The sequence below is a fragment of the Chenopodium quinoa genome, unplaced genomic scaffold (genome assembly GCF_001683475.1).
Source record: "Chenopodium quinoa cultivar QQ74 unplaced genomic scaffold, ASM168347v1, whole genome shotgun sequence".
In the NCBI taxonomy this organism is placed as follows: domain Eukaryota; kingdom Viridiplantae; phylum Streptophyta; class Magnoliopsida; order Caryophyllales; family Amaranthaceae; genus Chenopodium; species Chenopodium quinoa.
In genome coordinates this window covers 35,824-107,503 of record NW_018745030.1, presented here as the reverse complement: position 1 = coordinate 107,503, position 71,680 = coordinate 35,824, and the positions used below count along the sequence as shown (strand labels likewise).

The 71,680-nt window shown below is 38.5% G+C and overlaps 4 protein-coding genes and 2 long non-coding RNA genes across 8 annotated transcripts; 2 read left to right on the top strand and 4 right to left on the bottom strand.

The window, feature by feature from the left end:
- Nucleotides 1–9,223: 9,223 nt before the first annotated feature.
- Nucleotides 9,224–10,243, bottom strand: LOC110709131. Its single transcript, XR_002508855.1, has 2 exons — nt 9,951–10,243; nt 9,224–9,443 (listed from the first exon to the last, which is right to left on the bottom strand). It is a non-coding gene; the product is annotated as an uncharacterized LOC110709131 (long non-coding RNA).
- Nucleotides 10,244–17,528: 7,285 nt separating this feature from the next.
- Nucleotides 17,529–18,147, bottom strand: LOC110709090. The gene is made up of 2 exons (XM_021887303.1): nt 17,844–18,147; nt 17,529–17,743 (listed from the first exon to the last, which is right to left on the bottom strand). Exons 1-2 carry the CDS (start codon nt 18,145–18,147, stop codon nt 17,529–17,531), a joined length of 519 nt encoding a protein of 172 aa, XP_021742995.1.
- A 1,982-nt stretch (nt 18,148–20,129) lies between these two features.
- Nucleotides 20,130–23,020, bottom strand: LOC110709104. 2 transcript variants are annotated; one of them, XR_002508845.1, is made up of 3 exons: nt 22,241–23,020; nt 20,492–20,557; nt 20,130–20,359 (listed from the first exon to the last, which is right to left on the bottom strand). It is a non-coding gene; the product is annotated as an uncharacterized LOC110709104 (long non-coding RNA). The 2 variants fall into 2 exon arrangements; XR_002508844.1 differs by having other exon boundaries at nt 20,492–23,014.
- Nucleotides 23,021–30,168: 7,148 nt separating this feature from the next.
- Nucleotides 30,169–34,617, top strand: LOC110709089. Its single transcript, XM_021887302.1, has 4 exons — nt 30,169–30,637; nt 30,885–33,079; nt 33,174–34,472; nt 34,563–34,617. Exons 1-4 carry the CDS (start codon nt 30,613–30,615, stop codon nt 34,611–34,613), a joined length of 3,570 nt encoding a protein of 1,189 aa, XP_021742994.1. The 5' UTR covers nt 30,169–30,612; the 3' UTR covers nt 34,614–34,617.
- Nucleotides 34,618–35,105: 488 nt separating this feature from the next.
- LOC110709103 lies at nt 35,106–35,749 on the bottom strand. Its single transcript, XM_021887318.1, has 2 exons — nt 35,567–35,749; nt 35,106–35,426 (listed from the first exon to the last, which is right to left on the bottom strand). Exons 1-2 carry the CDS (start codon nt 35,729–35,731, stop codon nt 35,124–35,126), a joined length of 468 nt encoding a protein of 155 aa, XP_021743010.1. The 5' UTR covers nt 35,732–35,749; the 3' UTR covers nt 35,106–35,123.
- Nucleotides 35,750–54,099: 18,350 nt separating this feature from the next.
- LOC110709102 (probable serine/threonine-protein kinase PBL7) lies at nt 54,100–58,943 on the top strand. 2 transcript variants are annotated; one of them, XM_021887315.1, is made up of 6 exons: nt 54,100–54,560; nt 55,926–56,209; nt 56,309–56,444; nt 57,470–57,728; nt 57,853–57,985; nt 58,430–58,943. In XM_021887315.1, the coding sequence occupies exons 1-6, from the start codon at nt 54,407–54,409 to the stop codon at nt 58,724–58,726; spliced, it is 1,263 nt and encodes a 420-aa protein (XP_021743007.1). In that variant the 5' UTR covers nt 54,100–54,406; the 3' UTR covers nt 58,727–58,943. The 2 variants fall into 2 exon arrangements, with proteins under 2 accessions (XP_021743007.1, XP_021743008.1); XM_021887316.1 differs by having other exon boundaries at nt 54,107–54,560; nt 55,965–56,209.
- Nucleotides 58,944–71,680: the final 12,737 nt, after the last annotated feature.

Below are 71,680 nucleotides of genomic sequence, written 5' to 3'. Positions count from 1 at the left end.
TACATCTAATTCTACATTGCAGGTTACGACTCCAGAGAGGGTGGCCACTCCAGATAAGAGCAACAATGCTCCAAAGCCAATTATCAAACTTCCATTCCCCAATCGTCAATTGAAGACAAACTTGGATAAGCAGTTTGGTAAGTTCCTGGAGATGGTAAAAGATTTAAAGGTAACAGTCCCCTTCACGGAATTAATCACACAAATTCCTTCGTATGAAAAATTTATGAAAGAAATATTAACAAGAAAAAGGTCTATTAGTGAGGTAGAGACAGTAGCTTTCACTGCAGAGTGTAGTGCCATACTTCAAAATAAGTCTCCACCTAAATTAAAAGATCCGAGTAGTTTTTCTATCCCTTGTCATATAGGCAATCTAATGATTGATAATGCATTGTGTGATTTAGGTGCTAGCGTTAGTGTCATGCCATTATATGTGTGTTCCAAGTTGAATATGGGTAAATTAAAATCTACTAATATTACTCTACAAATGGCCGACCGTTCTTTCAAATACCCTTTAGGTGTTTTAGAGGATGTCCCCGTTAGAGTAGGTAAATTTTATATACCTGTTGATTTTGTTGTTCTTGATATGGCTGAGGATATGCAAACCCCAATTATTTTGGGTAGACCATTCCTTAACACTGCAAGAGCAATCATAGATGTGAGAAGTGGTAAGTTAACACTATCAGTAGGGGATGATAAAATTGTTTTCAATCTTAATAATACCCCTAAAAGCCCCATGACTGAGGAGAAATGTTTTAGTGTTAATATGGTTGAGAAATATTCTAACAAGCCCCAAGCTCTTGAAAAAGATCCCTTGGAGGCGGTATCTTGTGTTGCATCCCTTTCAGATGAGATAGACAAATGACAGAAGGAAGTCGATGCAATAGAAAGAGCACTTTACACTGTTGGTCTTGGTTTCGAGGATGAAAAGGTGGAACCGATCAAGCAAGTTGTACAAATTGAGCCTACGGTAAGTGTTCCGCTAGATCGAGTTGCAAGTGTTGAATGCAAAGAAAATTTGAAGCAATCCTCGATCAAAGAAGGATCTTTGGTGCGTAGCACTGAAGAACCCCCAATTCAAGTCAAGGAGGATCCACTAGACAAAGTGAATTGGCGTCCCACAGGGTATGTTAGGAAGCTGCGTCGTAGCCTAAACACCGCGCTAGACCGGGTGAGAAACCACCCAATCAAGCGTTAGGCCAAGGGTCCTAGTTGTTGTACTTGGTAAGAAGGTCGTGCGGGACCTAGATAAGCCAGCGCCTTGCGGGAGGCAACCCGTATTTTTAATGCTTTTTAGACTAGTTTTTCATTCCTTTTTCTTATGAGAGGAGAGATGAGGGAATTTAATGAGTTTTATGAGTGTTTATACAGGTTTGAAGGAAAAGAGTTAGCCAAACTTTGAAGAAAAGAAGCAAAAAGTGAAATCGTCAATTATCCTCGGGCCCGATCAGGCGAAGCTCGCCCGACCGGGCGCGAGAGCTAGGCTTTCAATTCGAGTATTTTTGCCTGACCGGGCGATGGGCACCCGACCGGGCGCGAAACTCGTCGTATACGGACTAAATTGTCCACCCGATCAGGCAAATCTCGCCCGACCGGGCGCGAGAAGAGGCAAAAATTATCTCACCAGATCGCCCGACCAGGCGAATGCTGCCCGACCGGGCGCGAGAGACCATCAGAGTTTGAGCGTTAGATCGCCCGACCGGGCGAGGGCGCCCGATCGGACGCGAGAGTGGAAAGCAATACCGGGCATCAGATCGCCCGACCGGGTGACATACCGCCCGACCGGGCGCGAGGTCGTCCGCCCCCTTTTCTTCTCTCTTTTCTTCTTTCTTCCTTCATTTCTTCTTTCCTCCATTACTTTCTCTCTCTAAAACTCAAATCCTCTCTACCTTCTCTCTAAGATTTCACCTTCATTTCTCACCCAAATCCAAAACTTTTTACATATTTTTAATCCCCTCTTCATCCTCTACATTTCTACACCAAAATCTTCAAGTTCCAACCAAATAACTTTTAGACCCATTTTCAACAAAATATCAGAAATGGCAACAAAGAGGGCAAGAACTTATAGGGGGAAGCTCAAGCTCAAGTCAGCAATACGACCCGGCGTTACAACTACCGTATTGGCCGACGATCAAAATAGAAACCCCGGAACAGAAGGAAAAGCTAGAGCAACTCTACGGGCGTGAGGTAATTCCTTCACGGTGGTTACACCGCCCTACTCTAGAAGCATTAGGTTTATATGATTATGTTAGGAGATTTTTGAACGATATTGGTATGATGAAATTTTTGATATGCACTATGCCACTTATCGTGAATTAACCTGTGAATTTCTTTCCTCTTTGCATGTTCATAGCCATAAAAATGGGCCAAAATTGATTTTTAGGTTAAATAATAAAAATATTACTTTAACTTTTGTTGATTTTTGTAAATTGTTTGATTTGGAACCTGATTTGCCTCACCAATGGCATGCTGAATACAAAATGGATGATATTTATACTACTTTGACTAGTTTGCAGGCGCCTAACGCCCAACATGCTAGTGCTAAACCAATCCATCACCCCGTTCCTAAAGTATGGCAAAGATTTGCTGGTGTCAGCTTTTTAGGTAGGAACGAGCCCCATAACTGTCAGACCAATGAACTTGTTGTTATTGGCCATTATGTGTTCGGATTCGGGAAGCTTAACATAGCTAGGTATATCATCCATCACTTAGCTAGGCATGCTACGGCTAGTAACACCGCTACTACCCCCATCCGTCTAGGTGGCATTATCACTAGGATAGCTATTAAGAAGGCCGGTTTTGTAGAGGCTAGACCCCACCAGATGACCAATTGTGGACCTGATACCTACATGACCATTAGGTACCTAGAGGAGTTGGGTTGGGTACGATCGGATGGTGATCAGACACCCCACTGGTGTATTAGGACTGGGAGCGAGCAACCTTTGCCCATCTTTCCCCTACCTAGTCCTGACTTGACCGCCTTTCCCCCAGGGCAACCATCCTACACGTATGACCTTTTAGTTGCCAACGCTAGGGGGCAGGCACCACCACCACCAGTTCCTCCACCCCAGCCTCAGCCTGAGGTGGCATTCTCTCCACCTCGCATGTCTCACTCCGTCCCTCATGTTGACTCTGACCCAGTTTGGGACCTTCAGAGTATAGGTCAGGCCTTAGGACGTATCGAGCATTCCCATACTGACCTTAGGAGGATGGTAGGATCTATAGACCAGAGGTTAGGGTACCTAGAGAGGAACCAGGGTAGAGCTCTCTACCCTATGTACGATGATTATGCTCGTCGAGGCAACATTCCCGACGACGCTATTCACCCAGACTGGTTTCAGCCTCCACCCCAGGGATACGATAGGGATACCACTGCCCATGGTATTTACACTGACTATTCTGCCTTCCATGGGTACGGCCAGGACATTCCTTTCAGGGGACCGGCGGGGGGGAGTTTTCATGCTGATTATTTTGGTGGTAGCTCTTCTGGTGCAGGTGGTGCAGGTGGAAGTGGAGGTGCAGGTTTCGGCTCGATGGATGAGGATGATCAGGACTAGCTATGTTGGGCTAGTTCCCGAGCCAATGAGGACATTGTCTGATTCTGGCTTGGGGGAGATTTTGGATTTGGTATCTTTCTTTTTCTCTTTTCTTTTATTTTTGGTGTGTTTTCTTAGGGTAGATTTATTGCTTTCTAGGTTAGTTTTATTGCTTTCTTATACATGAAAAATAAAAAAAAATCCAAAAATACGTTCCAATGAATTGTAAATCATGCTTCCCTGTGCCCCTTACTTGGGAAAATTATTTTGATTCTTGGTATATGATGATAATCATTGTGGATTAGTTGATCATGATTTGATGTTTGATTGCCTTGAAACCTTAACATGAGTCAATTTTGTCCAACTACTTGTGAATATAGTGCTTGACTAGTTGATTTGATTAGGAATGTGTGTTAGTTCCTGGTATGTCAATGAATTTGAGTATTGGTTTGCAACTATAAGTAATATTTATATGATTCATTATTATGCACATTGAGGAGGACGAAGGCGTTCATTCTTTTAGGTAGCCTCCAGATGATTGTAGATACATTTGTTCCCTTCTTGTTACCCATGTTGTTGCCTTGACTTTTTGTTGTTTTATTAGCCATATTACAAGCCTATTTTGCCCCATTGGTTACTAGTCCCAAGCTTGGCTTGGGGGAGCTATTAGTGAGTGAGGTGAGGGAGTTTGTAGTGTGCTTATTATTTGCACAATTTGGGTGGGTTTTTGAGAAGTTGTTTTGTTTTTTATCATGTTTATTTTTGATGAGTTTGAGAGTTATATTTTCTTGAAAAAATAAAGCATGATGTTATGAAAAAAAAAGAGAAGTTCAAGAAAGAAAAAAATGTGAAAAAATAAGTGAACTTCAATAGAAAAAAAAGGCAAAAAAAAAAAGAAAAAATGTTAAATGTTCAAATGTTCTAGTGGGAGGCTGATTTAAGGAGAATAAAATAAGAGCTTCAATGAAAAATTCAAGTTTGGAAATAAAGTTTGTTTATTCACTCCACTTCTTCATTATTATATTTTTATGAGTGGAATTGTAAGTGTTGGGATTGTTTATTATGATTGGAGTATATTTGGTTGATGCTAGAGTTGGTTATGTTGTTGGAGATATGTGATCATTATTTATTTTGATCATGGGTTTTATTAGGATTTGCTCCCTTAAGCATAGCTTTTCTCTCACTTGTTCCCAAATGATACCTACCCTTTACCCTAGCCTTACATTACAAGCTTTAAAGACCTTCCGACCTTTGTGCATAGAATTGTATGAATGTGAAAGTGTTGTTTATCAATGCAAGTTATGATTTGACATATTTCGAGTCGACTAGTAGGATTGAGCGTTCATTGTTTTATACACACGAGAGTGTGAGTTGGGAGGGCATTGTTCACATAAAGGGGTTGGTTGGAGAGAGATCGAGTACACCTTTTACTCACCACAAAAATGAGAGTTGAGTGTGTGAGCACTAGTCTTGAATTCTATTTGCTCTCGTAGTTTGCTCTATTTGACAATAGTTAGGGGAGATTGGTAGTTAGATGGATTTGATTGGTTGATTTTGAAGCATGTTTATTTGATTTACCCTGAATCGTTTGTGCTTGATTTTTACTTTTTGGGGTGAAGCATATTTATTGATTCATTGATGAGATCTTTGCTTAGGGACAAGCAAAGGTTTGACTTGGGGGAGTTTGATGTGTCTATTTTATATAGTATTTTACCCCCATCCCTTGGTCATAATTAGTAGTGTTTTTGGCTCTTTAGAGCCATTTTTATTACTAATTGGTGTTTTCTAGTGTTTTCGTAGATTTGGTTGACTTTTGCAGGGATTTACACTTTTGGAGTATTTTCCCGAGATATTTTGGAGCAATCACGAGCATTGGAGAAGCACGACCAGACTTTATAGCCCAGGACCGGTTAGAGCCATCGAACCGGTGATTAAGGGCTCGGTATAAGTGATACCGGGGCATTTGGACCGAGTAATCAAGACCCGAGGAGGAAACCCAGATTGGCCCGAAGAATTGGAGCCCAATCGTAGTCCAATTAGTGGCCCAAGAGAGCCGCCTGGCCAAAGAGGCTGGCGCCCGGCCGGGCAGGGGAAGCTAAGGTCAGCGCCCGGTGACGCACCCGGCCGGGCGCGAGAGTTTACCTGAAGAGCAAAAAGGTGCGCCCGATCGGGCGCGTGTAATTATTAGGAGACGATTAGCGTCGTTTTAGTTTGTTTTAGTTTAGGATTTGTACGGAGTATAAATACTCCTCCGTAATACGATTTTAGGATCTATCTATCTATCTATCTATCTCTCTCTTTTTACACTTTCTTTACTCTCTTAATTGTTTTCTTAGATTTTTTCTTTCTTAAACCTTTGTTCTTAATCCATTCTTAATTCCAGATTTGTTTGGTAACTATTTCTCTTCTCTTAATCTTAGTTGTTTATTTTATTCCTTTAATCATGTCTTACTTTATTGCTTTGATTTGTTTAGTTCCTATTATGTGTGAGTAGTTCTATTTCTAGGGGTTTATGGGGATCCATAAATAATATAAAGGGGTAATTTATTGTTGTTAATTATCAATGCTAGATTAATTTCCTATTGATTGATTTAATGCTCTGTGACTAGATTAGGCATGATCTTTTATGCATGAGTTTGACAATATTGATTTGAGAATCGACAGATGAGGATTGTCGTTTAGGTCTAGTTTCAATAGGCAGGTTAATTTATAAATGGTTAGGTCGAGATTCGAAAGATGAGATTTAATACCGGTAAATTAATTGTGTGATTATAATACGTAGCGAAAGCCCTTTATAATCTGATTAATGTATGCATTGATGAATGATTATTATATTCTACCCTGGAATATTATTTATTGGTGAACCTATGCCCTAGATCCTTTTATATATTATTTTCTCCCTATTCTTGATCTCCGTAGTTTAGTTTATTATTCAAATTCACATATTGGTTACCTAATAATCTAGATTAAATTAGTTAATTAGGAATAGAAAGACTTGTTTCCCTGTGGAGTTCGACCCTACTTCCCTATCTACTTTAGTTAGAGGACTTAGGTAATTATGTTTGATTAGGGGATACGACTTTACCCTGTCAGTGATAGTGACACTCAAGTTAGGCCGCAAGGGCTAAGTGTGTGGAAAAAGATATTATTTCAAGAAGAGTCAAATGGTGGTGACTCTTAAGCCAGGTAAGTTAATAATGTAGGGATCAAGCCCCCTAGTCTAGCTCTAAGTAAATAGGGATGAGCATAGGGAATCCCTTGATATGATCACGGTGTAAGTGTGTGAATGTGAATATAAATGCATTTTTATTACGGCCGCACCTCGATGTGAGGTTGCCTACGTATCCGTTAGGAATTAGGCTGAACGTATCTCTAGTCGAACCTCGCACAAGTGTGTATACCTCAAAAGGTCTTTTTAAGGGTTGTAACGTGGTTAGGCTAAAGGTTGAAGAAGAAGGGGATAAAGGCTCAAGACCCTCGATAAGCCCCCAAGGTGTGCAACTTTGCTTTTGAATATTTGTATTTTTATGCTTGAGTTTCTACTCTTTTTTAGCTCTCTTTCTTTTGCTTTAGCATTTATTTTATTTTTATAGGTGTGGGCAATCCCGATTATGCGGTCTATCACTCACTTGGCATTCATGTTTCTCAGGCACGGTACCGAGCACTCGATAAGAGATGCAATCTGAGACGTATTCATATCAAAGACACGTTCATGTCAAAGATATTGGAACACTTGCCCTTTTATACACTTTTATTATTTTTGCTTTTTTTCTTTTGATATTTTATCTTTTGAAGTCACTCAAGCTTTTTATGAAATTGAAAATTGCATAAGTTGCACACCATCCCATCCCAAGGTTAGGTAGATGTAGGTTGAAGAAAGAAAGGTTTATCGTTAGACGAGGCTCAAAGTGGTTTATGAAGAAAGGATTGTAAATTAGAAAGGTGAAAGGAAATATGATGTGGCTACAAGGGGTGCCTTAAATAATTGGTATACCTTGTGCTTAGTTTGACATGGATTTATTTTTTTTAATTTTTTTTTTTTTTTTTTTTTTTTTTGTAATGAAATGATCATATGAAAGAAAATAAATGCTCATTTTTATTAAAGGAAAAGAAATAATGATCCTACAAAATAAATCTAAGGGGAATAAAAAGGTGTCTATGCTAGACTTATTGGGGAAAGGGTAAATAAAAAATAGAAAAAAGATCATGAAATCTTGTCGTTGAAGCTTGCGTCTTGTCCCTTGGCTTATCATCACTTGGTGTTCTTGCCGACTGGAGGTATTGGAAGCCCGTTATTGTCGATCAAATATTGGATTGCTTCCTTTAGCTTCCAACATCTCTCAGTAGTATGACCCCTACCTTGATGGTACTTGCAGCGTACATTTGGGTTCCAACTAGGCAATCTCTTTTCAAGTGGGGGATCTTGAATGGGTCCAATAGGAGTAACGAGTCCCTTTGCATGGAGTCGATCGAAAGCATCATCGTAGCTAATTCCAATAGGGGTGAAATCCTTTCTCAGTTGCTTTCTAAATCTTCGATTATCCATGGCTAAGATTTCATTAAGGTCGAAAGTACCAACAATGTTACTAGAGTAGGTGTTTTCGGAAGAAGAAGGATAGTCGTTCCTTTTTCCTTTACATCCACTGTTACTATCGTTACTAATCTTGGCCTTCTTGTCGCGCGGAGGAACATGAAGGAGATTTGAATCAATGAGGTTTTGAACACGATCTTTGAGGGCAACACATGCTTCGGTGGTGTGACCACGACCTCTACGGTATTGGCAATAAGAATTTGGGTCCCAATTGGGATACCGTTTTTCAGGCGGAGGGTCTTGACTGGGACCAATGGAGTGAATATGATCTTGATCGTGAAGACAGTCAAAAGCTTCGTTGAAGTCATTCCTATTGGTGTATATTCTTCAATGGTCTGTTTTGCCAGTGGCTTAGGAGCATTGAGTTCTTCATTAAACCCTTGGCGAGAATTTTGTTCGATGACCATCACCCGATTTACTAATCCTTCTACCACATTCAAGAATGGCAACGACATCTTGCAGTTTTCGAACGTCCTCTTTTAGACTTGACGAGTCTTCCCTGGTATTATCTAAGAAAAGACTTTCATCCTCCTCAATCATGGCCACTTCATCGAAATAGGTTATATAAGTTGTCTCGATCATGGGCTCTCTTACAGGTGTGATAAGAAGTGATGGATCGAAGGATGTTTGATCTTCTTTGATGGCTAGAATCTCGGAAGTTTCATTGTTATCGATCAGATCTTGAATAGCTTCTTTGAGTTTCCAACACTCCTCATTGTCGTGACCCTTTCCTTGGTGATATTTGTAGTGCTTATTAGGGTCCCACTTGGGTGGCCTGGCTTCTGGAACTGGATCTTTGATGGGCTCTATGGGCATGACTAGTCCTTTGTGATGTAGCTTCTCGAAAGTTGTTTCCTAACTCATACCAAGTGGAGTGAACACTCTTTTTGACCTTTGGATTCGTGATTTTAAATCAGTCGCTAATTATCGACTGAAAGTTAAATCTGTCGGTAATTAGCAACGGATATGCAGTCACTAAATTCTTTGATAGAAAAAAAAAAACAAGGCATACAATAATGCTACAATTATTGCAGTTTGTAGGCATTTTAAACGATATTATTGAATAATGACCATAAAAATACAGAATACTTGACAAGTATTTTTAGAAAGGGATATGAAATATTCATTAACCTCAAAAGTTATAGAACTTATACAAATAACAATTAAACAAAAAAAAAATACAAAGATCTTAATCTACAACCACATATTACAACTTTAAACTTAAAAAATCTTCAAACTTGGATCTTCAAACTTGAACTTGGTAGATTTGGAAACTTCACTCTTTTTTTTTTGAAGAATTTGGAAACTTCGTTTACAACCTACAGCGAAATTAAAAAATATCAAAGTTAAAACATGTATATCGAAATCAAAGTCAATAGAGCAAACAATGCGAGCATTAATTACGAAAAAACAAAAGATCTAAAAACGGAAAAAAAATATATAACTGTTCAAATTAAACGAGATCTAGAAGTGAAATTGATGATAAATATTATGATTAAACACAAAATCAAAGCAAGAAAAAAGAAAATGACAATTTATCAAGAAAATATTACATAAAAAATCAATTTAACAAAAGATCTAAGTAGAATTAGCCAGGAAATCTAGAAATCGAAAACAAAAAAAAATATCTAAAACGAAATCTGGAAATCGAAAACGAAAAAATCCATGAATTTAGATATAAAAATAAACGAGATCTTGATTTAAAAACGATTCTAAACAAGATCTGAAAAGTAAAATAGCTAAGTTTGCCGATTAAACAAAAAAAAATAACTGATTCAAAATACATAAGAACAAAAATTGAGTAAAAAAATAATGAGAAGATTTACCTTGCCTAACAATTAAAGATCTTCCTTCAATAAATTATAGAGATAACTCAAATCCACTTCAATGGAAGAGTTTTTAGAGGTAAGAACAAAAAGGGAAACATGAAGAGAGAGAAAGAGGAGGATGCATGGTAGAAAGAGAAAGAGAAAGAGAAAGAGAATCGGAAAAGAAAGAAAGGGAAGAGAGAAAAAAGGAAGGGGAAGAGAGGGAAAGGGAAAGGGAAAGGGAAGAAAATAAGGGGGCGGCTCATGTGGAGATGAAAAATAAAGAGTACGTTAGGGTTTCTCTTTATATAGGGTGAACTTTAGAAAAATGAAACACTAATTAGCGACCGCATAAACAGTCGCTAATTTGCGACCGACTTGAAATAGGTCGGTAAATACCAACTGATTACCAAATCAGTTGGTAATTAGTGACTGTTTAAAATCAGTCGCTAATTAGCGACCGTATTAACAAGTCAGTCGCTAATTACCTACTGATTTTTAATCAGTCGCTAAATTAGTAAATTAGCGACTGATTTGATGCTAGTCGGTAAATTCGATCGCAAAAAACGCATTTTTTTGTAGTGCTTTTTCAAGTCTACTTTCACCATACATCTAGGAGAATTATGAGCTCTACCATACCCTTTTATCAGCTCTGAAGCAAGCAAAATGTTATCAACTATCTGTCTTCCAGGAATAAACCCAGTTTGACTCTCACTAACCACCTCAGGAATCACACCTTGAAGCCTGTTAGTGATGATGAAGACACCCATTTGTGTCTCCCCAAAACCAAACCCGGTGATGAGTACCTTTCACGTCGAATCATAATCGAATGAAGTGAAAGTGTGGAAAGTCTAGTATTGCGGGTAGTTTTAATTTCTTTTCTCTTCTTTCTGTTTTTGAAAACCTATTTTAAGAAAACAGCCAATCCATTTTGGTTGGTCCATGATATGGGTCCAATAGTAGTGTAGTTGGATAGGGCTTGAAAAGAGCTTTCCAACAATATATTATAAGCCCAATTCCGATGAATATTGAGGAAGTTATGGCCAAATTACTAAACTGGGCCCGGTTTGAGCTTTATATGCGGCCCAATGATCTAGAGGAGGGCCTAATATGGATTTATCATTCCTAATGAATGGTTTTAGTCTTCTAGATTCTTCTAGAAGGTTCTTTTCATTCCTAATTCAATTAGCATTGATAAATTGACTTTTTAGAGTTCTAATCAGAATAAAAGAGTGTTTTTAAGGAAAATACGATTTTATCCTCCTGTACGGCCAATTTTATCTAAATTTAGAAAACGCGTAAAAAAATAGATAAGCGCCTGGCGCTAAGCATGGCGCCTGGCGTCTGGCGCTAGCGTTAGCGCCTGGCGCTAATGGTTAGCATCTGGCGCTAACTTCTTTTTTTAAACGTCAGAACTCTGATTCGTATTTCTATCTTTTTTGCTGATCTTCTCTATAAATAGCCTCAAACTCCGTTTTCAATCATCTATAAGACCCTATTCTCATCTACAATCATCAACTCTCTAGTTTTCTATTTTTCTTCTCTCTCTAAGCTAAACCTTCTCTCTCTCTCTCTCTTTTCTAAACCTACCCTCTTTTGCAAACAAAATTCTGCATTCACAAGATTTAGATACACCTAGCATTATTCGAAGTTGCCTTCGCCCTAGACGTGAAAGGTTTGATATTTCTGAGGGTTTGGTCCCAAATCTCTCTTTCAATTATTTAATTTAATTGTTTTAATTATTATTTCCCTTGAAGTTACTAACGCGTGTATTTTGTTATTAGAAAGAGGTACGAGCCATCCAAGTAAGTAATTTAATTGATTTATCGATTTTATGATATAGAAATCATGCTTAGATTGTTATTTTGATTCCTAGTATCATGTTAGGATATTTTATTGATTCCTAGTATCATGTTTAGGATGTTCCTAGTATCATGTTAGAATGCTTTCTTTAGTATGATATTTAGGGTGATTTGCATATATCAATCATGATTCCTGCGATGCCTTTTATTTTCTTTCTTAATATTCATGTTAGTATCATGTTAGGGTTAAAGCTTTGATTTTTATTGCTTAGTGACATGCTAGGGTTTGTTATTAATCTTGTTAGTATCATGCCTAGGATCTTGCTATTATTATGCTTTAGCATGATTATGATTATTATTTTTATGATTATTATTATGTTGCTTGATATTTATTGTTATTGCTTGATCACGCCTTTTATGTATGTTTAAAGGGAATTGGTACTTGTAATCACGCTTAATAAGATAATTAATAATCTTGTTTAGGGTTAATGTGATTATAATTCAAGTGATCGCCAATAATAGATTTATTTGTGCATTAATATTCAACCAACATAGATAAACAGGTTTAGGGTTAAACCTTTTGATTGTATGTTAGTTAGAAAGCGCACATGAACACGATCAGAATAAAGTAGAGGCCTATTATTAGGGCAGGTTCAATCTCTTTTAGGTTAGATTTGTGCCTTCATCCCTGAACTACCAGTCATGGTTCCAGACCTATTGGAGTTGACGATCTCCTGGATCGTTAAGGGGTGTAACCTTCACCCTGTGAACGGTTTACAAGTTCTTAAAACTTGTTGGCGACTCTTTTGCTCTAGCTTCCTTCCCTTTGGACACCACCGTACTTTAGTGTATGATCACAGTGGGGTTCAAGTTTGGGATAATGCTTGAAATATTACCTTTCACGTCGAACTAAGCACAAGGTATACCAATGATTCGAGGCACCCCTTGTAGCCACAAGGTATAACAATGATTCGAGGCACCCCTTGTAGCCACATCATATTACCTTTCACCCTTCAAATATGCAATCCTTTTTTGATAAACCACTTTGAGCCTCGTCTAACGATAGACCTTTTATTTTTCAACCTATATCTACCTAACCTTGGGATGGGATAGTGTGCAACTTATGCAGTTTTCAATATCATAAAAAGCTTGAGTGACTTCAAAAGATTAAAATAGCAAAAAAAATAAATAAAATAAGCATAATAAATAAATAAAAGTGTACGAAAGGGCAAGTGTTCCAATGTCTTTGACATGACCATGTCTTTGATATGAACACGTCTCAGATTGTGTCTCTTATCGAGTGCTCGATACCGTGCCTGAGAAACATGAATACCAAGTGAGTGATAGACCGCATGATCGAGATTGCCCACACTTATAAAAATATAAAATGCAAAAGAAAAAAAAACAGAAGAGAGCATAAATAAATAAAGTAAAAAAAAGAGCTAAAAAAGAGAATCAAGCCTCAAGCATAAAAATATAAAGATTTAAAAGCAAGGTTTCACACCTTGGGGGCTTATCGAGAGTCTTGAGCCTTTATCCCCTTCTTCTATAACCTTTAGCCTAACCACGTTACAACCCTTAAAAAGACCTTTTTGAGGTATATACACACTTGTGCGAGGTTCGACTAGAGCTACGTTCGGCCTGATTCCTAACGGATACGTAGGCAACTTCACATCGAGGTGCGGCCGTAATAAACATGCATTCATATTCACATTCACACACTTACACCATGATCATATCAAGGGATCTCCTATGCTCATCCCTTTTCACTTAGAGCTAGACTTGGGGGCTTGATCCCTACATCATTAGCTTACCTAACCTAAGAGTCACCATCATTTGACTCTTCTTGAAATAATATCTTTTTCCACACACTTAGCCCTTGCGGCCTAACTTTAGTGTCACTTTCACACACTGCACAGATACATGACCAAATATACTTTCCCTTAGGAACCCTTTGTCATGAAATCTTAACATAACGCTGAAGCGTGCCTTGTCATATCAACATCACTCATCAATCATAATCATCATTGCATCACAAATTATGAAGTACTTAGCCTCCGCGCCTAAGTTACCCAAATACTTTCATCATTGAGTCAACCATTGAGATAGCCTAGGATGGTTTAATCCTTGCACCTTGAGAGATAGTAACAAACAACATTTGAATAAGCTCATTCAACATGCACCTTCAAAAACTTCGCTTATTTCTTTTTCGCGTCTTTCCTTTTCAAGAGAAAGTCGTTACCCTCCACAAAAATGATGGAAAATTTTACTTTTTCGAGTCGCATGATCACAATACAATGCACACACGGGTCATGAGTCCCACGTGTCATTTCACTTTGTGTCGAGTCAACCTCGAGTCAATCACAGTAAGTCAAGTTTATACCTTGAGTCGTGTCGTGTCAATGAGTCAAGCAACACTAAGCCTTAGGTAAACCCTAAAATAATTAAAGAGATTAGCAAAGTCTTATAGTCAAAGATTAATATAGGTGCATCCTAGCGGCAGCAAGAGCAAAATAGGGAAGACCCTACTCCAGCGCCAGACGACAACATCTAGCGTCTGGCAACAGATTTCAGCGCCTGGCACTAGATCCAAGCGTCTGGCGACAGAGCCAAATCGCGGCGCCAGAGGCATTGCAACGGAGACAGAAAGCTCAACCACTCAGAGCGATTATTTCGACCTCATACAATAATTTCGGGTTCCTTGGTACGCCAGTTAGCCCCTATAAGCAATTTGACATGATTAAGTAGTCGGCTTGATTACAATCGCAATAAGTGATCGACCTGACGAAAGATCGTCTCACTTAGCCTAAAACGCCTAAATATTGGCTCATCGCAGAGACACCCACGTACTGGTTCATAAATAACAAAGACACCAACATACTGGTTCATAAACAGTAGAGGCACCGACATAATGGTTCACAAGCATCAAAAGCGCCGATGTACTGGCATAGTGGAAGCAAAGTTCAAGCGAGCTGTAAAGATCGACAAGCGTTGGTCTTCGGAAGTTTTTCTTCAGAATATTATCGCAACAAACATTCAATCATCAAGCTTTATTGTTCAGAGACGCGTGGACATTTTTTTCAAAGCTCTTTTGGTCAGAGATGCGTGGACATTTTTTTCAAAGCTCTTTTGTTCAGAGACGCGTGGACATTTCTTTCAAACTCTTTTGTTCACAGACGCATGGACATATCATTCAAGCTCTTTTGCTCAGAGACGCGTGGGCATATTATTCAAAAGCTCCATTGTTCAGAGACGCGTGAACATATCATCAAAAGCTCTTTTTTCAGAGATGCGTGGACAATCCTTTCAAGCACTTTTGTTCAGAGACGCGTGGACATATCATCAAAGCTCTTTGTTCAGAGATGCGTGGACATATTGAAAAAAAAAAGCTCTTTGTTCAGAGACGCGTGGACATATCATTCAAAAGCTCTTTGTTCAGAGACGCATGGACATATCATCCAAAAAGATCCATTGTTCAGAGACGAGTGAACATTAAAACAGCAAGATGGTGTTCCATAGATTGTGGAAGGTTGTCATAACAACAGCAATACAACAACAAATCGGTTACTTTCAGAGACGTGTGCTCGACGGCGTAAGATACGCGTTTCTTAACTCTTTTATCTATTTAACTAACGCTAGTTTGCAGGTATCGGCGTTACAAGAATGATTTAGGATTGTAGAACATTTTGAATCATTCTCCGTCCCTATCGATACTTTGACTTTTGTTTTTGAAACTCGCGTTTCTCCAAACTCAGTCAAAGTGGGGGCTTCTGTAGACACCCATTTGTGTCTCCACAAAACCAAACCCGGTGATGAGCACCTTTCACGTCGAATCATAATCGAATGAAGTGAAAGTGTGGAAAGTCTAGTGTTGCGGATAGTTTTAATTTCTTTTCTCTTCTCTCTGTTTTTGAAAACCTATTTTAAGAAAACAGTCAATCTATTTTGGTTGGTCCATGATATGGGTCCAATAGTAGTGTAGTTGGATAGGGCTTGAAAAGATCTTTCCAACGATATATTATAAGCCCAATTCCGATGAATATTGAGGAAGTTATGGCCAAATTACTAAATTGGGCCCGGTTTGAGCTTTATATGCGGCCCAATGATCTAGAGGAGGGCCTAATATGGATTTATCATTCCTAATGCAATTAGGAATGGTTTTAGTCTTCTAGATTCTTCTAGAAGGTTCTTTTCATTCCTAATTCAATTAGCATTGATAAATTGACTTTTGTTGACTTTTTAGAGTTCTAATCAGAATAAAAGAGTGCTTTTAAGGAAAATACAATTTTATCCTCCTGTACGGTCAAATTTTATCTGAATTTAGAAAACGCGTAAAAAAATAGATTAGCGCCTACGCTAGTCATTAGCGCCTGGCGCTAAGCATGGCGTCTGGCGCTAGCGTTAGCGCCTGGCGCTAGCGTTAGCGCCTGGCGCTAATGGTTAGCGTCTGGCGCTAACTTCTTTTTTTAAACGTCAGAACTCTGATTCGTTTTTCTATCTTTTTGGCTGATCTTCTCTATAAATAGCCTCCTAAAAACTCCGTTTTCAATCATCTACAAGACCCAATTCTCATCTACAATCATCAACTCTCTAGTTTTCTAATTCTCTTCTCTCTCTAAGCTAAACCTTCTCTCTCTCTCTCTTTTCTAAACCTACCCTCTTTTGCAAACAAAATTCCGCATTCACAAGATTTAGATACACCTAGCATTATTCGAAGTTGCCTTCACCCTAGACGTGAAAGGTTTGATATTTCTGAGGGTTTGGTCCCAAATCTCTCTTTCAATTATTTAATTTAATTGTTTTAATTATTATTTTCCTTGAAGTTACTAACGCGTGTATTTTGTTATTAGAAAGAGGTACGAGGCATCCAAGTAAGTACTTTAATTGATTTATCGATTTTATGATATAGAAATCATGCTTAGATTGTTATTTTGATTCCTAGTATCATGTTAGGATGTTTTATTGATTCCTAGTATCATGTTTTGGATGTTCCTAGTATCATGTTAGAATGCTTTCTTTAGTATGATATTTAGGGTGATTTGCATATATCAATCATGATTCCTGCGATGCCTTTTATTTTCTTTCTTAATATTCATGTTAGTATCATGTTAGGGTTAAAGCTTTGATTTTTATTGCTTAGTGACATGTTAGGGTTTGTTATTAATCTTGTTAGTATCATGCCTAGAATCTTGCTATTATTATGCTTTAACATAATTATGATTATGATTATTATTTTTATGATTATTATTATGTTGCTTGATATTTATTGTTATTGCTTGATCACGCCTTTTATGCATGTTTAAAGGGAATTGGTACTTGTAATCACGCTTAATAAGATAATTAATAATCTTGTTTAGGGTTAATGTGATTATAATTCAAGTGATCGCCAATAATAGATTTATTTGTGCATTAATATTCAACCAACATAGATAAACAGGTTTAGGGTTAAACCTTTTGATTGTATGTTAGTCAGAAAGCGCACATGAACACGATCAGAATAAAGTAGAGGCCTATTATTAGGGCAGGTTCAATCTCTTTTAGGTTGGATTTGTACCTTCATCCCCGAACTACCAGTCATGGTTCCAGACCTATTGGAGTTGACGATCTCTTGGATCGTTAAGGGGTGTAACCTTCACCCTGTGAACGGTTTACAAGTTCCTAAAACTTTTTGGCGACTCTTTTGCTCTAGCTTCCTTCCCTTTGGACGCCACCGTACTTTAGTGTATGATCACAGTGGAGTTCAAGTTTGGGATAATGCTTGAAATATTCCCTACAGATGATCTTAGAGATTATTTTATACACAACAGAGCAAACAGGCTATAGGTCTAAAAGACTTCACATGAGAAGCATTTTTAACCTTAGGAACAAGAGTAACAGCAGTGATATTGACTTTGGAGCACATCTTGTTATTATCAAAGAAATCCATCGCAGCAGCATAAATATCATCTTTGACTATATTCCAAGTTTTTTTTTTGAAGAAAACTGAATTATATCCATCCAAACCAGGAGCTTTAGAGTTATCAATAGCAAAAAGAGCAGCATCAATTTCAGACAAAAAATAAGAGCACAAAGAAGATCAGCAGACTATTTAGAGAGCCTAGCCCCAAACCTAAGAATCCCAAGATCAGCCATAGGTAAAGCTTCAGCAGCAGAGCCAAGATGATTTTTATAGAAGCCCACAATCTCTTTAGTGATGTCACAGGATTAGTAAGCTTAATCCCAGCATCATCATACAAAAAGATGATTCTGTTAATATGCCTTCTTTGTTTAACAGAAGCAAAGAAAAACTTACTATTAGAATCACCAGAGGAAAGCCATTGTATTCTGGATTTCTGCTTCCATGCTTCCTCATCAATTTTTAACCACTTCTTCAAATTATCAATACAATCTTTCTCTCTTGAATGCAAATCCATGTTAGAACAATCATTAACTAGCTGTAGGCGTCGCTCGAAGTGCGCCTACGTTAAAAACATGTGTGAATATGCTTGGCACTCATAGGAAGTGGGAATTGACATATTACGATTAGGGACAAATAAAGTAGGGAGCCGCCAACAAGTTTGTAAGGAACTTGTAAACTGTTCACGGATCATAAAAGGCAACCACGAATAAGGGACAACGATAGGCAACAACGATTGACCCGTGAAGGTTACACCCCATTCATAATCCATGAGATTACTAACTCCATATGGTTTGGAACCACGAAAGGAGGATCGGGGATGATGGTACGAAGTGAGTCATGGAGTTACATTCGTCCGTATTGGCCTCTACTCGATTCTTATAGTGAAAAGTGATTCCTGCGATCTCAAAGGGATACAAATAAAATATTCAATTCGCTCCAAACTATTATTAAGCTAAATTGGTTTAATATTAATGCAACACATAATTCTAAAATATTTGTGATCACTTGAATTAATTAACAAGATTAAAAAGGAATCTAAACCGGTCGTCAAAATTATCTTATAGGCGTGATTTTCAATTACATATTCCCTTTAAACATGCAATATAGTGATCATAAAAATAATAGAATAAACATTAATATTAGAAGCAATTTAACAATAATAGCGTTAGTCAAATCAAATATAAAATAACCCTAATCATGATACTAGCAATATTAAAATAAAATAAGAGTAATTAAATTGATTAATTACTCACATTCTCCGCGTTCCTTTAATTTGCTACATCATGAATAAACTTTTAGTAACTTCAATAAAAATATAAAAGCAAATGAAAATTATTAAATTAAATTAAATAAAAAGTAGAGTTAATTTGGTCCAAACCCTCAGTTATTTGTACCTTTCACGCCTTGGTTTAAGGACGGAACCTCGGGTTAAGTATAGACTCCTTGGAGTGCTTAGGGGAATTATTATGGAAGAAAAATGAGGCTAGAAATTAGGTTAAAGAGGGAGAAGAGAACGATTTTTGGTGTAAGGTGAGAGAGAATGATTATTGGTGCCCCGAACTGCAGAAAGGGGGGGGTCCTATTTATAGGGAAAATGTATTGAGGGAGCACACGGAACCCTAAAATGATAAAAACCCTAAAAAAGTATCCCGCGACACGGCAAAGTGTACCGTGACACGGGAAATCCCACCGTCAGACGAGAAATTTTCCCGTGACACGGTACAAATTTGCGTGACACGGGAAATATTTAGGTTACGGGAAGTGAAAACGCGTTTAGGGATTACGCAGAGAAAACACGGAGCAATCCCGTGGCACGGGATGTGCACCGTGACACGGGAAGAAATGCCGTCACACCACTAGTACATAATTAACCTTAAGTAACACCTAAAAAGTGGTACATAAAGTGGTAAAAATGTTATTATTGACAATAGGTAACACTTTAGTGGGTGATACATCCGCCCATGTTACCTAAGGTCTTATGTAACATTTTGGGTAGTGTATGGTAACACTTTTAAAAGTGTTAATATAAACCCACTTATGTAACACTTTTTAATACTATTAGTATCATTTTTAAGGTGTTACTTTTTATTTCTTATGTAACACTTACTCATTTTTAGTAACACTTTTCAATAATAAAGTAACACTTTATCCGCATTATGTATCACTTTTGTGAATTAATGTAACACTTTGTTGATTATTAGGTAACATTTTTTAAATCATCTTTGACGTATAGTATCACTATATTCAACATTATCTATCAATTTTTGCAAACAAATTTAATACTTTATTAATTGATAGGTAACATTTTTTTTTTTTTTTTGCGCCACATATTATTATTATTATCAAAACCAACTTAGGGCACCCGTTTTGAACCAGTGCCTTTTTTGGGGTTGCCCATGACAGAGGTTAAGGACACCAATTCAAGGGTCTTTAAGGGCACTAGTTTTCCCCTTAATTCGGTGCCCTTTATGCCTAAAAAAATAATAATCCATAAAAAATCCATAAACTTAGGTATTTTTATTAATAAATGCTTGTGGTGTACTGTTACAATTTCATCAAACAAAAAATATTAAATTTTTTTACAATGCTTAAGGCTAGGTAGAAGTAAAGAGCAACATAAGTAGCAGCAATGCTGAACTAGGCCATGATCATTCACAATCTCCTCAACTCCTTCCTTCGATGCTTCCCTTTTTGCAAGTACTGGCTGTTGGGATTGGAGTCACATCCTTGATCATCACAAAGTTCGTCAAATAAAATGGAAATTAAGTTAGAAGATCAGTTAAAGGGTGAAAAAGTATCACTATAATCTTAGTCAAAGTTCAGAATGACAGCAGCAATTAAGAATAAAGAAATTTCACCTTTATAACTTCAAATGTTTTGTTAGTAGGTTGGACAAAGAGTAATAGATATAGGGTTGTTATGTCCTGCCAAAAAAAAGGAAATTAAGTTTGAAGACCAATTAATTAAAGGGTGAAAAAGTATCAAACATAACACCTTTACCAAGTCATTTACTCGAATTATGAACAAATTTTATTGCTGATATAATACAGATATAAGAGACAAGATGAATTCGAATATGCTCTAGCAAGATTATAATTTTTGAATTGATCAATGGATATATAACCCAAAAACTAATCCAAAAGGAAGAGACTCCAGTTCAAGAACCACGTGACAAGCATTGATCGAGATCATACTTCAAGCCACTCTTTTGCGAGCACCTGCTGTTGGAGTGCTTAAATTCCATTAATGAAGAGCTTAGATAATCATTCAAGAAAGAATGTCAGAGATAGAGGTGAGTGGAGTAAGAATAATCAAGAGAATATACTAGTGTATATTCCAAGAAGAATATCTCAATAGTGGGAGGCTTCTCTAAGCATTGCCACCAGTTAAAAAACAATTGAAACCAAGCCAGACTGGGAAAGCCCATAAAACTTCAGAGTTCAGAAACCCATATGTTAACTTGAAATAATAAATTCTAGACCGGTTAGACACAACATTGATCCAGCAGCCAACATACACCTCACAACCAACATTCAACAACCATTTATCCTAAATCAGTTTCTGTATAGAATCAATACAAGCTTACACATGCAACAATTAAATTACATAAATCATGGCTTCAAAAAAAATTATAAAATCTACAAAATTTGAATAAATATTGCTATGTTCAACAGTAGCAGGCAGGACATTTTAGATTCTAATTAATTTAACAAATCTGTTGCTAGTGCTTTCTTAGAACATTTATGCACAAGCATATGCAAATTTGATGACCAATATAACACACTCTATAGAATACATAAGTTCTTCATAATCCATTAAATAATGCATAAATGAAATATAAAGTAGTACTAAACATAAGGTATCTTGCACAGATACATCATTGCCAAAGTTACCATTGACAATATTAATAAAGCGTTAAATTCTATACTATAATCTCAAAATAATTACTACAATACACTTTGAACAAAAATCGAGCTCTTAAATAAGTGTAAAATGACTTTACCTTGTAAATAAAAGTAAGCAAATTTAGAAATAGGAGAAGCAATATAAAAGCATCTTAATGATTGGTTCTTCACTAGAAGAATAATTATCCATTAATAGGACACGAAAAGCAGCAAGCTGCTTCTTCAGTTTGTCTCATAAAACAAGCAAATGATACAAAATAGCTCCTTCTTATTCCATCTAGTCATCTTTCCCCAAAAACAGTAGTCATAATGTCATATATATATATAATCTGCCTTTTAACATTTTCGAAACCAAATTCAATCAATATTTCACAGCATCGTCACATCATTTTGTAATAGTATTATGATAATATAAAGAATGCATCACTCAAATTCCAAATATTTAACATTCTTAAACAATTTCATCTACAACACTCAAAATTCTATAAATTAAAAAAAAAAAAAAAAAAAACAGTTTCAAGCTCAATTGAGCTACGCAATGTAAGAATTCAGAGCACGAACAAAATTTAATAATGAAAATATGCACACACATTACAAATCAGGTTAATTTCAAAAATGTGAATCACAGAACAATAAATCAAATACTCCAAAAATTATCAAATTTCAAACGAAATATAATTAGAACAGGAGAGGAAATCTAACCGGCAACACCAGCTCCATAATGGAAATTGAAGAGTGAGAATGAAATTTAGGGATCTGTTGAGCGAAAAATTGAAAAGAGAGGGAGGGATTTCCGGCAGTAGCAACTCCATTATACGAAGACGGCGATTTCTACGGCTCGCCGTCTCTTCTTCGCCGCCGAATTGATCCCGTTAGCCGTATCATCGGTCATTTTGCGGTTTGATGGATCGATTGAGTCGGATACTAGGGTTTGGATTTGGTCGTTCAATTCTTGTTAAGAAGTTAGAGTTTGGTGAGGAGTAAGAATCTAAAGATTGGGGTAAAATTTCAGAGAGACTTTTGAGCTTCTCCATTGATTAAGGAGATGGAAAGTGTGAATAGCATAAATGGATGGAGAAAAGTGGGAAAAGTGAAAGAGAGAAGGAAGAGAGACAGAAAGATAGAGAGCTTGGAGAAAAAGTGAAAGCAGAGTTAGGCAAGGTTTTTTTTTTTTTTTTTTTTTTTTTTTTTTGTATAACTGCTTTTCATACTCAAAGTGTTACATGAAAGTGTTACTCTATGTAAAGTGTTACTTTGAAGTGTTACATATTACATATGTGTTACATACAAGTGCTACCTACTATCTAAGTGTTACAAAAGTGTTACTTAAATATCTATTTATATCTTGACTTATAAAGTGTTACTACAAGGTGTTACATTAGGCCAACTTTGCAGTAGTGCACGGCATTGTTCACCGTGGCACAGTGCAGTATGCCGTGTCACGGTGTAAAAAGTACGCGGAAATTACACGGAATATTCCCGTGTCACGGAATGGGCACCGTGACACGGGAAATTACACCGTGACACGGGGGAAAAATTTGCAGAAATACAAAAATGGGCACCGTGTCACCCCCGTGACACGTCAGCTTTTGCCGCGTCGCGGCATTTTTGCTGCTGCGCGGTAATTTCAGTTTTTTACCCGTTTTTAAAATAATCATAACTTTTGATCTGTAACTCGGAATAAGGCATATAATATATCATTGGAAATCTTATCAAGTCTAATTTCCAACCCAATTGTAATCAAGTCAAAATGATATGTATATTTAAGATATGGCCGTTTTAGTGGAAGGGTGTCGGTTTTAGGCCGAGTTTAGTGTTTTGCTCATATCTTTTTCGTTATAGCTCGAAATTGGGCTTATGATATATGGTTGGAAATCTTATTTGAAGGCCTATCCAACAAAATAATAATTGGATCAAAATTTTATAACCATAAAATCAGTTTCTCTCAGTTTTGCGATGTGGACACGAAAAGTGGAAAATAGGTTATGGTTTAGGGAAATGAGCTAGAAATTGGATTGGTTCATGAAATATATTGGATAGAACATGAATTTAAGCACTCCAAAGATTAAATACTCAACTCGACCAATAATGGCGGTGAAAGGTGTTCATCAACGGGTTTGGTTTTGGGGAGACATTTTTAGGTGTCTATAGAAGCCCCCAATTTGACTGAGTTTGTAGAAACGTCGGTTTCGAAAACGATAGTCAAAGTAGCCGATAGGGACAGAGAATGATTAAAGACGTTCTGCGATCCTAAATGATTCTGTATACGCTGATACCTGCAGAAAAATGTTAGTTCTACAGATAAAAGAGTAAAGGGATAAAATGCTTATCTAACACCAGTGTATTGGTGGCAAATGAGCTTGGTAGCTTCCTATGCTTGAAGGAATCCATCGGATGACGTCTATTGAAATGCTTTCCATGCCTGAGGAAAGCCGACTGAGGAGTTTGGTAGTTTTCTGAGCCTGAAGAAACCTACCGGATAATACTTTCCATGCTTGAGGAAAATCGACGTATGAATTTGGTGTCATTCTATGCTTGAAGAAATCCACCGATGATGCTTTCCATGCTTGAGGAAAGCCGACTTGGTGGTTTTCTATACTTGAAGAAAAATCCACTGATAACGCTTTCCAAGCTTGAGGAAAGCCGACTTGGCGGTTTTCTATACTTGAAGAAAAATCCACCGATAACTCTTTCCAAGCATGAGGAAAGCCGACTGATGAATATGGTGTCATTCTATGCTTGAAGAATTCCACCGATAATGCCTTCCATGCTTGAGGAAAGCCGATTTGGCGGTTTTCTATACTTGAAGAAAAATCCACCGGATAATACTTTCCATGCTTGAGGAAAGTCGAAAGATGATGAGATTGCAAGTCTCTGTGTATCGAGAACCTTGCGTCATGAAATGATGGTGGTCCTCTTGTCCCCGGACGTGGGCTGTAGATGGTCCGCTTGTCCCCGGACGTGGGCTGTAGATGGTCCGCTTGTCCCCAGACGTGGGCTATAAATGGTCCGTTTGTCCCCGGACGTGGGCTGTAGATAAGACCTGCAAAAATAAATTTGCCAATGGACTCGTATATACTGTGATTGACTTGACCACTAACTTGACCAAGTTTGACTTGATGTGATATGACATGTGTATGACTTGTGAGTGTGTGTGTGTGTGCAGACACAAGCAAACGAAGATGAAAAAGCAAAAAATTTCCATCAATTTTTGTCATGAGTGGAGGGTACCGACTTTCTCCCGAAAAAGAAAGATGTGAAAACTGAAATTTTATTTTCGAACTTCCTTCCAAAAGAAAAGACGCGAAGAAAGGAAAGAAGTTTTGAGCTTCCTCGTTGAGCAAGACAAAATGAATCGCATGGATTGAATTGCTTTTCTTGAAAGTAATGTATGCATGATGCATGTCCTTAGGCCAGGAGGCTAAGGAAAATTACATCATGTGACACGATAGATGAATTAACTTAGGTCCTGGAGCTAAGCATCAAGAAACGATCTTGTACGTCACTTAGGTCTGGAAGCTAAGCACGTATACAGATGAAGTGATTATTGCATAATGAACGTTGCTTAGGTCAAAGAGCTAAGCACGATATGCTTTGTATGATTAAAAATCATTTATATATAAATGTTTCTCAGCACATTATGCGATGCATGAAATAATGAACATTGCTCAGGTCAAGAAGCTAAGCAAGTATACAATGTTTCTTTTAATGAATGTTGTCTTGAAAGATGATGAAGCATGCGCGGTAGGGAAACAAGATTTCATGATAAAGGGTTCCTAAGGGAAAGATGATATGGATATGTATGTGTGAAAGAAGTGTGTGAAAGTGATACTAAGGCTGGCTGCAAAGGTTATGATGATGGAAATTTATGTGAGAAGAGTCAACATGGTGACTCTTTAGGCTGGGTAAGCTAATGTGATGTGGGTTCAAGCCCACAAGTCTAGCTCTAAATGGGTAGGGATATAGATATGAATATGAATGTGGCCGCACCTCAATGTGAGGTTGCCTACGTATCCGTTAGGAATCAGGCCGAACGTAGCTCTAACCAAACTTTGCACAAGTGTATGTACACCTCAAACAGGTCTTTCAAGGGTTGTAATGTGGTTAAGTTGATGGTTTAAGGAAGAAAGGGGTAAAAGGCTCAAGACCCGAGAGAAGCCCCCAAGATGTGTAATTGTGAATTTGAAAATTTTGAATTTTGCAAGTTTATTTTCAATATATATGTTTTTCTTCTTTTTTTTTCATTCTTGTGAATCAATGTAGGCAATCTCAGATCATGCGGTCCATCACTCACTTGGCATTCATGTTTCTCAGGCACGGTACCAAGCACTTGATGAGAGACGCAATTTGAGACGTGTTCATATCAAAGACATTGGAACACTTGCCTTTAGACATTGTTTTATTGTTGCTTTGCTGCTTTTTTTTTTATGAATGTTATACAATTACACATCTTCCAATCCCAGGGTTAAGTGAATGTGGGTTGAAGAAATGAAGGCCAAACGTTAGACGAGGCTCAAAGTGGTTGATGAAAAAATGGATATGTGATTGAATGGTTAATGGGGAATGAATGGGTTGCAAAGGTGCCTCAAGTCATTGGTGTACCTTGGGTTTAGTTCGGTAATTGATTTTTTTTTAATTGAGAATGAATGAATGAATGAAAAATTCTATGATCTAGATGTAAAGGAAAATTGCTCATTTTATTAATGGAAAAGGTGAACGAAACACATGAAACATGGAAAACCTATGCTAGACATGAATGGGGAATGGAGATGAATGATAAAGAAAGAAATCATGAAATCTTGCACGAAGGATCTACTGTGCGCCTTGTGTTCATTACTTCTTACCGCCTGGAGGGACAGGAAGTTTGTTTGCATCCACCAAGTCTTGAATGACGTCCTTCAAATTCCAACATTGCTCCGTAGTGTGGCCCCTTCCTTGATGGTACTTGCAATGGGCATTGGGATTCCATTTGGCGCTCCTTTCTTCAGGTTTTGGCTCTGGAAATGGCCCAATAGGTGTGATCAAGCCTTGACTATAAAGGCGATCAAAGGCCGCATCATAAGTCATTCCTAAAGGAGTGTAAGTTCTTTTCTTCTTGGGCAATGGAGTATCAAGAGCTAACACTTCATTAAGATCAACTTGGCTTATATTGTTGGTAGTATTTTCATGCTTAGAAGACGAAGAAGAAGGATGGTCGTTCTTCTTGTTTTTCCAAGTGTTATTATTGTTACTACCAACAGTCTTTATTAGCTCATCCTCGATATTGATGCCGATGTCGTATACAGCTTCGAAAGTGTTCAGTGGAAGAAATTTGAGATGTTCCCTATATTTATGAGTCAGATTTTGAATAAAGAGGCGAACTATCTCTCTTTCTTTGGGGGGATCTACCAAGAGTGAAGCTGTTTCCCTCCACCTGTTCAGGTAAGCGGTGAAGCCTTCATTCTCTTTCTGTTTGAGAATGAAGAGTTCACGTTCAGAAGTTTTAGTTTGAATGTTACACTTGTAACGATTCATGAAACTGTCGGTGAAATCTTGCCAAGTCGCAGTATGCTTGGAATCTAAGGAATAAAACCATTGTTGGCAAGCATGTTCTAAGGAGAGAGGGAACACCGTAGGGAAGATTGTTACGTCCAATCCCTTAAGAGCCATGGTTGCAGAGAACGCCTTCAAATGGAATATTGGATTGTCAGTAGGCTTGAACTTTGGAATATCAGCAGTGGAGAACTTTTCAGGGAGTCTGTCCTTCACATCCAAAGGAGTGGGAGTCCGTTCCACATAAGTGAATTCCTCATAAATCTTACTCATTTGTTCCTTCAGTTTGTCAAGGGTGGAAATAGTGACCTTGTTTTGTTCCATGGTAGTGACCCTAGTGGTAAGGGTTTGCATCATGGTAGACAGTGCCTCGATGGATTTGTTATGTTCTCAATGTCTTCTTTAGTGGCCATTGAAAGGTGATGAGTAATGGAGATGGCAAAGTTCTCTTTGAACGCCTATTTGATCTGAGAGATTGTTGCGGTAATGACTCGAACCGTATTAATCTATCCCTGTTCCTTGACCAAGTACTGTGAAATAAAATAATTCACTTAATTGTTTGACTCATTGCTCAAGATAGGAAAGGAAGGAAAAAAATAGACATTTGAAAACAGGTGAGAAAACTCCATTCATTTTTTTATTATGACGAAAAAAGGGTGCATGAACCTAATATACGATCATAAACGACCTGGTGCACGACTCGAGTCGGAACATAAAGAAAGTGTGTGGACTATACTTGACTCGTGAGTGACTAAGTGATGTTATAAGACTCGTGGTATGATCGTGTGGTTAGACATGTGAACAATAACCAAAATGACTGACGCGAGGACCAAATTAACACAGACGACTTAAAAAAAGCTGACTGGACTTATTTCAAGGGCACCGTGACACGGAAAACTGTACCGTGTCACGTGACAAGCTGCCGTGACGCGGTGTTTTTTTTTTTTTGGGAAATCCACCGTTTCACGGTGAAAATTTGCCGTGAACGGTAGAGTTTTCCGTGGCGCGGCAAATCTTTTTTTTTTTTTTGCTAATTACTAAGTGAGTACGGTCCATTGGCAATCGTTAGTCATAAAATAATCCACCATAGACAAAGAAAGATCGTTAAGGTTAGGATCAAAACGACCAAACATAAAACACGTAGGCACAATGATGCAAAGAATAGTTCGCAACCTAAGGTCAAGTTCTATGTTCGACTATGGTCAAGTTTATTTGGTGTCAATAGGGTATCATGGTTAAGAGTTTGGACGCGTTAGCAAGGCAGCCTCCCTTGAGGGTGTATGCCAACGGCCGGCTCCGCGAGTTCGTGATGAAATCGAACTCGACTCCATGGTTTGGGTGGATTTAATAACTCGGATGAACCCTTATTGCCATGAGCGTTTTTGGGTTGATAGAGCTTAAATCCCCCGGGGCTAAGACGCATGTAGAACACATACGTTTTTTCAGAAAAATCGAAGGAAGTTGACTGTCAGAAAAATTCCCGTGCCACGGTACTGTGCACCGTCAGACGGAGACGGTGCACAGTACCGTGACACGACAGATTTTGCCGTGGCACGGCAGTCAGAAGATCTGACTGGTGCCCTTTTTTCCTTCGTGCGCAACCAAGTTATCCAATTTTTCCTACGGGACAGACCTGAATGCGACGTTAAAATGTCTATGCAGATGCAAAAATGCCAAATTAATCACAGGAATATTTTTTCAAGAATCTTTCAAGTCTCATCCACTCATCTTAATTAAATATAGATCACTCAAAATCGATAAATAATCAAGAATCCTCCCCAGTGGAGTCGCCAAATTGTAGGCGTCGCTCGAAGTACGCCTACGTTAAAAACATGTGGTGAATATGCTTAGCACTCATAGGAAGTGGGAATTGACATATTACGATAAGGGACAACGATTAGGGACAAATAAAGTAGGGAGCCGCCAACAAGTTTGTAAGGAACTTGTAAACTGTTCACGGATCATAAAAGGCAACCACGAATAAGGGACAACGATAGGCAACAACGATTGACCCGTGAAGGTTACACCCCATTCATAATCCATGAGATTACTAACTCCATATGGTTTGGAACCACGAAAGGAGGATCGGGGATGATGGTACGAAGTGAGTCATGGAGTTACATTCGTCCGTATTGGCCTCTACTCGATTCTTATAGTGAAAAGTGATTCCTGCGATCTCAAAGGGATACAAATAAAATATTCAATTCGCTCCAAACTATTATTAAGCTAATTTGGTTTAATATTAATGCAACACATAATTCTAAAATATTTGTGATCACTTGAATTAATTAACAAGATTAAAAAGGAATCTAAACCGGTCGTCCAAATTATCTTATTAGGCGTGATTTTCAATTACATATTCCCTTTAAACATGCAATATAGTGATCATAAAAATAATAGAATAAACATTAATATTGGAAGTTGTAGGCGTCGCTCGAAGTGCACCTACATTAAAAGCATGTGTGAATATGCTTGGCACTCATAGGAAGTGGGAATTGACATTACGATTAGGGACAAATAAAGTAGGGAGCCGCCAACAAGTTTATTAGGAACTTGTAAACCGTTCACGGATCATAAAAGGCAACCACGATAAAGGGACAACGAAGGCAAAAACGATTGACCCGTGAAGGTTACACCCCATTCATAATCCATGAGATTACTAACTCCATATGGTTCGGAACCACGAAAGGAGGATCGGGGATGATGGTACGAAGTGAGTCATGGAGTCACATTCGCCCGTATTGGCCTCTACTCGATTCTTATATGGAAAAGCATTCCTGTGATCTCAAAGGCATACAAACAATAATTCAATTCTCTCCAAACTATTATTTAACTTAATTGGTTTAAGATTAATGCACACATAATTCTAAAAATTTGGTGATCACTTGAATTAACAATAAGATTAAAAGGGAACCTAAACCGGTTGTCAAAATTATCTTATTAGTCGTGATTTTCAATTACATATTCCCTTAAACATGCAATATGGTGATCAAAATAAATAATAGAATAAACATTAATATTAAAACCAATTTAATCATAATTCCAACAACATAAAAAAAAATCATTAGAAAAAAAATAATAATAAAAAAAAGGGAAATTTGCCCAAAATAACACGAACTTTGGCCGGTTCGCCAATAATAACACCACCTTTGAGTTATTCCAAAATAACACCAACTTTGGGGGGTGTCTTCCAAAAATGGTACAAAAAAAATGGTAACCGGATTTAGGAGGTAATATTGCTGACGTGTGTTATGTCTTTGCCAGGTTGTGCGTTGCTTCCCCTTAACCATCCAACGTGTAATTAAATTTTGCACACCTAACTCCTGTCTCCCTCTTTAATTCATTTCCCTCCATATTTCACTCTCTTTCTTCGTCTTCGAACCATTTTATCAGAGGATCTCAGAGCATATTCAATTCCTCATTTCGTCATTTCCCTTTGAAATAATCAGAACTCAATTCCGAAATTCTACTGCTCCCAAAGAAAATTGCATTGAAGTGAAGTGAAGAGAAGAGTGAAAAAGTTGCGATCTTTGGTTCCCAAAATGCCCAGAAAGACGAAGAAGAAAGGTTCGTGTTTTTTTAATTTCTTTGTTTTGTTTGAATTATGATTGTTGGGTGGATTTTATGTGTTCTAATTTGAATATGGATGTTCGTATGTTTAATTATGCTGTTAATTGTTAAAGTAGGTTTAATAATTAGGTTGATTTGTATGGTGAATTATGTTGTTCACTCGATAAATTTTCTTGTTAATTGCTGAATTAGGGTTAATTACTTGAGTGTTTGTTTGTAGTCTAATTGAGTTGTTTAATTCTAGGGTCTGCTGCAAATACTCATGTTTTTGATAATGTGACTGTTCGATTCTGGTATGGGGGTCAATTTAAGCATGTTCGTAATGGTGAAATGGTGTATAAGGGTGGGAGTTATATTAACTTTGATGTTGACCCAGATGAACTTTGTTACTGGGACTTAAGGGATTATGGTAGTAAGTGTGGGCTTGCTCATGTGGATGCTTTGTTTTACCAAATGCCTGGGTTAAATATTGAGAAAGGTTTGAGAGTAATTCAAGGGGATGCTGAGGTGTTAGAGATGGGTAAGTTAGCTGTTGTAAATAGGAGTATTGTTGTGTATGCAGTTCAGTTTGAGAGAGAAGTGGGAGAAGGTTCAAATGCTGAAGTTGTGGAAGTTGATGTGGGCAACACAAGTCAGAAAAGTACTTTGTTGAATGCTGACCCCAAAGTTACCATATCCAAAACAACAGGCAAGGTACTTGAGAAACCCCCACCCAAACTGAACAAAAGAAAAAAATTGACCACAAGGAAGGGACCACAAACACAGGTGGTGAAACCCTCATTGACTGAAGAAGATGCTTCCACTTCACCTATAAAAGCATCTACCACATCACCCAAAAAAGCATCTATAACTTTACCAGAAAAAGCATCTGACCTTCCCCAAAAAAAAACAAAAAAACAGACTCAACCCCCCTTGAAAATCACTTCAGAAACTCAACCCTTCACTCAAAACCAGTCTCTTCATCTTTCTCAATTCCCATCCTTAGAGTTTGTTTCTACTGGTGAGTTGCCTGATGTTAACACAGATTTCAATGATGAATTTGAGTGGGAGGATGACAGACCAGAGAGCCCTTTGAAATGGAATGAATTAGTTGCTGATGATGAGTCTAGTGATGACAGTGATCCATTATATGATCATGAGTATCAGAAGTTTTGTGAGGGTGGGGAGTTTGAAGATGATGATGAAGATGATTTTCAGTTTGAGGTAGATGAGAGCATAGAGAAAGAGAAGGAAGGTGATTTTAGTCTATCTGACATAGATCTAGAAGGTGAAGGTGAAGATCTAGAACAAACTGATTTCTTTGAAGATGAATCTGATGACATTGATGATGAGATTATTGAAGCAAGGGATAGAGTAAAGAGGGTTAATACAAAGTTACTTGAGATAGTGAAGGGATTGCAAGAAAAAGTTTGTAAGGAGAAGGAGAAGGAAAAGGCAGTTGATGAGGAGAGGGAGTTTGAAGTTGATGAAGAGAGGGAGAACTCAGTTCATGAAGAGGTTGCAAGGGATGTAAACCTAAGTGACTGTGATGAAGATAATGACATTGATACACCACCTGGTAGTAGTGATGAATTAGAAGGGAAAAAGGGAGAGTTAGTGAGCCATGAAACTGATTTCAGTAAGTTTCATTGGAAGGTTGGTCAGAGGTTTGCTAATGCCAGTGACATTAAGGATGCTGTCACTAAGTATGCTGTATTACAGGGTAGAGATCTAAAGTATAGTGTGAGCTGGAAAAACAGACAAAGGTTGGGAGTGAAATGTGTTGGTGAATGTCCATTTTATTTATATTTTTCTGTGCATTCTAGAGATGCAACTTGGCTAGTGAAGAGAGTAGTTGGAAATCACACATGCAATAGGAACATGAATAGTAACAGGCAGTTGAAGTCCAGTTGGGTGGCTAGGCAGTTGCTTGATGTGTTCAAAGCTAGGCCACATTGGCCAGCTAAGGAGATTGTAGACACTGTAAGGAGGTCTTACAGAATGATTGTCAGTAGAGATTTTGCTTACAAAGTAAAATACCATGCACACAAGATGTTACATGGCTCTATGAAAGAGCATTATATGAAGGTGGAGAGGTACTTGAAGGCATTGAAGGAAGCAAGTCTTGAAACAGTGTTGGACTTGGTAGTTGCTCCACAACCTCAGAGTTCTACCCCAATGTTTAGTAGGATGTTCACTTGCTTTGATGGAGTTAAGCAAGGGTGGACAGCAGGGTGTAGGAGAGTGATAAGTGTGGATGCTGCATTTTTGAAGACATTTCTTGGGGGTCAGATATTAACTGCTGTTTCCAGGGATCCCAATGAACAGATGTTCCCCATTTGTTGGGCTGTTGTGGAAGGGGAGAACAATCTGTCTTGGGAATGGTTCTTTAACCACTTAAAGAATTGCCTAGATCTTGGACAAGGAGAAGGGATAGCTATTATTTCAGATGAGCATCAGGTATAAGTCATTAATTTGTGTAATATGTTATCTCATTTAATGATGATGATTGATGATGATTGACATTAACTGGTTCTTTTTTTTTGGTACACAGGCTATCTTACATGCTGTAAGTGTTGTTCTTCCTAAGGCTGAACATAGGCACTGTGCAAGGCATATTTTTGCCCTCTGGCACAGAACCTACAAGGGAGATGAGATGAAGCTTTTGTTTTGGAAGATAGCAAAGGCCTATAACCAGGCTGATTTCAATGAAGCAATGGATGAGTTGAGACAGATTGATGAAGAGGCTGCCCTTGCAATAACAAGGTACAATCCTCAGTTCTTCTGTAGGGCATTCTTACAGGAAGACATCAAATCTGAGGCCATTACTAACAATATGGCTGAAACATTTAATGCTTATATCATTAATGCTAGGACTAAACACATAATTTACATGTTAGAGGAAATTAGAGTTGCATTGATGCAGAGGTTAGTAAAAAAAAGACATGAGATGGAAAAATGGACCTCTTTGCTATGCCCTAGGATACAAGCTAGGTTAGAAAAGGAGAAAGAGAAAGCTGCTGATTGTGAAGTCTTGCCTTCTTCTGTGAGTCAGTTTAATGTTAGGTATTATTTGGATCAGTTGAATGTAGATTTAGTTGCTAGAACTTGTAGTTGTAGAAAATGGAATATGGTAGGCATTCCTTGCTGTCATGCCATAGCTTGCATTTATTTTGTGAACCAAGAACCTGAGGTATTTGTTGATGAATGTTACAAAGTTGAGACTTATAAGAAGGCCTACAGTGGTTGTATACCTCCATGTGAAGGTGAGAGGTATTGGCCAAGATGTCCATGCAATTTGGACCCCCCTCCTATCAAGATAGGTCCTGGTAGGCCAAGAAAGAACAGAATTAAGCACCCTCTTGAGAATCCTAAGAAGCCAGGGTCATTGAGTAGGGCAGGAGTAGAAATGACTTGTAGCATATGCAAGAAGAAGGGTCATAACAAGAGAGGCTGCAAAGACAAGGATTCTGTTGTCCCTGATGAACCAGCACCCAAAAGACCCAAGGGAAGACCAAGAAAGACTGCCCCATCTACTGATGTAACCTCACATGCCCCATCTACACAAGCAACCCCAACACCCACCCTGACACAGACTGCATCATCTTCAACTCCTGCAACACAATTTGCCCACCATACTGCTACTGCACAGCCAACTCAACTAGGCAGGGGTGGAAGAATGATACTTGGAGGTCAAGGTGCTAGAAGTGTCAGTCAAAGCAGCACCAGAGGAAGAAGCTCGGCTGGTAGAGGGTCTACAACTACAAGTAGGGGAAGAGGAAGGGGAAGGGGAAGAGCACAACCATCAGGAATTGGGATAATGTTTGCTGATGATGGAAGCCCAATTGTTACAGTAAGAATTAGTACTCCCCCTTTCATTTTTGTGTTTGCTTTGTTTTTTTTTTTGGAAAATAAGCCAATAACTTTGTAATTTGTGTGGCAGGCACCAAGTACCAGACCAAACACAAGATCTATCTCCCAGATGCAGCAGTGATCAAGTGAAGATCTTATGTGCCCCATTTCTTTTGTACTTACTAAGTATGCTTTTGGTCTAAGTGTGTAATTTGTCAAACAATTTAGTTGTTAAACAATGTTAGAGATCTTATGTAATTAAGTATTGGAAACAGTTGCAGGTATTTTGGAAACAGTTGCATGCATTATTGAAACATTTGCAGGCATTATAACAGTTCTGCCTTTGTCTTTTGATATTGCTGTGGTTGTGTTTTTCAATTTGTGCAAATAATTTGTGGTCTTTTAACATTGCTCTGGTTTTGTTTGTTTTTCATTTTGTGCAAATAATTTGGGAAATTTGTGGTCTTTTGATCTAGCTCTGGTATGTCAATTGTACACTGCTATTGCAATTATGATGAAAATCAATTAAGTACAAAATACAACAGCAAACATTACTCATTAAACATTCAATTAAGCATCCATTAATCAATTACACTGATTGCTTTTTATTTCCACATAAAACATTCAACATACATCCTCATTTCTTCCTTAATCAATAAAGGAAGATTACAACACCAAACAACAACCAAGAAAACAACAATGCTAAGTACAACGTTTTTTCATTCCTACCACACTTCATTAAATCAATCTTCATTACAACTATTTCATTCTTCAACCCTATGATGTCTTCCTCCAATTTTCCTTTCTTTAATTGCAATTTCTTTATTTTCTCATGTGCGATTTTTTGTTCAACCTGTAACTCACCAATTACGGTTTCCTTTTCCAACAACTTCACTTCATAATCTTCCATCTCAGCCTGCTCATTCACCCACTTGAAAAAATCACATTGAGTGTCCTGCATCCAGTAAATATGAACAATAAACAACACCAAATTAGGGTAATTACAATTACATATCCCCAAATTACAATAAACAAAAAAAGATGCAATAAACAAAAAAAGATGCAATAAACATAGGACAATCAATCACAACTTACTGGCCACATAGGGCAGCCGTAGAACTTCATCCCCAAATTAGGGCCTTTTCTCACAGTTTTAATCAAAGCTTCATTCCCACAATTGCAACGAATTTTCGAATTACCCATCCTTTTTATGCTAGAGGATGAACATGATTGGTTCGAAATTGACCTTCTTGTAGCCATTGATTAATTTTTTAAGAGCACTAAAATTGATACAACACGAACGATTAAAGAGAGATGAAGAGCAGAGGAAAACAAAGAACTTGAAGATGAAGAAGGAGCAACAAATTAAGAGAGAGGAAAACAAAGAAACAGAGGAAGAAGATGGAGCAACGACTACTGAGAGAGGAACAACAAAGAATGAAGAAGAAGGAAGAATAAAGGGCTTGGCATTTTTTTCTAACGGTTATAAAGAAGAAGAAAGAACACGTTGGATGGTTAAGGGGAAGCAACGCACAACCTGGCAAAGACATAACACACGTCAGCAATATTACCTCCTAAATCCGGTTACCATTTTTTTTGTACCATTTTTGGAAGACACCCCCCAAAGTTGGTGTTATTTTGGAATAACTCAAAGGTGGTGTTATTATTGGCGAACCGGCCAAAGTTCGTGTTATTTTGGGCAAATTTCCCTAAAAAAAAAGAGCATAATCCTTACTTTGAATCTGTTTGTTTGCAACTACAAAATAATAAACGAGTTAGTAACTTCAAGGAAATAATAAAACAATAACTAAATTAAATTAAATAAAATAAAGTTGATTTTGGGGTCAAACCCTCAAACGATTCTACTTTTCACGCCTTGGCTTAAGGACAGAACCTCGAGTAAAATATGGACTCCTTTGAGTGCTTGAAGAAGGAATTTTGAAGTGAAAAGGGTAGGCTAGTGTTTAGGTTAATAGCATAGAAGAGAGAAAATAAGAATCATAGAATTCTGGTTGCCCCGTACATCAGAAATGAGGGGGTATTTATAGGGAAAATGTGCTGAGGGAGCACACGGAACCCTAAAATGATAAAAACCCTAAAAAAGTATCCCGTGACACGGTCAGACTGTACCGTGACACGGTTAGACTGTACCGTCAGATGGTACACTTTCCCGTGACACGGTACAGTTTTGGAGTGACGCGGAAAATTTTCAGAAAACGGAACGGAAAACGCGGAAAGGACACGGAACTTCCCGTGTCACGGCAGGCCTCCCGTGTCACGGGAAGTCTTACCGTCAGACGGGATAGGTTCCCGTGACACGGTCAGGCTGTACCGTGACACGGTCAGTTCCAGTCCATTTTTCCGTCTAAATTCATTTTTAACCCTAATTCCTTTCGGCTTTTAAAGTGCCGATTGATAATTTCGGGCTTTTTTCTGACTTTTATTATTCGGGCTAAAATAATAAAATAAAAATAAATAAAATGTTTGGGCCAAAAACAAATAATAAAATAATAAAATAAAAAAAGTTTTGGGCTTAAAATTAATTAATAAGCTTGGGCTAAAATTAAAACTATGCTTTTACCAAACATCAAGACTAATCCATGGAGCTTTCAAAAGTATGAATTTAATAAAATACGATTTTTTAAGCACTCTCGGGATTAAATACTAAACCCGACCAATAGTGGCGGTGAAAGGTTATTTATCATCGGGTTTGGTTTTGGGGAGACATTTTTAGGTGTCTACAGAAGCAATTTAACAATAATAGCGTTAGTCAAATCAAATATAAAATAACCCTAATCATGATAATAGCAATATTAAAATAAAATAAGAGTAATTAAATTGATTAATTACTCACATTCCGCGCGTTCCTTTAATTTGCTACATCATGAATAAACTGTTAGTAACATCAATAAAAATATAAAAGCAAATGAAAATTATTAAATTAAATTAAATAAAAAGTAGAGTTAATTTGGTCCAAACCCTCAGTTATTTGTACCTTTCACGCCTTGGTTTAAGGACGGAACCTCGGGTTAAGTATAGACTCCTTGGAGTGCTTAGGGGAATTATTATGGAAGAAAAATGAGGCTAGAAATTAGGTTAAAGAGGGAGAAGAGAACGATTTTTGGTGTAAGGTTAGAGAGAATGATTATTGGTGCCCCGAACTGCAGAAAGGGGGGGGGGTCCTATTTATAGGGAAAATGTATTGAGGGAGCACACGGAACCCTAAAATGATAAAAACCCTAAAAAAGTATCCTGCGACACGGAAAAGTGTACCGTGACACGGGAAATCCCACCGTCAGACGGGAAATTTTCCCGTGACACGGTACAAATTTGCGTGACACGGGAAATATTTAGGTTACGGGAAGTGAAAACGCGTTTAGGGATTACGCGGAGAAAACACGGAGCAATCCCGTGGCATGGGATGTGCACCGTGACACGGGAAGAAATGCTGTCACACGGCATTGTCCACCGTGGCACAGTGCAGTATGCCGTGTCACGGTGTAAAAAGTATGCGAAAATTACATGGAATATTCCCGTGTCACGGAATGGGCACCGTGACACGGGAAATTGCACCGTGACACGGGGGAAAAATTTGCAGAAATACAAAAATGGGCACCGTCTCACGGGAATCACCCCCGTGTCACGTCAGCTTTTGCCGCGTCGCGGCATTTTTGCTGCTGCGCGGTAATTTCAGTTTTTTACCCGTTTTTAAAATAATCATAACTTTTGATCTGTAACTCGGAATAAGACATATAATATATCATTGGAAATATTATCAAGTCTACTTATCAACCAATTGGAATCAAGTCAAAATAATATGTATATTTTAAGATATTGCCGTTTTAGTGGAAGGGTGTCGGTTTTAGGCCGAGTTTAGTGTTTTGCTCATATCTTTTTCGTTATAGCTCGGAATTGGGCTTATGATATATGGTTGGAAAGCTTATTTAAAGGCCTATCCAACAAAATAATAATTGGATCAAAATTTTATAACCATAAAATCAGTTTCTCTCAGTTTTGCGATGTGGACAAGAAAAGTGGAAAATAGGTTATGGTTTAGGGAAATGAGCTAGAAATTGGATTGGTTCATGAAATATATTGGATAGAACATGAATTTAAGCACTCCAAATATTAAATACTCAACTCGAACAATAATGACGGTGAAAGGTGTTCATCAACGGGTTTGATTCTGGGGAGACATTTTTAGGTGTCTACACTAGCTGAGACTGAATATTATCAAGATCAATCCTAGCTTGCTCAATTTTGGAAGTAATTCCAAATTCTTTCTATGCAAGGTCTTCAAGTGCACTTGTAATCTTTTCAGCTTAGTCCTCACATGTCGCATAGGAAAACCTATACAATCTTCCTGCCAACTAGCCAAAACAACCTGACCAAAGGTACTATGATCACTCATAGTATTAAATAATTTAAAAGGTCTCCCTCCATGTCTAATATCCACCCCACAGCCAATAAGAAAAGCAGTATGATCAGAAATATCAAAGTTAAGATACTCAACTTCAACATTTTCCATCTCTTGCATCCAAACAGTATTCCCCAAAGCTCTATCAATTTTGCTCATAACCCTATTGTCACCAAACCCCTTGTTATTCCAAGAGAAAAAGTGACCAATACTTTGAAGCTCATCAATACCAGAAGCAGAAAAAAATTGATCAAATGAGTTTTAGCATTAGTAACAGGATTACCAGTAACCCTATCACTTGAATAGAGAACCGCATTAAAATCACCAGAGAGAAGCCAAGGCAAATTTTCATAACTAGGAGCCAAATCTAACAGACTTCTCCACAAAGCCTTCCTATTTTAAATAGAATGCAACCTATAGATAGCAATAAACATACTACAAAACTTACTAGTCTGATCAAATGGTTCGCAATGTAAAAATTGCTCATGCTTCATCACACATTTTACATCAACACATCTATTATTATCCCAGCCCACCCAAATCCTCCCTTTAGGACTATGACAATAGTTATCAGACCAAAGCCACCAAGCCCCAAATTTATTTCGAATTCTAGCCACATTCTTAAATCTGACTCTAGTTTCTAAGGTAACCATAATATTGATTTTATTATGACTTACCAACCTCCTAACTTCACTAACTTTATTAGGGTCATTAAGACCTCAAATATTCCGAGTACAAATAATCATTTAACAACAAAATCATCATATACCTCCTCATGAATGTCCTCATCCATCTCATGAAAGGCATAAGAATTATCCTTCTTCTTCTCTTACTCCAAGTTATGAGACTCCTACCTCATGTAGGCGTCCAAGCCCAAAAGCCAATTTTCACATTGTAAAAGGCCTAAAGTTCATGGTTTGATGCTTCACATTCATATATAAGATTACCAAGTCTAAAGTATCATCCACATCCTCCAAAGGTCCAATGTTATTTCTTCTAAGTAGGGATGGCAACGGGTCGGATCTGGACCGGGTCCGGATGGACCCGGATGCAGATCCGTTTTTGTATATTGGATCCAGATCCGACCCGGATCCATCGGGTCTAGAAAATAAAGACCCGGATCTAGATCCGTTGGGTAAAACGGATCCGGGTCCGGATTCGGGTCCAAAACGAGTCCAATATAATTTGCCTAATTTTTTGCAATAAATGTAATGTTCGGGTCAAAAAAATTATTTCAAACTTACGTTGTTGGTTATTAAGTTCAACCCCAAGTTAACCAACTTATACACTCATATTTTGAATTAAAATTATAAACAAAATAAAAATACGATCTTACATATGAGCTAGTGAAAAAACAACGATGATGTATATAATATGAGCATCCAAAATTCATCTCTTGAAAGGGTTAATCTTTATCATTACTAACATTATCAATATTTTTAATAAAGAAATAAATAATTTTAGTTTTTTTTAATAGGAAAAATAAAAAAACGGGTTCACGGATCTGGATCCGGGTCTAGGGCCCAGACCCAGATCCAGATCCGTTTTTTATCAGCAGGACCCGGATCCGACCCGGATCCGTCGGGTCCAAAATTTGAAGACCCAGATCCGTGAAAAACGGATCAAGATCCACGGATCCGGGTCGGGTCCAGATCCATTGACATCCCTACTTCTAAGCCAATTTGTAGATTTGCTAGTCCACACTATAGCACAATTTATAACCCAATTCAAAGCTCAAGCTGTTTAGGGTAATTTCACCCTGCCACGTGGCCCAATCAGAGAGACACGTGTCAGCCCCAAATTGGTCCAAAATTGATCAATCCCTGCTCGACACGTGTCATTCCAGAAATTAAGGGAAAAGGCGGCCTTCAGGCCCAAATCCCGATAATGCCGCAAAACGGCGTAGCCCACCAATGATTAGGGTTCAGTGACCTAATCAGGGGCACAATTCCCAATGACCCTATAAATAGGGAGATGTCCTTCATTTTGAGGGCACGTTTTATCATTTATTACACATTTTACTCTTTGATAGAGACATCCTGAGCTTGGAATCCGAGCAGATCCCTACCTAAATTTCCGCACCTTTTTTCTCCCTTCAAGTTTCTAACTTGTGCGTTGGAGGCGGAGCACCACCCAACTGGTGTCTCCATTTGTTTTGCAGGTACAGCTCACCCCGGATCAGTCTTCGTGTTGTAACTCTCCCGAGGGACAAAAACACCCAAAACATTTGGCGCCGTCTGTGGGGAGAGTGCCTCGAAGATGGTTCAAGAGTTTGTACCCCCTAACCGTCTGGGCGAAGACCCAGAAGTCTTTACAGACCATGAGGAGGATGAGGATCCTCAGGTCAAAACCTCTACAGCCGAAGACGGCTCTCTCAGAGTCAAGCACATCCGGTCCAGGGAAACTCTGGAGCGGGGTGCCTCCCAGGCGGGTCCGAGCAGGCCCACTGGACAGCCGGATGGGGCAACCCAAACGGCATAAGGATCAGCCCCTGTCACCCGAGACGAACTCATGAGGTTCATGACGAGTTTCAAGGGTGAAATCACAAAGCTGATCACCAAGAGTCGGGTTAGTCCAAGTAAAGGCCAGTCGGCGAAGAAGACTCCTCCAGGGAAGGGGAAGTCAGTCAGAAACCGGCAGCCCACTCCCCATCCAAAGGAGAAGGCAGCCGGGACCATTGATTGGTTAAAGATTCTCCTTCATGGGAACAATACCAACAACACTCGCCGGCCTCAACAGCCGGTGAGAAGTAAAAAATCAACTATTGATGCCCGGGAGATCATCAATCGGAAGAGAAATCAATCGCTGTCTGAGTCGGCTTCAACGTCGAATTTCCCAGACAGCTTCAATAACATTTCTACAGGAAGTGCACCTTCCTTGCATGAGAGTCAGACGGGCGGAAATACCGTCCATACTGGCCCTCATATGATCGGAGTTGTCCCGTATGTGCCTACTCAGGCCTACGGGCAGTATCCTCCTCACTTCATGCAGCCGGCCTTCTTAAGGGGTCAGGAGGCATACCCAAACGTCCAACCATTGGACTGGCAGCTTCGCCTGCTGCGCCTGGGTGAACAACCTTCAGCGTTCACTCGGGAGATAACCGAGGCGGCTCAGCCGGCCAAGGTTAAGAATGTGTTGGTTGGTACCTATGACGGTACCTCCAACCCGGAAGACCACCTCATGGCGTACACCAACCTCATGTATCTGCAGGGGTTGGATGATGCCACGTGGTGTCGGTGTTTCCCGACTACATTGAAGGGCATTGCCCAACAATGGTTTGGCAATCTGCCAGCCGGGTCCATCGATAGCTTCAGGAAGCTCGCCTTCCTGTTTGCTTCCAACTTCTCAATGAACATCCCTGCTAAGAAAACAAGCCTTGATTTGAGCACTGTTAAGCAGGGAGAGAGAGAAGGGATGCGCTCATATGTCAGGCGGTTCAATCTGATAAGAATTCAGATTCAAGGACTGTCTGACGAGGTAGCTTTTACAGACTTTTTTAAAGGACTGAGAGACGGGTCGACCTTTAAGTTCGACCTAGTCAGAAAAGGGGCTTTCACCCTACAGGCGGCTTTGAGGGAGGCGGAAATCTACATTCAAGCTACCGACCTCTGCTCGCCTGGTAACCAGTCGGACTCCAAGAAGTTTGACAAACAGAAAGACAGCCGGTCAGCTCAGCCGGCTAAAAACAAAGAAGAGAGAAAGAAAAGAAAAGAAGTTTGGGCGGTTACAGATTCTGACCAGCCGTCCCAGAAGAAAAAGAAAGAGTTTAAACCGTACGTCCCCAAGTACGAGTTTAACAAAGATTGCAACTCCATCCTCATGGAGGTAAAGGACCAGCTGTCCATTGAGAAGCCGAATCCTATGAAGAGTTCTGTCCAGTCACGGAACAAAAATAAATTTTGTCAGTTCCATGAGGAGGTCGGCCATGACACCAACGACTGCTTCAGTCTTCAGCGGGCGTTGGACCGTCCGGCTGACAAAGGGCTGTTGAAGTCCTACATTTCTAAGTCCCCAGCCGGGGCAAAAAAGAAAAACAAGGGTCAGTCCTCCAAGACTACCCCCCAGCCTACTAGTAGCTCGGATACCGATAAGGAGTCGGTCTACACTATAGCAGGCGGGTTCTCATGTGGTGGCCTTACCATCCGGGGCACCAAGAGTCATCATCGAAAGATGGACAAAGATGATGATGAACAGGCGGAAGCCAGCTCCCCCTTCCCAGACGTCTTGATCACTGAGAAGGATAGGGGCAGCGTTCGCCGCCCGCATGATGACCCGGTGGTCATTGAATGTAAGGTTGCCAATCAGCTGGTTGGACGGATCCTTATAGACACCGGCAGCTCATCAGACATCATCAATCTCCGGTGCCTGCAAAAGCTGAAATACAACGTCAGCAGCATGTATCCGGTCACCCACCCCTTAGTTGGTTTTGGGGGTGGGATGGTCTACCCAGCCGGGAGAATTGACTTACCCATCCGGCTGGGAGAGAAAGGCCAGGGACGACATATTGTCGTTAGATCCTTGGTCGTTGAGGAGTTGACCGCCTATAACAACATTCTTGGCAGGCCAACCCTCAACGTAGCCAAGGCAGTAATCATCTCGTCCCTCATGCACATCAAGTACGAGAGGGATGACGGCTCTGTTGGTTCCTTGAATGGGGATCAGAAGACGGCCCGAGAGTGCTATCTCTCAGCCGTCCGAGATACCGTGGCCCCAGGCGGTCAGGAACCAATAGACCTTGACAATGTCAAGGATGCCGACCCAGCTCCTGCCCCACCAGCAGCCGGAAAGAAAAGAAAGGCTCCTCTGCTGGTGGAGGTGAAAAAAGAGAAAAAATAGCAATCACTGACCGGTGAACGGCCAGATGAGCTCCGTCCCCAACCGGCTGGCGAAAGCATTGATCTCGTTCTGGACGACAGCCGTCCAGAACGTACTGTTAAGGTTGGGACGGTTGCTCATGCTACCTTGGGTGCAAGCTTGCATCTTCTATTGAAGGAATTCAAAGACATTTTTGCCTTTGAAGTGGAAGAGATGCCAGGCGTCAGCTCGGATCTTGTTGTCCACAAATTCGCCGTGGACCCCAAAAAGAAGCCCATCCGGCAAAAGAAAAGAAACCACGGCGACAAAAGAAGTCAGGCGGCAGCTGCCGAAGTCAAAAAGCTGCTAGACGCCAGGTTCATTCGGCCTTGTAATTTCCCCGACTGGGTGGCCAATGTGGTCCTTGTGAAGAAACCGAATGGGACCTTGCGCATGTGTGTTGATTACACAGACCTCAACAAGGCGTGTCCAAAGGACAGTTATCCGCTTCCAAAGATCGACAGTCTGGTCGATTCTACAGTCGGTCACGCCTTGATGAGCTTTATGGATGCCTACTCCGGCTTCCATCAGATACCCCTGTGGAAGAAAGATCAAGAGAAGACGGCCTTTGTCACTGATCAGGGGCTATTCTGTTATACTGTGATGTCGTTTGGCTTGAAAAATGCGCCTGCCACTTTCCAACGGATGATTAATACGGTCTTCATTAATCAGATTGGGAGAAATGTGGAGGCGTACATTGATGACATGATAGTCAAATCCAAGCTACAGACGGATCACCTTGCTGATCTCCGAGAAACATTCACCACCCTCAGGCGGCATAAGGTTATGTTAAATCCTAAGAAATGCGTCTTTGGTGTTGAGTCTGGGAAGTTTCTCGGATTCCTGATTGATCAAAGGGGGATAGAGGCTAACCCCGAAAAGATACAGGCGGTGATTGACATGAAGTCACCCCGCTCTGTTAAGGAAGTTCAGAAACTCACCGGTTGTCTGGCCGCCCTGGGGAGGTTCCTCAGCCGGTCAGGTGACAAATGCCTCTACTTCTTCCAAGCAATCAGGAAGAAGACCATATTTGAATGGGGGGATGATGCTGAGGCGGCGTTCAAGAGGTTGAAAGAGAATTTACATTCTCTTCCTAGGTTGGTCACCTTTTCCTAGGGAGACGTTGTACATGTATTTAGCCGTCTCAGACCATGCCCTCAGTGCCGTTCTCCTTGCTGAGCGAGACGGCGTGTAGCTCCCGGTTTACTTCATTAGCCATGTTCTTAAAAATGCTGAACTCCGGTACCCCATGGTTGAAAATTTTGGCCTTGCTTTGTATATGGCATTCAAAAAATTGAAGCCTTACTTTTTGGCACATCCGGTGGTGATTTACACAGACCAGCCACTCAAGCGGCCAATGTCTACCTTGGACTCATCCGGGAGAATTTTGAAATGGGCTATTGAAATGCAGAGCCTTGAAATCACTTACGAACCAAGAAAGGCAGTGAAAGGTCAGGCGTTTGCCGACTTCATTGTGGAAATGACTCGTCCGGTGGCTCCGGATAATCTTGATCAGGTTTGGAAAGTGTACGTAGACGGGAGCTCTACAAAGAACGGCAGTGGTGCAGGCGTAATTTATGAGTCTCCTGAAGGAGACAGATTTGAATATGCACTACGCTTCGAGTTTCAGGCCTCTAACAATGAGGCGGAATATGAAGCCCTGCTAGCCGGCATACGCATGTGTAAGGCGGCAGGGGCCATGAAAATTGACGCCTACTCTGATTGTCAATTGGTTGTTAGCCAGTATGAGGGAAGTTTTGAGGCTACCCATCCGGCTATGATTAAATATCTTCAGCCAGTCAAAGAAGAGACCAAGGCACTTGAGGAATTCCGGCTGAATCAGGTGCCTAGGTCGGAAAACAACCAGGCGGATGCATTGTCAAAGCTGGCATCTTCCGCCTGCCATGATACGCCTCGGTCAGTCTTCTGAGAAGTTCTTGAAAAGAGAAGCATCTATGAGGATCCCGTTGGAATTCTGGACCGAAGCTCTACCTGGATGGATGGCATCCGGGCCTATCTCTCAGAGGGCACACTTCCTGATTCGCCACAGGAAGCAGCCGTCCTGAAAAAGCGAGCTGCAAGATTCGAGTTGAAAAATGGAGAACTCTTCAAGGCGGGGTTTCTGAAGCCTTTGTTGAAGTGTGTCACCCCAGAAAAGGGGAAAGAAGTTCTCGAAGACTTGCACTCGGGATTCTGCGCCTCTCACATAGGCGGCAGGTCCCTAGCCGTCAGAACCAGACGACATTACTTTTGGCCCACTCTTGAGGCAGACGCCAAGGAGTTGGTGAAGAAATGTGACAAGTGCCAAAAATTTGGCAAACTCATTCACCGTCCGGCTACTAATCTGACGGCCATCCACAGCCCAATCCCGTTTGCAAAATGGGGCATGGACATTCTAGGTCCTTACACGCCTGCTCCAGGCGGAAAGCGCTACATCTTGGTGGCTGTGGATTACTTCACCAAGTGGGTGGAGGCTGAGGCGGTCAAAAACATCAAGACCTCAGACATAATTTCCTTCATCTGGAAGAATGTTATCACCCGGTACGGGGTACCCATGTCTATGGTGTTTGATAATGGTCCTCAGTTTGAGACGCCTCAGCTAAAAACTTGGTTGGGAGATCAGGGGATCTCAAGCTATTTCGCATCTGTTGGCCGGCCCCAAGCAAACGGCCAAGTTGAAGCTTTCAACAAACTCATCTCAGACGGCATTAAAAAGAACATAGAAAGAGCCGGTGGCTTATGGGCAGAAGAATTAATCCATGTCCTGTGGGCCATCCGGACAACAGCGAAGGGGGCAACCGGTGAAACCCCATTTCTCATGCTTTACGGTGCTGAAGCCGTCTTGCCCATCGAACATTACGAGCCGACTCTCAGAGTCATGCTGTATGATGAAGAGGAAAACTGGGAAGCAATGCGCCTGGCATTGGATTCACTCCCAGAACGCAGGGGCAATGCCGCCTTGCGTCATGAGATTTACCGTCTGAGAATGACGAGAGCCTACAACAAAAAAGTACACAAGCGTCCTTTGAAAGTTGACGACTTAGTGTTACGAAAAATGGAGGCAACCGGTAGGGCCAATGAGCTGGGAAAGCTAACCCCAAATTGGGAAGGCCCCTACCGGATGTATGAAGAAGTAAGGGACGGCACCTACCGCCTGGAAACTCCAGACGGCAGGCGCCTGCCTAGAACTTGGAATGTAGACAATCTAAAAAAGTACTTCTGAGAATGTAAACTTTTTGTAAACAGTGAGTCAGTTAATGAAGATTCAGACTTTGTTTGCAAAATTATCGTTTGATTATCCATCCGGGTAATATCCAGGCAAATTCCCCATTTACCTAACTAAGTTCGATACTTAGTGAAGGTTACATTTGTTTGTCCGCCTGGGTAATACTCCGATCTCTTGTTTATTTAAGTTTGATACTTTGTTTATTCAACTGCTTGACTATCCGCCTGGGTAATACTCAGACGGATTCTCCATTTATCTAACTAAGTTTGATACTTAGTATGATCAAATATTTGCCTGTCCGTCTGGATATTACCCAGACAGACTCGTATGCTTAAAAAAATAAGTTCGATACTTAGTGTAAATTCAACACTGATTAAGAAACTAAGCACAAAAACGTTTAGTGGCTACACAACTGGTCTCAAACAGGACAAGAGGCTAAAATGGCCGGATGGTTGCTATTTTTATAAAATCTCCTGTCCCAACATGGACAAAGGCGTCCGGCGACACCCCTCCGGGTGCAATCGTCGCAGAGAACAGATTATCTGTCGGTTCTATGTATCCATGCAGACGACAAAAATTGAACGACCAAATTGGTCAACTCATAAAACCGGCTGAAGTTCTCACTTAGGTTATTTATTTTAAAATTGCACCTCACCCCAATTGGGGCAAGAGTTCAATGGCTATGAAATCTCTACCAAGACGGGCATAAGTCGTCTGTGTAGTGACCGAAACGCCTGTTGGTGTACGGCTATGCACTTGGTTTGGGGCAATCACTACTGTGATTGATTGACTTACAAACATATCATGCTCCAATTGAAACCAATCACACAGCCGTCCAGGGGCAAGGACAGCCGGACTACTGACTAGTTAGGCAAGAAATCGCCGCATGCTTTTGATAAGATAGGAGAAAATTAAAAATTCAAATGATCAAAACCGAATTAGTCGGTGCAATTCATAAGTCCATCCAACCAAATGGTTGTAATGGATCAAATGTTAACCGGAACCCGTCCGGGAGAAAGAAATTGTTAATTAACCCGGCTCCATAGCCGGTAAAAGCACAAATACTTGGCACGGAGGCCGGAAAAAGCAAGTTTTGGCATACAACCACTGAATAAAAAGAAAATTAAAAAAACAAAGATTGGCATACTGCCGCTGAGGGGTCACTTTTGCCTGCAGACGGAGCCTCCTGGTTCTCCCCCTTCTCCTCATCATCTGAGGGTATTTGGTGCGCTTCGTCGGGACCAGGAAGCTCAGGCGCGGTTGGCTCATTGTTGCTGAGCCAGGCTTTAAAGGAGGCAGGCTCTGGCTCACCTTGCTCTCTCAAGTACACCACGTACTCGGCATAGCTGTGTGCCATTGCCCAGATGCTATAATCAGCGTCAGGGTACAAGGCAGCCCAAGCAATTTTCATACGGGCGTCGTTGCCAGCATCACTCTCAGCAACAAGGCGGTGTTGCTCCGCCTCCAGGGTTGCTGCAAAGTTTTTCTGAGCTTGAGCAGCATCCTTCTCCAGGCTCTCAACCTTGGATTTCAGTTTGCCAAGATCCGCCTGGGTCTTCTTGAGCGCCTCTTCAGCCTGTTTGGCGCTCTCATCTGCTTTCTTCTGGGCCTCCTCCGCCCCCTTCTTGGCCGTCTCAGCATCCGTTACTCGCTGGTCGGCCGCCTTCAAATCTAGCTCCAGTTGCTGGATTTTAGACGCCTGTGTCATAATTATTGCTTTAGTTTCAAGCTCATTTACGATAGTTGAGTGGAAAGCAATATTATCAGCGTCCATGGCGGACTTCTTGGCCCTTTTTACCTCTTCCCGTTTGCGGGAATAAGGATGTTTGAGCCCGTCCACCCGCAGCATGGCCTGCAAAAAGCAGGCGGTATAAGAATTACAGGCGGGATAATTACTTGGAAAAAATAACATTGAATTGACAAGTTTCTTACCTCAGCCAGAAGGGATAGAATGCGTTCAAGATTGAACGTCTCTATCCCAGGGGTATTGTCCTTATCCCTCTTCCAGACGGCATCCAGCATGGCCTTGGCGTGCTTCTGGACGTCTGGCCAGCGGGGAGATTGATCTGCACCACAATTAATACGTGATGAGTGCGAAACTAAGGCAGCACCTATCTGTTGCCGACCGTCTGAGGATGATGTCTGTTGGGAGTGGGATTTCACCCGTAAAGGCCACCCCAGCTCAAGCGGGGATTCAAAAGGGTTCTTACCTTCAGAGCCGGCCAAGCGGGAAACACTTGCAGGCGTGGTGAACCCCGCGGCTGCTGAGGGGTTGGCAAGATCAAGGCACAGGCTGCCGCCTACCTTCTCGAGTCGCCCCGCTATCCGCATTGTCTTAGCCCCGGCTGAGGCGCCAGGAGTTGACGCAGAGGCAGACTTTTTTATTTTATTGAGAACGGCTGGGGCCTCCTCCCTAGCCCGTTTGAGATTCTTCTCAAACGATTTCCCAACTTCTCCCCCCTGTGAAAATAAACAAGTAAAGGTTAGTATCCGGGCAAGACAGTTTATAAAATAAACTTAAGAAAGGGTCAGGCGCTCAATACCTTGGCCCTAAGCTCGGCCGCAGCTTTCTCCGCAAGATCTTTGCGGATGGTCGCAGAAGACCGCTTGGGAGTTTTCTCCGACTACAACATGTTTAGCGCTTCATCTGCAAAAAGAGAGAAATTGATCAGAATCATAAATCAATTTCGATAGAAAAATACTACAGACGGTGTGAACCCAGGCGCATACGTTTATTAAACATGTGCCCTAGCCTGCAGGCGGCTAGGAAACATTCATCCCTGAACCAGGCGCTCTTGGGAATCCAATTCTTAGGGACTTTTATTGTTTCCCCGGTTGACAGAGTTGCGTCTGTGAGGCCGAAAAAGTCTGCCTCGATTATTTTGTCAAAGTCTTCCTCTGGGATCCGGGGAAGATCGCACTTCCTGCCCAACAAGTCGGGCTTCTTATTGTACAGACGAAATTCATAATTTTCCCGTCTGGTCGGGGCTGACATCAGGTAGAACCTGTGCTTCCAGCCATCGAACTTGGAGACCTTGTCCAAGGTCATCATGTATTGCAGCTGTATGGTTAGAGTATACCACGCCCTCCAGCCGCCTGGGCTTCTGCTGAGGTAATGCATGCTTGCAAAGGCCTCCCAGCCGGGGTTAAGCCCTTGGAACTCGCAGGCGACAACATACCCCAGAATGTTGGTCCAGGAGTTGGGGGTAAGTTGCCAGACCCTAAGGCCGTAGCCTCTCAAAATTGCCTTCACCGCCTGGTGTAGGGGGAAGCGAAGGCCGACTTTGAACGCCGCCTCATAACAGCCAAAATAGCTGTTGGAGTTCTCTTGATCATTCCCCCAAGCGATGGTGCCCAGCTCAGGCGGCACCCGGATCTTATACCCGTCTCCAAGCGGGTGCATTTTCTTAAAGTTCTCTAAGTTCTCCCCCATCTGGATTTGGTCCTTGGAGGAGACGTGGATGCTGAAGGGATCGTCCTTCTCACTCCACTTTTTCCTTTCTTCCTCCTCGCTATCCGGAAGAGGGGGCAAGTCATCGCTGCTCTCGGAGGTAGAGGCGGAGCTGTTGCTCTCTGTCTCCCCCTCGCTTTGGTCCATGGGGGCAGAGGCGGCCTCGTCGCCGCCTTGGTCACACTCTTCCAAGAAAGAGTCAGCAGGGGTTGAAGGGGCGCGCAGAGGGGATCTCTCCAGAGTCGTCTGGTCTCCCTGACCAGACAATTCTCCCTCAGGCGTTTGGCCGCCTGAGCCTTCGCTTCTATAATTTGGATCAGTGGCCGTCTGCATTGTCCGAGCCATGGTGTCCTGCACAGACACATAACTGGTCGGAATCCATGGCAAAGGGTGGTCCCAACACCCCGAGCCGGCACTCCCAGTCCTAGACTCAGCCGTCCCTAGTGACCGGCTGGACTCTAACATAGGCTGTGCCGTGTGTGTTGGGGATGCATCCATTTATTGCAAGAAATATGTACAAGCGGTGAAAAAAGAAAAGAGCTGAGAGAGACAGAGACGGTACCTTTGGATTTGATATCTGAAGGAAGGCGGGTCCGGCTGGGTTGCGGAAGAACAAAGTTTCTTGCTCGCGCCTGACTCAAACGGATGACTTCTTCTCTCTCAAAGTCTTTCTCTCTAGAAAATTTTTGTAAACGTACAAAATTATGAGGGTAAAACGGCTATATATAGAGGGTAAATATGGGGGCATTTCCGTAATTTACCCGGAAGGTGAACGGTTACTCTGTAACGGTAAAATTACCACCAACCGAAGCGTGACATGTGTCACAGATGCCACGTGGCGTGCCACGTCACATCTGTGAGGGGCAAATGTTTAGGGTAATTTCACCCTGCCACGTGGCCCAATCAGAGGGAGACACGTGTCAGCCCCAAATTAGTCCAAAATGGACCAATCCCTGCTCGACACGTGTCATTCCAGAAATCAAGGGAAAAGGCGGCCTTCAGGCCCAAATCCCGAGAATGCCGCAAAACGGCGCAGCCCACCAATGATTAGGGTTCAGTGACCTAATCAGGGGCACAATTCCCAATGACCCTATAAATAGAGAGATGTCCCTCATTTTGAGGGCACGTTTTATCATTTATTACACATTTTACTCTTTGATAGAGACATCCTGAGCTTGGAATCCTAGCAGATCCCTACCTAAATTTCCGCACCTTTTTTCTCCCTTCAAGTTTCTAACTTGTGCGTCGGAGGCGGAGCACCACCCAACTGGTGTCTCCGTTTGTTTTGCAGGTACAGCTCACCCCGAATTAGTCTTCGTGTTGCAACTCTCCCGAGGGACAAAAACACCCAAAACACAAGCCATACTCCAAATTACAGTGATTACAACCCAGTTTACCCAACTAAAAATCCTACTACACTTGGCCCATTTATTAAAGCTTATTGAGTGAATGGTAATGCAAACAATGATGATCCAGATTATTATCTTTCCAATAAAGACTTTGATTATGAGAATTCTGATTAAGTGGTTGAATTACTTTTATATGTTTTCAATAAATGTCTTAAGTGAATTGATTATTGTTCGATTTTTCTATATTTTTGAATGAATTAAGTATTTTCATGGTGTATTCCTTTTAATTTTCAAGAATGGTATGAATAACCAGGGATTATGTCTTCAATAAAGGGAAATAAGCGATCTGGTTCCAAATTAGGCAAGGTCCTTTGAAAGTTAACCCATAACACTTAAAACATCATGAAAGTGGTGAACAAGGGAAACCAAAATTATAAACTTGACTATTACAGTGAGGTCTTTAAGAGAGTTGTTGCAGCAAAACCACTTGTTTAATTGGGAAAGAAAGACCCAGCCAGTCTTGAAAACTAGATTAGGGAGTTTGACAAGTTGTTTGACGCCATAAATTGCCTAAGTGAGTTGAGGGTGAATAATGGCGCTTATTGTATAAGGGAGAAAGCTGAATTGTGGTGGACCAAAAAAAAAAAGATGAGTTGTTGAAAAGACCAAACTTTGGGTGGGTTGAGTTTAAGGAAGCGTTGAGGGAGAAGTATTACCTAACCTATCTATGAAAGAAAAGTGTATGGAGTTTACTAATCTAAGGATGGGGAGTATGTCTATCAATGAGTAATACAACAAATCCATTGACCTAATGAGGTTTGCACCTAAAGTTGTCCTAATTAAAACCATTAAGGCCAAGAGATTTGAGAAAGGGTTAACCATAACTCTGAGTGACTTTTGAAACCTTGGGTGAAGTTTATGGTCGTGCTACCCATTTGTACGGGATTAAGGGAAAGGAGATTGATAGTTCTAGGGAAGGTGAAAAGAAAGCATGGAATTCTCAAGGGAACGAAGGTTTTAATAGTAGGAGGGATAATAAGGGAAACTTTGGGAAGGAAAATGATGGACAAGAAACCAATGTTCGAGGAATGAGGATCAAGGAAACAATGAGAAATCCAAGAGATTGTATTTTTGTAGGTGTAAGATGAACCACCGTTGGAAAGATTGTGAAGGTAATCCAGTGACTTGTCATTATTGTCAAAAGCTAGGACACCGTGAATATGAGTGCTCTAAGTAGGAATTTGATGTCAAGGCAAGGAAAGTTCAAGAGAGTAAAACCTATTCAAGCCAAGCCACCTCAGTCTAGTGGACCACAAGATGGAACTAATAACAATAGAGAGAATCTTTCTAAGGGGCGCTTTTGTAACGAATAATTGTGAGCGTGAAAGCTCTAAATGAATTAATATGTCCTCTATGGTTCAAGCTTTTTGAATCCTTATATGTGACTCTCATTAATAAAAGTTAAATTATTATAGCATTTGAATTTTCAAGGTTCATGTGAAGTTTTCATGTGAAACATAATTGTTCGAATTCTGAGTGCTTGTTAAAGTTTTACGGAATTTTTATTCCAAAGTGGAAGATACATATTTGCTTTTATCAAGTGGAAGGTGGAAAATAATAATTTTTATGTGTACATCATGAAATTGTGTGTATATATATGATATTTACATTCCTTTTCTCTCTCTCTGCCCTAGCCTCCAAAATCATCGAATGTTAGTGTTAGGGTTTGGGACTTGGGGTTAGGATTCGGGAGATTTTGCTGAATTTCGTGGTGTATTGGTGTTCGAAGGGGAAAGGGGAGGTGGTCAGGGCAGCGCCGACGTCGGGGGAGGGGAAGGACTCTAGGTGGCCGATGCTCCGGGGAAGGGGGGCGGACTGGCGGTGGTAGCAGGCTGAACATGGGGTGGTTTTGGTGTTTTGTTTTTTTGTTTTTAATTATTTATTTAAATTATTTTTTTATGGTTAACAGAATTATGTTAACAGAGATTTAACATTAAGGGTACAACAAAGTTACTAACGGAACTTTAGGATCACAGTTTAGACATTTCAAAAACCATGGGCTCACAGGCCGTACAATGTACTAATGTAGAATTTCGAGCTCCTCAAGGTTACATGATAGAATTTCCAAAATAAAATAAAAAAAGTTAAAAACAATTACTCTTACAACTCATTTATGTCTAACCCACTTTGCATTTGATCACTCAAACTGGATCAATGCTAAATAGCCCAAATCAACACGGACCGTGCACTACCTTAACTCTCCACACCACAACAAAACAAAATCACACCACTCCCAACGCACTTTGTCACATACTCAAATTAGAGAGAGAAAAAAGAAAAGTCAGAAAAATGTCTTGTCCAGTCCTCACTGATGTCAGTCAACAACCAAACACATTTTCACCAACATATCTTTTTCAAATATTTTTTTTGTACGTCCCTTTCTCCTTCGTATAAAGTGCGCACCACCACCCCGTGCAAAATTTATTTCATTTTCCTTTTTTAAGCTCTCAACTATACTGTACTTCACTGTTTCTTTCAAATTTCAATGGGGCATGTTTTCCTCACTTTTCCCTCTTTTTAGGGTTAGGGTTCTTCGTCAATTTTATTTTTCGGCGATTTTTTGAGGAAAGTGGTAAAAATGGAGTCGGAAGAGTATTACTGGAAGAAGGAGAGAGCTGCTTTGCTTATTTCTTTGATAATGGCGTCGATTTCTATGGTTTCTTTGCTCGTTGCTTTTAGTTATTATTGCTACATTCGTAACAAAGTCTCTAAACGCTCCAATCTTCAGCAAAGTATGTTACAATTTTCTGATTCTTGTTATAAATTTATTTACATTTTGGTTTTGTTTATTTTCTCTGTTTGCCTGAAATTTGTTCTAATTTTTCGTAATTTTGTTCACTTTTTTTAAAAAGCTTTTTAGGACATTGTTGAGTTTGATGTTTATGTATAAATTCACCTTTTTTTAAAAAAAAAAATTTAATTCTTATTTTTATTTTAACTAATGTACTTAATTGAGCCTAATGTGTATGTATATATTATATATTGTTTACATGTGAAGTGGAAACAGAAGAGAAGAATGTATGTACAAAAAAATATGGAGTATGAAAGAAAAAATGAAAAATAGAAGATGATTAAGAGTTAAGTTGTATAAATCATTAGTTATGTAAGAGAGTCAATTAAAGGGAGTAGAGTAGACTTCCTGCTGACTGACTGCTGAGTGAATTGTTTTGCAAATGAACAACTGGTAGTTGTGACTTGGACTTTTGGTTGTAAGAAGAGTTTTTGTTGTGGAAATGCTGGGTTGCCCGGGTGTCAGAAAATGCCGGGTACCTGGAAGAATGTACTGAGGGAAAGTGACTGATTTTGGTTTGATCTGCTTAGTGAATTTTCTAGTTTTATGAAGTGCCAACTTTTTAGATAATTGTTGGACTTTCGAGGATCTAACATAGGTACTTGAGATGAAATGATGAGTGATTAAAATATGCGTAGTGTCACATTAACGATTTCTGCCCACTGTATTGGTGTTTATGCTTTTAACTGGAATTGAACATTGGAGTGAATTAGCATGGATTTTTGGAAATGGAAGGCAAACTAATCTAATCCCTTATGAATTTTGGATTAATGGATGGTTTAGAAAACAAGACCTTTCCTTTAGCTGCTGGAAGTAGATTTTTGGTGATAGCATGAAGTATTTAAAGACCATTTAGCAGCTGCATTTGATCCTGATTTTAATAATTTTAAAATTTAACTCACGAGTTTCATCTGTCAATAAAAATACTAAGGGCCTGTTCTCTTACGTTGAAATTCAGTTCAGTTCACCTCAGCTCAGTTCACTTCAACTCCTAATTTCCTTCTCTTATAAAATATTCATTTCAGTTCAATTCAGCTGAGTTCAGTCAATGAGAACAGGCCCTAAAAAGTTCTAAAGTCTCATATATGTGAAAAGATTTCGCTCTTTCTCATTTTAATTAAATTTGGTTCAGATAAGTTGTCCTTTGCTTGCAGTGGGATATAGAAGTAGCAATTTAAAGCTAAAAGCCTCTGTGTTTATATGTCTCTAATTCGGATGTACATTAATGTTAAACACTTACTCATCACACACTTACTTTGGTAGAAATATTCTTTCTTCAGCCTGACATCTTATTCTTTTGCCTAAGTGGGGCATTTCCATATGTCTTTCAATTGTGTATTTGAAGGACTTGACAATGATGACAAAAGTGGGGCATCAAATTCGACTCTTGAAGTTGCTTGTGAGAAGGGATTACAAGTGTTTACATTCAAGCAGCTCAATTCCGCAACTAGTGGTTTCAGCAAGTCAAATATTATAGGGCAAGGTGCATTTGGTTCAGTGTATCGTGGAGTACCTAATGATGGGAGGAAGGTTGCTATTAAATTGATGGACCATGCTGGAAAGCACGGAGAAGAGGAATTCAAAATGGAGGTTTGTTCTCTATGAAGTATTACCAAAAGTCAATCCTCAATCCCTCTTTTTTCTATGCTATCACAAATTTGATGTTTGATCGGTCACTTTTATATGCAGGTTGAATTGCTGAGCCGACTTCGCTCTCCATATTTGCTTGGTTTGGTGGGTCACTGTTCGGATAGTAATCATAAGTTGCTGGTTTATGAGTTCATGGCAAATGGTGGATTGCAAGAGCACCTGTACCCTTCTAGAGGTATGTATATGGCCTTTAGTAATTAGGTTTCTCCTTTTCCACCTTTGTTGCATGATGTGTAAAGGGTCATGGTGCAATGTAAGAAATTTAAAACTCAATTTAAACTAAAAATTTCTTTTCTGCTTTGTTCTTTTTCATCTTGAACTATCTCATCGTGTTCTTTACTCGTATATTTATGAGTTATATCAGCTTCTTTAATCTTTCTTCTTGTGAAATTATCCTTTGTCTTGGATATATCCGATGACTTCTGAATCTTCTGTATTGTGATGTAGATTATGCTCTTTGTTTTGTTTTGTTTTTTTATAATTAATACTTAAGCTGATCTATCAGTCTAGTACTTAGTTAGTGATTGGATAAAAAATGTAGTTGTGCTTATCACATATTCACACTTGCCCCAATGTCCCTCCCTACAAAAAACGATGCTTCTTATGACATCTTAGAAGGCCCTTACTTTGGGAAACTTTTCTCGTTGATAAACTTTCACAGTGAGCTTATCTCTAGAGTGTTTATTAGATCCATGTACTTTTCCTTCAACAGTTGAAACAGAATGTGGTAGTACACGAGTCATATAGAAGTCAGTTTATCAACAAGAAAAGTTTCCCAAACTCAGTCAAATTCTTGCTTGCAATGGCCTGTTTGTCTTCTGTGATTTGCAAGTATTGTGACCGATAAAGAACTAAAATAATATCTTGATGGACATGCATAGAGTTTTTGGAAAAGTTGGAACAGAGATGTTTTCACATTCCATAGTCAGACCGGTGAAAGTTCAATATTGATTGTGTGAAGACGGACAAGTTGCTGGGTGTTCTGTTTTCTTCAATAAAGGTCTCAATGCTTATAACTCTTTGTTGTCCATACTCCATAGCCTTATTTAGGACTGGAGGATTTGTTGTCTATATGTCTTAAATTCAGAACACTGCAGTTTTACTGTGCAGACATTACTGTTTTTAATGCTGGAGTATACTATTTGTTCTATCTTTCCTTGAAGTGAGATTTGAATGTGGTTATCTTACATGTTCATTTAGGTTCAAATGCTTTTCCTTCCAAGTTGGATTGGGAGACACGGTTAAAAGTTGCTTTGGATGCTGCAAAAGGGTTGGAATATCTCCATGAACATGTGAGCCCACCTGTGATTCACAGGGATTTTAAGAGCAGCAATATTCTTCTCGACAAGAACTTCCATGCCAAGGTTTCTGACTTTGGATTAGCTAAGCTTGGACCGGAGAAAGCAGGTGGACATGTATCCACACGAGTCCTGGGCACCCAGGGTTATGTTGCTCCTGAGTAGGGGCCACACTATCTTTTCTCAGTTAGAATTTTGCTCTGGTCATAATAAGTTCATCTCTGAATTTGTAAATAATATATTCTTCTGCAATTTTTTTTATATATTTTATAATTCTTTTTGTAGGTATGCATTAACAGGACATTTGACCACAAAATCAGATGTATACAGCTATGGGGTTGTCCTCCTGGAGCTGCTTACAGGCAGGGTACCAGTTGACCTTAAGAGACCTCAAGGTGAAGGTGTCCTTGTGTCTTGGGTAAGCTTACTCTTCTTAGTTTTTTCACATATATAGCGGACACTGGAGGATTCATTGGCAACAAGTAGCATCTTAAATAAAATTTTATCTATCCAATTTGATATTTGGGTGCAAATTGGGAATTCGAGTAGCTTCAAGGGAACAAGTGTGAGGTCCAAAGGTTTGTTGTTGTTGTTGTTGCGGCCCTATACCATTTAGTCTTGAAAACTATGAAAAGTGATGAAGTTTGATCAAATTGCCATATTGGATAGGTCCTTTGTTTTTAATATTGGACTCTTATTTATAAACAAGTGCTTGGGAAAATACATTCTTTTGTTTTGATGGATCTGTAATTCTTATCACACCGCCTTTATGTTGTATTCATCTTCTGCATTTGATTTGACTAACTGATTCATCCTCTAATATCTGTCTCTTTTGGAATTGTGATGGACAAAACTACAAAAGGCATTGCCAAAGCTCACTGATAGAGAGAGAGTTGTACAGATCATGGATCCAGCATTGGAAGGTCAGTATTCGATGAAGGAGGCTATCCAGGTTGCTGCTATCGCAGCAATGTGTGTGCAGCCAGAGGCTGATTACCGACCACTAATGGCTGATGTTGTACAGTCTCTTGTTCCTTTGGTGAAGCTTCAAAGATCAACTTCAAAGGTCAGCGGCTGTTCTAGTTTTCATGCACCCAAGTCTCCTACAGCTACTAACAATATCATTAAATGTAGCGACACTCTATTGACCGAGTCCTAATTATTGAAATGCAATCGTAGGCAGCATTGTTCACCAACTATTATGGGGGTTGAGGATATTTGTATGTAGTATTAACTAAGAGATATTCCAACCAGTGGTACTAATTAGAAGGCATGTATCTATTAATCTAATAGGCACACTTTGACTTGTAAGTTGTAACTCTTTCTTGTATCTTTGTCTGGATAAGGAATTCAAACTAGGTCTTATTATGATATTATGGGATAATCTAATCATATAACTAATATATAAAGCTAAACTTTTAGTCAGGTCACGACATTGTGACACTTGGCGTTTTAACTTTTCGCCAAGGGTCGCGCCACGTTGGAGCAATTTAAATAGACTTCATAAGATTTAAAAAAAAAATAGAATTTTAGGATAAAATTTTATAACTAATATATAAAGCTAAACTATTAGTCAGGAAACGACATTGCGACACTTGGCGTTCCAACTTTTCGCCAAGTGTCGCGCCACGTTGGAGCAATTTAAATAGACTTTATAAGATTAAAAAAAAAAAAATAGAATTTTACGATAAAATTTTAAGTTTAGAATTTTATTTTCGATAAATGACCAATATTTATGAGATATAAATTGAATTATAATTTTATTCAAAAAGATTATTAGATTATAATTCTTAAAAATTATCATGTAAATTTAATTTTTTATGTCATAATATTTTTTTTGGAGCGAAGGAATTAGTTTAAAGCGTAAAACATCTATTTATAATATATACTAATCGGTTACAATACTATACTTCACAACTTATAGAATTTTATTACCACATAGACCTGTCAATTAGGGTTGAGTCATGAGTCATCTCGGATTGGGTCACTTTAGGTTACGAGTCAAGAAATGTTCAACCCTTATCCAAAGTTTTGGGTTCAGGTCAACTCAACACGGGCCGGGCTTTGAACATTTATCTTATTTAATTTATTATTTGTTTATTTTTTATGTACTAAATCGAACATTTCCACCAATATAAGTATTAATCATTACATGCCTACTAGATAGCAAATCGTCACAAAGCACATCAATAAACTAATTTTGTACCAATGGTATATTTTAAATTTGACGTATAGATTAAAAATTTTATCTTTAAATTCAATAAACAACCCGGGCACAAAACTAGTATATATATAGAAAGGGGAGTTTTTCCGAGTTTTTAGAGAGCCACGTAGGATTTAATTTTCTTAGCGCGCCATGTAGGATTATAAATTTAAGTTGTAGCCAATTAAATAAGAAATTATTAATTTCTTTTACAATTAAATAATTCAAATGCCACGTAAGCAAAATTGACGAATGAGATTTTAAAGTTTAAATTAATTAAATACATAATATTATCTTTAGAGATTAGGAATTTTATCTAATATTTTAAAACTTATATAATAACAATTTAATCACATATGAAAATATTTTTTTAAAAAAATACTAACAAACCGTGCATCGCACGAGATTCATCTAGTGACATTGATCTATATCCTGCAGCCTAAGCTACTTACTAATTGGTAACTACCTGATCTTCTTTTATTATTATTATTATTATTATTATTATTATTATTATTATTATTATTTTGAATAGCTCTTTTATTATCTTAGTATTATCATATAATGCTTCTTTAGCTGTCCTTACCTTTAAGTATGACATCTATCGGTCAAAATTTGACCAAAAAGAAAATAAAAAATCTAACAAAATTATGATTTAAGGTAAACTAAATAAATAAATAAAGTGGGAATGCATGTAATATTTGTCTTCAATTTTTTTTTTAAATAAAATCTATCTTATACTTCTTATTCCATTAATGCTAGATACAATTTGTTTGAATTTTTTAAAATATTTTTTTTTTTGTATTTATACTAAAATTTATTGCATATTTAGATAAAAATTTTAATATAAAAAGATAATATTTTACATTTAATTAATTTTAACTTAAAAAATATCATTTGCTAATTTTGTTTGCGTGACATTTAAATTAATCTAATATATATAAATAAAGTAGGCATTTTTCGGGAGCATTTAACGCGCCACATAAGAAAAGGTATTATTTTGACCAATGAAATTTTAGATTAATAATTTATTTTAGAATTAAAAAATTCACTCACCACCTAAGAAAAAGTGACGAATAAGATTTAAAAATTTTGCCACATAGGTAAAAATAACGAATAGTGAACAATTAAAATTATTTAAAAAAACTAATAATTACCTTTTTTACATATATGGATGTAAATCTTTGATCGTAAATATGTCTAATCTCTCCCTAGAAAATATTATAAAAATTAGATATTAAAAATGTACTCATCAAAACGAATAAAACTAAATCTCATATCACTATTTTTTCCTTATATACAAAGAGAAATTTAGAAGTTTTCCCCTAATTTTTTTAATAGTTAAAAGATTTTAGATGAGACCTAACATTTTGAAACAGAACGAGTATATAAAAAAAGGCATTTGCAAAGGACTTATTTTAATCAATAAATAAAATGATTCGTCATTTATTTTTTATTAAGAAAATTAAAGAATAAGGTTTGGAATTTTAAATTCAAGCGCCACGTAAAATAAATAAACCTACGAAAGATAACTTTAGTGTTAATTTTTTTTTAAAAAATTATCTTAGGATATTAAGAATTTTATTCAAATGTCCGATGAATGATCTTCATATATAAAAAAAAATTAATCAAAAATATTTACTATAACCGTGCATCGCACGCGCTTATATCTAGTTAATTCTAAAAGAAATTAATCATTTCTTATTTAATTGGCTACAACTAAAATTTATAATCTTACACGGCGCGCTAAGAAAATTAAATCGTACGTGACTCTCTAAAACATCGGGAAAAGCCTCTCCTTTATATATATATATATATATATATATATATATATATATATATATATATATATACTAGTCTTGTGCCTCGTGCGATGGGGTTGTTTATTGAATTTTAAGATGAATTTTTAATCTATATATGAAATTTTAAATTAAATCAATTATACAAATTAGTTAGGAATTGATGTGCTTTTGTGACGATTAGTAGACATGTAATGACTAATAATAATGTTGGTGGAAATTTTCGATTTAAAAATTAGCTAAACAAATAAAATAAATGTTCAAAACTCGTTGGGCTGACAAAAACCCGAAACTTTAGGCAAGGGTTGAACATTTCTTGACTCGTAACCTAAAATGACCCAATTTGAGATGATTCATGACCCGACCATAATTGACAAGTCTACATAGTAATAAAAATTCTATTAGATTGTGAAGTATATTATTTTAACTGATTGATATATACTATAAATGTATGTTTTACGCTTTGAATTACTTCCTTTACTCTAAAAAAAATTATGATATAAAAAAATAGATTTATTTGATAATTTTATAGAATTATAATCTTATAATTTTTTTAAAATAAAATTATTATTCAATTTGTACCTTTGAAATTAGTATTTTATCGAACATAAAACTCTAAATTAACTCTTTTATCTTAAAATTATATCCAAATAGAATTTTAAACTAACTTTTTTATCTTATGAAATCTATTTAAATATATCCAACGATGCGTGACACTTGGCGAAAAGTTGAAACGTCAATTGCTGCTGCCTCGTGACTTGACTAAAAATTTAGCTTTATATATTAGTTATATGATATGAGATGATTAGATTGCAACAATAGGACTTTTGCACTATTCATCACTCTTGTTTGCCCATATAATATTTATACGTTAAACAAAATAAAGTCATGTGAGATTCTTCTCATGAAATATTTTCACAATATCAATTTTTTATAATATTTACTCATAAAATTATAAATATTTAATACATAAAATGTGGTTTGAGAGGCGTAATTTCATCCTTGTTGCAATATTATTGGAACAAATTAAAGGAAGTATGAGTGAAGACTGAAGCTTTAGTGTTCACTAGATCGAGCTGTCAATTTGGGTGGTAAACGGGTTGGGTTTGAGTCGAGTTAGTGTGGGTCAGGTCAATTCGGGTTAATGTCATGACCTATACGGGTCGGGTTCGGTCATTCTTGAGTCAGGGTACATTGGGTCATACATCGTATTGGGTTTGGGTCGGGTTTAGATTAGGTTACATTCGGGTCGGGTGAATTATAGGTCGGGTTACTTTGGATTTTAACGGGTTAAAAAGAGTTAGGGTCATTCTCGGGTTCGAGTCGAGTTCAGTTCAAGTCAATAATTTGCGGGTTATAATCGGGTCGGGTCATTATAGAGTTCGATTCAGGTCAATAATTTGTGGGTTATAATCAGGTCGGGCTATGTTCGGGTTCGGGTCTCAAATATTATGTTAATTTGAGTCTCGGTTTGATTTCAGGTCGCGTCATATTGGGTTCGAGTACATAGAGTAGTTTTAGCCTTACGAAGTTACGACTTTACGAGTAGCTTAGAATGTATTTACCCTATATTCTCTAATTATTGTATATATCTTTATTTAGCTAGTCAATATCTACGATAATAAAGATATATACAATGTGCACCAAAAAAAAAAAAGGATCTATACAATAATTAGATAATATATGTTATATATATTCTAACACTTGAAATGAGCAAATAGCTAATAATTAGTTTAGGTAAGGAGTCATATTTATTGGACTATTGACTATTGAACTTCTCATAAAATGTCGTTTGCACAAGCACGCTACACAAGTGACACACATAAGATGTCATTAATTTCATATTATATAATCATATATTCTTGTTTATGTGGCGAACATCATGTTCTTAAGGCCTATTGAAAATCACAGTGAAGAACATTTGATCTTGAGAGAGAAAGTTAGAGAGAGAAAGAGATTTTTATTGATTAATTGATCAAAATGATCTTAGGACAGCTTACAGATATTTATAGAGAAGTTTGTTACAAGCAGCTAACAACTTTACTACAAAACGCATTATTCTGTTATTGCATAACAGAATTCTAACAAACTACTGCTGACTCTTCATCTGACGTGTCATGATGATTATCATCATCATCATCCCCCTCAAGCTAGGGACTGTATCTGGATACATGCCTATCTTGGACTTCAGCTTATTATGCTGTAATGACCCCAGAGCTTTGGTCATGATGTCTGCAAGCTGTTCTGCTGAAGGAGTGTATGTCAACTGAATCAAACCTTCAAGAACTTTGTCACGAGTGAAGTGACAATCAATTTCTATGTACTTAGTACGTTCGTGAAACATAGGATTTTTACCAATGTGAATAGCACTTTGATTATCACAATGCAAAGTCACTAGTTTCAGATCTGTCAAACCCAATTCTGTAAGAAGCCTAACCAACCAAGTAGTCTCTGAAGATGCTGAAGCCATTGCTCGATACTCAGCTTCACTTGAGCTCTTGGAAAGGGTCGATTGCTTCTTAGATTTCCAAGATACTGGAGATTTGCCCAACAACAAGACATATCCTGTTACTGATCTTCTAGTATTGGGGCATGCTGCCCAATCTGAGTCTGAATAGGCTGTCAGAGTCAAGTGATCTGCAGCATACAAAATAATTCCTTGACCCAAGGTGTGAGAGACATATCTCAACACATGATTCAAAGCCTGCACATGATGCACTCTAGGCTGATGCATGAACTGACTCAGAGTCTGTACTGAATAAGACAAGTCTGGTCTTGTGTGACTCAAGAAGTTCAACTTCCTTACTATCTTCCTGTAATGTTCAGGATCTGCATACAATTCTCCATCATCAATCATAAGCTTCACATTTGCAGGTAAGGGAGTCTTAGCAGCCTTTGAAACATCCATATTACAATCAAGAAGCAACTCCTTTGTGAATTTCTTTTGTGTCATCACAATACCATTCTGCAATCTACAGATTTCTATCCCCAAAAAATAACTCAATGTTCCCAAATCCTTGATACTGAACACTGAGTGTAAATGTTCCTTGAACCAAAGTATTTCTGCTTCATTTGAACCTGTCACTATGATATCATCAACATATACTACTGCTACTGTGATATCATCTGCAACCTCCTTAAGGAACAAAGAATAGTCATTTTTAGACTGTTTATAACCCATACTCTGCAACTCAGAATTCAACTTTGCATACCATTGCCTGGAAGCTTGTTTAAGTCCATACAAAGACTTATTAAGCTTGCAAACATAATTGCTTGGATTATCAACACCTTGAGGAACTCTCATATAAACTTCTTCTGTAAGTTCTCCATGCAGAAATGCATTATTAATGTCCAACTGATACAAATTCCATTTCTTGCTTGCTGCCAGAGCCAATAAACACCTTACAGTTGCCATTTTAACAACTAGTGAAAAGGTTTCAAGATAATCAATTCCATATCTTTGTGTAAACCCTTGAGCAACCAGCCTTGCTTTTAACCTCTCAATGCTTCCATCTGCTTTAAGCTTCACTTTGTAAACCCACTTACAGCCAATTGGTTTTTTTTTCTTTTGGCAAAGGCACCAATTCCCATGTATCATTAGCAACCAATGCATCTAACTCTTTCTTCATTGCTTCCATCCACCCTGCATCTTGAGAAGCTTCTAAGTAGCTAGATGGTTCTGAAATTACTGAGACTTTGTTTATCAACACTTTCATTGGAGAAGGAAGTACATCAAACTGTACAATATTACACCAATGACTGCTAAAAAAATCTGCTTCACACACATATTTATACAAATATGCAGGTCTTTTCTTTGGCCTGTCTGATTGTCTCAGTTGAGAAACAGGGTTGGGTAAATTTTGTGGAGCTGAGGTTACTGGTTTGGGAATATTTTGTGGAGCTAAAGTGTTTGAGGTACTAGACTGACCAATTTATGCAGAAATGACAGTACTATCATGTTCTGCAGTCAGAATATCAGAACAGTCTTGAAATGGTTCTGGTATTGGGTAATTTATGTCTAGGTCTAAGGGTGTGTTTATGGGAAGAAAAACGGGATATTTTGTGGTGTTGTCTTGTGTTTCATAGTGAAAAGGTAAATGCTTCTCATAGAAAACTATATCTCTGGAAACAATCATTCTTTTTGTCTCTAGATCAAACACCTTAAAAGCTTTCTGATCTGGTGGATAACCCAATAGAACACAAGGAGAAGACCTCTCATCAAACTTTGTTCTGCCAGTTTTCAAAGTTGATACATAACACAAACAACCAAAAACCTTCAAGTGACTCAGATCTGGCTTCTTTCCATTCAACAACTCAAATGGAGAAGCAAAATTCACTGAACTCAATGGCATTCTGTTGATTACATGAGTAGCAGTCAACAAACACTCACCCCAAAACCTTATAGGTACTCTAGACTGAAAATACAATGCCCTTGCAGTCTCTAATAAATGTCTGTGCTTCCTTTCCACAACTCCATTTTGATGTGGAGTATCAGGACAAGATTTCTGATGTTTAATCCCATATTTTTTGTAAACCAGTAAAATATCTCCCTCACATAGCTCTTTGGCATTGTCACTCCTTACACATAACACTGAACTGCTGTATTGTGTCTTAATGAAAACAAGCAAATCAGAAAGAATTTTCACAGCATCAGTTTTTTTTTTTCATAAGAAATGTCCATGTATTTCTTGAGAAATCATCTACAATGGTAAGAAAGTAACTAAAACCATCATGTGTCTTATTCTTATAAGGACCCCATGTATCTACATGAAGTAACTCAAAACATTTCTCAGCTCTAGACAAACTTACAGGAAATGGTTTCCTAGTCTGCCTAGCCTTATGACAAACTTGACAAATCACTTCACTTCCTACTTTATTGTCAAAACCAGAATTAACTAGATGCAACTTATTGAAAGGAATATGCCCCATTCTAAGGTGCCAAAGTTTTGCATCTTCAGCAACTTTACCAACTTTAACTGCATCTGCAACTGCAACTTCCTGAGTGTGTATCTTCTCTGACTTTGTCATAGTTCTGTCATCAACAGCATATAACCCAGACACCAATTTACCAAGAACCACTGACTGACTCAAAGTTGGTCCCTTAATTAAGCATTTATCATGAGTAAATACTATCTCACAATTTAAATCTCTACATAATCTATGAGTAGAGATTAAATTGAATTTCAACCCAGGCACATGCAAAACATTCTGCAATTCTATACCATTATCAAAAAACACAGTTCTAATATGTTCAACTGTCACATGCTTACCATCAGCAATAGTAATTGTGTTTGGACTTTTATCAAACACTTTATAGGTCTCAAACAAGTCTAAACTTGAACAAATATGGTCTGTGGCACCACTGTCAACAATCCAATTTTGATTTGAACAAGTTAAGAGACATGTACCTGCCACATGTACTTGAGATTCATCTGATTCCTGAGCCTGTAGAGCTTTAAGAATACTGTTGAACTGATCTGAAGAGATATGAGTAACATGTTCTGCTATCTCCTCATTTCCTTCTTCCATTTGAGCATCTGCTGCAACCTTCTTGACTTTTCCTTTAGCAAAAGTTGAAGGATATCCATGGTTCTTAAAACACTTTTCAATTGTATGTCCAGGAATTCTACAATGCTCACAGTAGGGTCTCTTTCCTGCTACCACCAATCTGTTTCCATTAGACGACTGAAAAGTCATTCTAGAACCCTAATAATGATTCTTGTAGTTCCTTTTATAGTCTGCAGCAAACACCATAGCTCTATTACTTGATTCTTCATCAATCAAGCTTGCTTGCCTCTGCTTTTCTTCTTATATGAGCAGCTTATATGCCATAGAAATGGTTGGCAAGGGCTGCATCATCAAGATGTTAGTTCTCACAGCAGTAAACTTATTATCCAGCTTCATAAGCAACTGAACCAGCCTTTCTTCTTGCTGTTGCTTCATGAAAGTTTGAGTGCAAGTACAACCAGCACTTGTACAAGAAGGTAATGGATTCATCTGATAGATTTGATCCCAAATAGCCTTGATCCGAGTGAAAAACTCAGTAATAGAAGTTTCTGGACCTTGTTTCAAATCTGTCAAGGATTGCTGCAAGGTGTATAACTGAGGTCCTGAGGTCTGAGAAAATCTCTCCTCAAGATCCTTCCATATTTCCTGAGAAGAAGTCAAAAACAAAACACTCCTAGCAATCGAATTCTCCAAGGATCTCAGAATGTAAGAAATGATTATAGCATCACATCTTTTCCAGGCACCACAATTTGGATGATCTTCAGCTGGTTTCGGCAAACTTCCATCAATGTAACCTAACTTATTCTTCGTTGCAAGCGCAATGATCATACTCCTCTTCCATTCACCATAAGCCTCACCAGAAAACTTTTCAGAAACAATAGGCAAAGCAGTATTCTCAGATGGATTGATGTAATAAGGTGAAGTTGGATCAGAAGTTACTGGAACTGAAGAATTTGCCGCCATTTTCAATCAAGAAATTGTGTATAAATGGAAGAAATAACAGATTGATTGATTCAATCTATGATATTATCAAAGGAAATTGCTCAAACTCTCACGATTTCTTATAGAAATATGCAGAAATTCGAAGCTACTATAATCTGATTGTTTGATTACAATCAACAAAAAAAAAAACACATAAATCTGACTTGATGCGGAAGAAAATCAGATCAAAACTGAGAGATTAGAACAAGAATCTTAGTGATTTCACTGTAATAATCGAAGAATTCGAAGATCTTTGAGCTCCTGCTCTGATACCATATTGAAAATCACAGTGAAGAACATTTGATCTTGAGAGAGAAAGTTAGAGAGAGAGAGAAGAGATTTTTATTGATTGATTGATCAAAATGATCTTAGGACAGCTTACAGATATTTATAGAGAAGTTTGTTACAAGCAGCTAACAACTTTACTACAAAACGCATCATTCTGTTATTACATAACAGAATTCTAACAAACTACTGCTGACTCTTCATCTGACGTGTCATGATGATTATCATCATCATCAAGGCCTGTTCTCATTAATCGAACTCAGCTAAACTGAACTGAATTTATTAGAGCTGAACTGAACTAAATTGAACTTATTAGAGATGAACTGAACTTAAAAGAGCTGAACTGAACTAAATTGAACTTATTAGAGATGAACTGAACTGAATTGAATTGAACTGGACTGAAATAAATATTTTATAAGAGAAAGAAATTATGAGCTGAACTGAACTTATTAGAGCTGAATAGAACTAAAAATAATCGTATGAGAAGAGGCCCTTAGTAGAAATAATTTAGAAATGAGTACTTAACTATATATTGATAAGATGGTCTAAATTGAATTTAAGGTAATTTGACATCGGGTTAGGTCAATAACAAGTTAGATGGAGTTCGAAATGGGTCACGAACAATTCAAATTGAATTTGGATCAATAACAAGTCGTGTTGATTTTGGGTTAGGTTAGTAACCAATCAGGTTGAAATTCGAGTCGGATTAGTAACAGGTCAGGTAGAATTCGGATCGGGTTAGTAATAGGTCGGGTTAAATCTTGATTTTAACGGGTTAAAATGGGTTTGGTTTAATCTCGATTCAGGTCAGGTTCGGTTCAGGTCAATAATTTACGGGTTATATTCAAGTCGGGTCATTTCTAGGTGGGTTCATGTTCGGGTTCGGGTCTCAAATACTCGGGTTAACTCGGGTCTAGGGTTGTTTCCAGGTCGTGTCACATCGGGTTCAAGGTCACCCTTTTTTTTCTGGATTCAAACAAGTCGGTTAATAATTGGGTTCGGGTAATTTTTCGGGTCAGGTCAGCTTTTAACGATTCTAGTGTGCACTTTTTTTTTTTTTTTTTTTTTTTTTCTACGAGCACCTTAAAAGATTATAACATCCCTCTTCCTTTAAACTTAAAATAAAGATAGTTTTAAAAAAATAAAGCAAACCTTTTTTTATTCTTCAAATATAAGAAGCCAACCTATTAGCAAAGATAATAAAGAAAAAAAAAAACGAAATTTAATTAAATATTGAACAATCAACAAAATTTATAAATTAATTACTTAAATTAAGTCCAAAATTAACTACATAAGCTATAAAATTAAAATTATCTTCCATAAACTATAAACTTACATTTAGATTATATTTTATTAACTTTGATATTACCTCATATTTAAAACTGTGCATTAGTATTGATGTTCATATTTCCATAACAAAATATTGTCAATCAAGTTTATATCTTATACTTCATCCATTTTCTTTAAGATGCAACACACCCTTTAGCGCGGTAATTAAGAATGGTGGGGTTTACATGATATAATAAACTTTAAAATAGGATGAGTGGTTGTTAGGAGTGTAATTTAGTGGGTCATGTGCTTTAAATAAGAGATATAATATATTTTTTTCCCTAAAATAACTTTCCTTTTATAATGTGTTGCAAGTATTGTGACATTTCCTTTTTAGAGAAGTGTTGCAAATAAAAGAAAACGGAGGAAGTATGTTATTTAGTCCAGGTACCTTCCTAATTGTCTACATTCATCATTTTTATTTATTTATTTTTTTTATTTTACTTTTACTCCCTCCGTCCCATAATATAATTCCTACTATGTTTTTTTTTTGATATTTAAGAAATGGGAGGTGAAATAGAAATAGTAGATTAAAAATGGAAAAACATGGATAAAAGTTAGACATAAAGACAAAGCAAGTGGATAAATTTAAGGGAAAAAGTACAGTTATAGACAAAAGATATAGGGAGAAAGTGGAAATTAAAGAAGTATTACCTCTGTTACAGGTCATGTGCAACGATTTGACATAAAGCAGAGAGAGAAAATGTCTAATCGTTGCACATAACCTATACGGAGGTAGTACAATACAAGTAGATAATTTAAGGGTAAATTAGAAAGTTTAATGAATAAAGCTAAAAAAATAAGGGTATAAAGTTCTTTACATAATCTAAAAATAGAAACAGGTTCAACATTTTGGGTCTCTTAAATAGAAAAACAGGAATTATATTATGGAACGGAGGGAGTATTTTTTTTACAGTTCTACCCTTATCCGTGGTACACATGAATCAATATATTTATTTTCATATAATATTTTATCCTTAACATTTTTTTTTCAATTATACTATCTAAGTTTTTTTTTTTTTTTTTTTTTTTTGATATGTTTATTCTATAACATTTGCCACTAAACTATTTTAAAGACTAATAACTCTATAAATTATCTACATTGTAATTTACAATGAGACGATCTAAGAAGCAGTTTCTAGTTTGGTTCTTCGGCATCTCATCATTGATAGCTTGTTGAACAAGAGGATACATGTACGGAGTATCAAATGTCATGTGTAGTTTTTGTATATTTTGTTAGGAGAACTAGACTACTAGAGAGTAGGGATGTCAGTGGGGCGGGTCAAATAGGAGATTCGCCCCATCCCCGCCCCAGTGGGGCGGGGATGGGTCTTGGTTTGGCGGGTGATAGGGCGAAGATGAGGATGAATTGAAAACCATACTCGTCATGGGTGATGGGGCGGGGGTGGATTTTAGGTTGTACCCACATTTATATATCTTATAAAACAAATTCTATACTTTTATACTATTTTATATATATTTATGTAGAATAAAATATTAATTACAACACTTTGTAATATACTTATATTATAAACAAAAAAAATGTGTAATATTTAGAATGATTTTTTTTTTCTTTTTAATGTAATCTATATTAAGAGTCTGTTCTCATTGCCTGAACTGAACTGAACTGAACTGAGCTGAACTGAACTGAACTGAACTGAAATGAATATTTTATAAGAGAAGGAAATTAGGAGCTGAACTGAACTGAACTGAATTTCAACGTAAGAGAACATGCCCTAATTATGTAGGATTGTGTATTTGAAAGGTGGAGGTTAGGTGGGTCTTGGGTGGGGATTAGGCGGGTCTTTGGCGGGGATTAGGTGGGGATGGATATCCAAGTGGAGGGTGGGGCGGGGATGGTTTTGGAATTGTACCCGCCGGGGCGGGGATAGGGATGAATTTTAGACCCGTTGCGGGGATGTGGATGGGGATGGGGATGAAAATGTTAGGTGGGGATAGAGATGGGAATGCCAACATGCGCCCCGCCCCGCCCCATTGACATCCCTACTAG

Bases quoted from the DNA above. Each gene is read 5' to 3' on its own strand.
- LOC110709090 (XM_021887303.1), bottom strand. From the start codon at position 18,147: ATGGATTTGCATTCAAGAGAGAAAGATTGTATTGATAATTTGAAGAAG. The intron at 17,744-17,843 runs GTTTGGGGCTAG...ATAACTCTAAAG, and splicing joins GCTGATCTTGGGATTCTTAG to CTCCTGGTTTGGATGGATAT.
- LOC110709089 (XM_021887302.1), top strand. From the start codon at position 30,613: ATGCCCAGAAAGACGAAGAAGAAAG. The intron at 30,638-30,884 runs GTTCGTGTTTTT...GTTTAATTCTAG, and splicing joins CAGAAAGACGAAGAAGAAAG to GGTCTGCTGCAAATACTCAT. The intron at 34,473-34,562 runs GTAAGAATTAGT...TTTGTGTGGCAG, and splicing joins ATGGAAGCCCAATTGTTACA to GCACCAAGTACCAGACCAAA.
- LOC110709103 (XM_021887318.1), bottom strand. From the start codon at position 35,731: ATGGCTACAAGAAGGTCAATTTCGAACCAATCATGTTCATCCTCTAGC. The intron at 35,427-35,566 runs GTAAGTTGTGAT...TACTGGATGCAG, and splicing joins ACGGCTGCCCTATGTGGCCA to GACACTCAATGTGATTTTTT.
- LOC110709102 (XM_021887315.1), top strand. From the start codon at position 54,407: ATGGAGTCGGAAGAGTATTACTGGAAGAAGGAGAGAGCTGCTTTGCTT. The intron at 54,561-55,925 runs GTATGTTACAAT...CTTTTGCCTAAG, and splicing joins ACGCTCCAATCTTCAGCAAA to TGGGGCATTTCCATATGTCT. The intron at 57,986-58,429 runs GTAAGCTTACTC...AAACTACAAAAG, and splicing joins AAGGTGTCCTTGTGTCTTGG to GCATTGCCAAAGCTCACTGA.